This window comes from Nelumbo lutea, chromosome 6 (assembly GCF_056320005.1).
Source record: "Nelumbo lutea isolate HS-2025 chromosome 6, American lotus-T2T, whole genome shotgun sequence".
NCBI classification, from domain to species: domain Eukaryota; kingdom Viridiplantae; phylum Streptophyta; class Magnoliopsida; order Proteales; family Nelumbonaceae; genus Nelumbo; species Nelumbo lutea.
This window is the reverse complement of record NC_142689.1, coordinates 33,155,278-33,227,366: the sequence shown is the minus strand read 5'-3', so window position 1 is coordinate 33,227,366 and position 72,089 is coordinate 33,155,278. Positions and strand designations below refer to the sequence as shown.

Here is a 72,089-nt window from a genome sequence, read left to right as displayed (position 1 = left end):
TAGAAATGAGAATTGGATTTTGATTCTACAAAAACTCAAGAGCCGTATGAAGCTCTTCCTCTCAACATGAGAGGAGTCAAGGAAGAAAACTTATTTATTTATAGAAGAGAGAAAATTACAACATTTTCTTTTTTACAACTTCAGAAAACTAATAAAAAGAGAATAGAAAGAATTTGGGAACTGAAAAAATTAGGAAACTAATAAAAAAATAGAAAACAAGGATCTCAAGGATCAAGAGAGGCATTTCTTTCTATTAGTTGTATGGTTGATGTAGCGTGTGTAGTAATTGGATCTCCCCCTTGTACGCTCTCTTCTTGAGATTTTACACTCCCCCTCAAGATGATGTGGGAACTAGAATGAACACCCATCTTTGTCTTAATAATGGAAACATGTTTTCGGACAAAGGTTTGGTAAAAATATCACTAAGTTGTTCTTCTAAGTTAACATACTTGGTAACTACAAATCCCATTCCAACTTTTTTTTCCCTCGCAAAGTAATAATCAAGCTCAATATATTTTGTTTGAGCACGAAAAACCGGATTGACTATCATGTAAAAGGCATTCATATTGTTACAAACGATAGTTGAAGGTTGAGGAAGAGATATGCCAGCATCTTGTAGCAAGAAAGATAATCACATCAACTCAATTGTAACAAATGATAGTGCTTGGCATTCTGCTTCAACCCCAACTTCAAGAAGAAAGGTACATGTCACATAGGGAGCAAGGGCATTGGGCACCACAATGCAAATTCAATTAGAAGGAATCAAGTAATGGCAACAATAACAAAAGTTCAGCTAATTTGACTGAATCAAATGTCATTGCTGCAATAGTTGTTTCTAAGGTTAATATGGTAGTGGATTCTAAGAAATGGATTTTAGATACAAAAGCTACAAGACACTATAGCAACAGAAGTTGTTTCCAATCCTACACTCTCATTGGGGAAGGTGAGTAGGTGTTCTTGGGCAATTGTAGGCCTACTCCCATTAGTGGCAAAGGAAATGTTCTCTTAAACCTGACTTCTAGGAAAATTCTATCCCTTTCTAATGTCCTTCATATTCCCAACATTTGTAGAAACACGATTTCAAGCTCCCTACTCAATAAAGTTGGAATAAAACTCTCCTTTGAGTCCGATAAACTTATACTCAACAAAAATGATGCCTTTGTCGAGAATGCCTTTTTCAAAAAACAACCTTGACAACTGCCAAATATGCATAGAATCAAAATTTACTAAGATAAGTCATAAACCAATACAAAGAGAAAATGACTTACTTGGATTGATACATAATAACTTAGGAAAGATGAAAGCCACTATGTCTAGTACAGGAGGAAAATCGTATTACATAATCTTTATTAATGATTTCTCTAGATTATTAAAGTACTTAGAAGTAAAGATGAAGTAAAAGAAATGTTTTACAAATAAAAAAATGAAGTTGAATTATAGTTTGGCAAGAAAATTAAAAGAGTCAGAATTTATAAGGGAGGAGAATATGATTCATTATCCCTCAAGAAATTTTGTGAAAATATAGGAATGATACATGAAACCATTGCTCCTTATTCTCTTGAATCAAATGGAGTTGCAAAAGGGAAAATATGGCTTTAAAATGAATGATGAATTGTCTACTTATAAGTTCTAGTCTACTTCAAAATATGTGGGGAGAAGCCATAATAACTACGTGCTATATGCAAAATAGAATTCCACAAAATAAAACAAGGCTAACACCCTATGAACTTTAAAAGGGTTACACACCAAAATTAAAATTCCTGAAAGTGTGTAGATGCTTAGCAAATGTTGGAATCCCTGAACCTAAAAAGTGGAAAAGCAGTTTTTGTTTAGTTTACTTTATTAATCATTAAATGTTATAATTAAATTAATCTATAGATTAATTTTTTAGTCATAATTAAATTAATCTAAGTCCAAGCTCAAGGTTAATACCATGAAACAAATCTTTGTCCTCATATCCCCCATCCTTGGTTAGGTATCATTGTCAATCCCCATCGATCATTACCAAGGCAGTATCCATCATCAACCCCATTGGGTCAGAGAAGCTGAGTACCCAATGGGGTGGGGAACAATTACCATCCCTCTCACATTTGAATCCTATTAATTGATTAATTGTCATAAAATTACAATTTGAAACCTAATAAATAAAATTCAATTTTAGCAAATTTTTATCTAGAAACCATTAAAAATTAAGAAATTAATAAAAATTAGTAGTTCATACTTCATAAAATAATAATAATAATAAGTAAAAAATATTAAAAATAACAAAATAAACCATTTGCATTCCATATAAAAACTATAAAATTTAATTAAAATATTAAAACTAATAATGACTTAATTATAAATGTCTTAAGACTCCTACATAGGGACGATCATTTATAACTTAGTCTAAGTATAGCTAAACCAACAAAATTTCAAGCTTAATCAACTATTTTCTTCTGAGCTAGACCTAACTCAAATCTATACCAATCCTACACAATGTAAATACTAAATAGTAGGATTGTAAGTGGTTTGGATTCAAGTCAAAATCAATTCCATCTGCATCCTCATTCAATTATGAAATCTAGATCCATATTCGCATGCATCTGATTATTATGTTGGGTTTTGGATCATCTTAGCAATTAATCTACAATCATCATATTGTGCTTAAAATGACAAAAAAAAATAAAAAGCTAAAAAACAATTATTTTCAAAGTATATATGTATATTAAATGTATATAAATATAAAATATTAAATTTATCAATTATAAACTTTATATAGTTATACATAATTTCTATGTATACATAATTGTTGGATTTTGATTGTTGTTGTTTCGTTCATTTGGAATTGGAATTGGAATCAACTAAAATTTTATTATTTTATTAGTACTTTTTTATTGTTATTCTATTAGTCATTAATAATTAATGAATATCTTTTTTTTTACTTAATATTATTTAATTATTAATATTAGTATTTTATTTAATTATTTATTTATTATTAGTATAACTAAAATTAATTTTTTCCTACCCCAAAATATTTTGCATTAATATTTTATTTATACATTATTATTATATTTAATAATTAATCTCTTTGTTTGTTACTATTATTTTAGTAATAATTTATTATAGTCCTATTAATTTAATAGTGTTTTATTACTTTATTAATATTAGGGTTTTGGGGGTTTTGTATAATGAGTTCTTTAGTCATTGAGGGAGGCCTAAAATACCCAAAAGTCTTTACATCACCCCTCTCTCTTTAATAATATTAATGCTATCTCTCTCTCTCTTAAATGCCTTTTTAAATGTAATAATAACATGCATTAAAAAAAAGTGGCCTTATAAAACCCAAAGGTCTCTCTGTAACAATGTACAATTTTATTATTCTAATCAAAATATACAATGATTACTTTTTTATATTTTTAAAATAAAAGAAAATAGGAAAAAATACAAAAAAAAAATTGTGAAAATAGATAAATAACTTCCCCAAAGAAGAGACACACCAATATGGACCGTCTAAATTTTATTATTATTATTATTATTATTATTATTATTATTATTATTATCTTCACCATAAAACACCTCCTTGCCTGTGTATCTAATAAAATCCATCCCATAGAGGTGAAGATTCTTAAGGTAAGGCAATTGCCTCTAAGACAAGGAGACATTCTAATTTTTTGCAACCCCATAGATTTAAATCACTTAGTGGGAGTTGTCTTCCCAAATACCTCTCCACCCATAATGTTTCCAAATCTGGCACATGTAGCTATAGAGATTCCATCACATCCTCCATCTCATCTTCTCCCAAATATCTCTTTGCCTACCTCTAGAGATGTAAAATGGATTGTGTTGGGCCAGCATGGCATGGCAAACGGGCAGCCCGTGCAAAATGCGAGTCATGCCATGCTAGCCCGCGAGTTGTCCTAGGCTATGCCTCCCTCCCTAGGGATAACTTTGGGGGTCGGTCTAGCATGGCCCACAGCCCAAGCTCGTGCCATGTCGTGCGATGCCGTGGGGTTGGGCTACAGGTCATGCTAGGTTGGGCTACAATTCGGGCCTTGGGCATGGGTTGAACCGGGCCAAACTGGTTTTTACCTTTTTATTTTTTTGTTTTTTTTACCTTTTTTATTTCTTTGCTAAGTAAAAGTGTAAAACTAAAATATTTAACTTTCCTTTGAGCTTTGGGAACTATTTGAAAAAATAAGAAATGAGAAATCTAACAAATAAATGAAAAAATACTTAACCAAATAAGAATGAAATAACAAAGGGAAGAGAAATAGGAATTTTATTTTATTTAAATTTGAATTATGCAAATTACAAAGTAGATAATGGTTGGATACTTGGATGAATGAAATATGAAAATTGGAAAATGGAATAAATTAATAAAATATAAAAATACAATATAGTTACAAATTGAAAATACAAAATTACATTGTTATAAAATAGCAAATAAATTGAATAAAATTAAAACAAAATTTACAATAATTTGAAAAATTCTATACAACTATTGAGTGAGTATACAAAAAATATTGGTTTCATCATTTTTCTGATTTTTCCTGTTGTTCATGACTTTCATCATTTGCTTCAAGTGAAATATCAGGTGTAGTGTCATGCCCTCCTTTGTCTTATAATCTATCTTCAACATAAAATCAATTTATAAAGCAGATACACATCTCTATACTTTTATCATTCATACAGCTTATCTCATCGTCCATTACCCTAGTACCTTCAATAAAACACGACTCTGATGTAATTATAGACACTAAAGGGGTTAGTAGATCATGAGTCATGGTAGCAAGAATTGAATATTTTTTTGAATGTTCACTCTACCAAACTAAATATCAAAATTATTTGTTCCCTCACTTAAAGTAAAAAAAAAAATTGCTTGTAAATAAAAATTAAGTTTAGTAAACGAACTTGTTGAGGTAACGGATTTTTTTTCTTCTATTTACTAAATAAAAAAGATTTTCTCTTCTACTATTAGGTTCAAGTTCAGAAATAGAAGATGCAACTGTATAGGTTGTGGAATTATTTCCTATTACTTTAGATTCATATAAACTGTACAGTTCAAATAATAAACTATTAATTTATACTTTTTTATTTCTAATTTCAATATTCATATTTTTATAATATGTTTTAATTAAAATATCTAAACCATCTTTCCTAATTCTAGGATCTAATATTGTAACTAAGCAATAAATAAGAGAAATATCCTCCCAATATTTTCAAAATTTATTTTCTATTACTTCAATAATACTTTTAAATTGTGGATTATTTCTATATTTTGCAAAACAATCACTAATCACCATTAATTAATTTAAAAAATCCCTTACACAATTTGCCATTTCCTAATCTTCCTCAAATATAATATCCTTAGGCATTTTTGCATTATAAAAGTCACTAAGAATTTGTTTATGAGAAATACAACTTTCTAACTTAGCATAGGTAAAATTCCATCTATATTTAACATCTAATATAAAATGTTTATATTTTAAACCATAATTTTGACATAAATATTTAAATTCTTTTTTTCTTGCACCAAAACTTTTAATATATAATACAATTTCTAATTTTAGAAATATGAGTAGAAATAATATTTAAAGCATTTTGAATACACAAGTTTAAGATGTGACATATACATCTAATATAAAATAATTTACCATTTAAACATGATTTTAATTGATATTTTAAAATATTTATTGTTGAATCATTATTATTAGCATTATCAAAACTAATAGAAAATAATTTATTCTCAATTTCATAAGCAAGTAAAGTATTTAAATTGCTTGTAGCAATAACTGGGCTGGTATGTGGTCATTAAAGCCTAGTACAACTTAAAATTCTTTTATTTAAAAGCTAATTTTCATCAATAAAATGGCCGATAACACAAATATAGCTTATGTTAAATTTAGAGGTCCAAACATCGAAAGTAATTGCACCCTTCAAATTAAGATTTGATAACATATTAATTAAATTTTGTTTATATGAATAAAGAATATGATCTAATAGTATTCCTAGAAACTTTTTTATATTGTGGATTTATAGAATTATGTAACTACTTTTCAAGGTTAGTATTTTTAGCTAACAAAAATAGTTGTTCAGCATGTACACTGTATTTTACTAATTCTTGCCTTATTTTTTCTTCAGAATTTTTAAATGTACCAAAACCCCTGCATAATTTGTGTTTGTGTTGTTTCTCTCCCTTTTTCATCTTCTTTTTTCTCATGGTTGAGCAAATGTTTGCTTAAATGGCCAGTACCACCATTGCTACAATAGCTAAAGTCTTTTCTACATTTTTATCAAACAACTCTTTTCTTTTCCCTTCAACATCCTCTACTTTAAATATTTTTCAAATCGGACTAATCAACTTAGAGGCCCTCTTTTCTTTCCCCTAGTATCAATACTAGGGGTGAAAGTTTCATCGATATCAATAGCATCCATATCGGTGCTAACACTGTCATGATGCGACTAAATATCGCCGACATTGAACATGTTGGGGAATTGGTTGTGGGAGGATCTAACCGTTTTTATTAATTTTAAAAATTTTAAAATTATTTTAATTGGACTTACCTAGGTTGTCGGTTCGGAATCCCAACTTGATTTCAATAGTTGAAGCCTTTCAACTCTAAGAGTCCAAGCCTCTCAAATTGCTAACTTAAGATACTTGAACTAGTTGAGCAAGCCTTCTTCTTGTTGAAACTTCAATAAAGTTGAGAATTTGAGAATTGGTCAATCTGAGTTCAAAGAATGTATGAGAGGTTGAAATTTGAGAGATTGGAAAATTGAAACTTGGGAGAGTATGAGAACTAGAGGAGAGATTAAGAGAATTGTTGAATTGGTGTGATAAGAATGGTGGATGAGGCTATTTATGGGGATTAAAAATAATTCAATTGCCTTACCCTAAAAAGTAGCCATTTTTTAGTTGTTGGAAGGAGTATTTTGGTCATTGTCAAGTCATTTATCACTTTACCCAAAGTGCCCCTCTAAACTAACTGTTATATAGCTATTGGGGGGCATTTGTTTCATTTTTTTCTCCCCCCATAACCAAAATACATCAATACCCCCCCCCCCTAAAAAAGTTGTTGGGGGTATTTTTGTAAACCCCCCCCCCCCAAAAAAAAAGTTGAGACTAGTCGTTGGGGGTCATGTTGCAATTCGGCTATGCCAGCTTGTGGACTTTGAACCCCAAATCCAACATGATACAGACCATCGTGTTAGGCCTGACATGGCCTGCATGCCATCGTGTCGTGCTGTGCCAAGTCGAACTGTGACGGGCCCGATTTACACCTTTATGCCTACTCCACTAATTTTATGGTGTGATAATGTTGGAACAACCTACGTTGTTGCACGCCCAGTATTCCATGCTTGTACTAGATATGTAGAAGTTGATTTTCTCTTCCTCTAAAACCTTATTCTTCAAAAGAAGATGGATGTTAGATATCTTCCATCAATTGATAGACACCAAATATTTTGACTAAGCCTCTCCCTAACACCTATCATGCACTACTTAGATCCAAGCGAGGTTGTTAGAAACCAATTAGAGAACTCCCCTTATTTCTATTAAAATACATATTAAGGAAGCAGTCAAGAAATTTTCTCCTTTTTAAATTTTTTATTTTTTTATTCCATATCGTTTTTTAAACTACCCAATGAGATGCACTTTCCCAATAACCTAAATACTCTCTTCTCCTAAAATTTCCCCTAAACTACCTCTCCCACTATCCCCCACTTTCTCCAAAATTATCTCTAGTTCATACTTATCTTCTAAATTATCTCTAATTCCTATTTATCCTCTCCCCTACTTTATATATATATATATATATATATATATAATATATATATATATATATATATTAAAACAAAGCGGTTAAGAAATTTTCTCCTTTTTTTGAATTTTTTATTTTTTTATTCCATATAATTTTCAAGACAACCAATGAGATGCATTTTCCCAATAACCTAAATAATCTATTCTCCTAAATTTCTCCTAAACTACCTCCCTCACTTTCTCCAAAATTATCTCTAATTCCTATTTATCTTCTAAATTATTTTCAATTACTATTTATCTCCAAAATTATATCTAGAGAGTTTCTCTCCTAAATTAACTCTAACTCCTATTTATCCTCTCTGCTACTTTTATCTATATCTATCTAAAGAAAGTTTGGATAAAAAAATTTAAGAATTATTTAAGTGATGTAACCATTTTCGGCCACGTACCAATGTTTTGTGATGTAAAATTTTTTAGCTAAGTACCTCATCATGGTGAGCTGCTCAGTGGCGAAATGCCTGGCGGAGAGCTACCTGGTGGTGAACTCCCCACTAGGCGGCTGATGACTTAGAGAATGGTGGAGCTCCTTGGTGCGGCGTAATCTGACTGCCCTCAGCATGAGGTGGTCTTCTTTCCTTTATAGGCAGTGAGAGCTGAGGGACCTGCGAGAACTCCATCTTTTTCTCCTCTTTGTAGGTGGCGAGGGCTGAGGGACCTGCGAGAACTCCATCTTTTCCTCCTCTTTGTAGGCGGCGGGAGCTGAGGGACCTGCGAGAACTGAATCAGAGGTCCTAGGGGTATTTTCCCAACGGGGGCTCTCCGACGCTTAAGTTAGCACTCTTATTGTAGAGACTGCCTATAGCGAGCTATCTGGGGGCGAACTCCCTGTGGCGAGCTGCCTGTGGCAAGCTCTGTCGAACTGTTTGTGGCGAGCTCTGCCAATCTGCCTGGCTCTTTGGTGAGCTCCCTGGTGAGCTACCGAGCTCGGGGGGGATGTAAGCCGCCGAGTTTGTCGGTGGGCATTTTATGGGCGACTTGGCCGGATCATGTGCTAGGCTGGTCCAGGTCAGCCATGTCGTGCAGGCCGCGCCAGGTCGCACGGGCCGCGCGTCAGGTCACGCGTAGGTCGCATGCAGGTCGCGCCAGGCCGGCCAAACTGGTGCCTGGGTGGGTCACCAACTTCGTAAGTTTGTTGGCTAGGTGTTTACCTAGTTGTCACGAGGTGCCACGTGTCACAATTTCACTGGAGGGCCAAATATGCCCTCGTCAATAGCCCCCCACTCCCGAGCTGATTAGTAACTCAGCGAAGGGAGTAGATTTCTTTTGTCCTGTAAGTCGATGAGCTAGTAAGTGCTTATCCAATTACTAGTGTGGCCCGTAGGTTTTGGGAGTGACTCGTAGTCTACTCTTCTTTGACTTTTGCATGTGCCGGAGAGGCGACCGGGTCTTAAGTAGTAATGTGGCCCGTAGGCTTTAGGAGTGACCAGTGGTCTACTCTTTTCTAACTTTGCTTGTGTCGGAGAGGCGACCGGATCTTAAGTAGTAATGTGGCACGTAGGCTTTGGAGTGACTAGTGGTCTACTCTTTTCTGACTTTGCCCGTGCCGGAGAGGCGACCCAGTCTTAAGTAGTAATGTGGCCCGTAGGCTTTGGGAGTGACCAGTGGTCTACTCTTTTCTAACTTTGCCGGTTCCGGAGAGGAGACTGGGTCTTAAGTAGTAATTTGGCACGTAGGCTTGTCCTGCATCAGCTTCGTAATGCCGGTCACCTACTCCTACAAGAAGCTACTAGGAGCTCGTCCTTCGGGGGCAGAACTACTAACTTTAGGTCACCATCTCACACGGGAGCCTTGGAAGGCTCGACTGGTAAGGGTGCCTATGTAGTCAATTGGCCGCCAACTCCCGCGGAAGCCACGAAGAGCTCATCTTTGTAGGGGGGACCTTGCGGAGAGGACTAATGTGGCATTATCTGAATTGAAAGTAAGGTTGGTAGAGCTACTTAGTCCGTTAGCTCCCTGCATAGTCTTTGAGTTCATAAAAAATGTAAACTATAAAGCGATAGCTAAAAAGTAAGGACTTAGCTTTGGTAAGATGAGAACTTAGCTTTTGTAGGATGAGAACTTAGCTTTTTGTAGTGTGTTCCCATAGACGGCACCAATTGATGTAACCGTTTTTGGCCACGTACCAATGTTTTGTGATGTAAAATTTTTAGGCTAAGTACCTCGTCATTTGACCCGGTGGTGGCGTGCCTTAGTGATGAGCTACTTGGTGGTGAACTGCCTACTGGCGAACTGCTTGGTGGAGAACTGCCTGGGGGCAAACTGCCTGGTGGCGAACTGCCCGGTGGCGAACTGTCTGGTGGCGAACTGCCTGGTGGCGAGCTCCTTGGTGGCGAACTGCCTGGTGGCGAACTGCTTGGTGGCGAACTGCCTAGTGGCGAGCTGCTCGGTGGTGAACTGCCTGGTGGCTAACTGCCCGATGGTGAACTGCCCGATGGTGAACTGCTTGGTGGCAAACTGCCTGGGGGCAAACTGCCCGGTGGCGAACTGCCTGGTGGCGAGCTGCTCGGTGGTGAATTTCCTGGCGGAGAGCTACCTGGTGGTGAACTCCCTACTAGGCGGTCGGTGACTTAGAGAATGGTGGAGCTCCCTGGTGCGGCGCAATCTGACTACCCTCAGCATGAGGTGGTCTTCTTTCCTTTGTAGGCAGTGGGAGCTGAGGAACCTGCGAGAACTCCATCTTTTCCTCCTCTTTGTAGGTGGCGGGAGCTGAGAGACCTGTGAGAACTCCATTTTTTCCTCCTCTTTGTAGGCGGCGGGAGCTGAGGGACTTGCGAGAACTGAATCAGAGGTCCCGGGGGTATTTTCCCGGCGGGGGCTCTCCGACGCTTAAGTTAACACTCTTATTGTAGAGAGCTTTGAAGATAATATGAGAGAGCTAGAGAGCAGGGGTTACTTCCCTTTTTTCCTCCTCTTCCCCTATGGGGGGTGAGGTCTTTATATACCGGAGTCCTTGCAGGTTAGGTGGGTGAAAAGCCTCAAAACGGTAAGACTCATCACATCTTGTTAGAACCGGGGTACGGTGGTGAACTCCTCGAGGTCGTTAGGCTGGCGCTTGTGTCAGGCGGCCAGGTCGGCGCCTGGGCCAGGTTGTTAGGGGGGTGCCTGCGTCAGTCGATGGATCGGTGTGTGGGCCAGGTCGTCAGGTTGGCACCTGTGTCAGTCGGCGGGTCAACGTCTAGGCCAGGTCGTCAGGCAGGAGATCTTTCTGCGATACGCCAAACTACTCCTATACCAAACTTCTCTACAAGTGGCGAGTTGCCTATAGCGAGCTATCTGGGGGTGAACTGCCTGGGGGCGAACTCCCTGTGGCGAGCTGCCTGTGGCGAGCTCTACCGAACTGTTTGTGGCGAGCTCTGTCGAGCTGCTTGGCTCTTTGGCGAGCTCCCTGGTGAACTTGATTTTAAATAGTTAAAATAACGAATTTATGTAATAAATTGAAAAAAAAATCGAAGTAAAAAATAACTATAACATAATATTGAAACTAATAATAATATAATATATTACAAAATTAATAATGAAATTATGTAATCATAGTAAAAATTATGATTTTATGGATAATTAAATTCAATAAATAATTAATATTTTAAAATTTAAATATATTACATATTAATTAAGTATTTAAATAAATAAATATTTTAAATAACAAAATATTTTACATTAATAGAATTTAAATAGTTAAAATAAAGAAAATATGTAATAGATTTAAAAAAATCTAAAAAGTAGAAATAGTTATAATACAATATTGAAATGATTAATAATTTAATATTTTTACATAATATTGTAAATAATTAATTTCACATATATCAAGTAATTATTTGGGAAAATAACTCTAAAATTTAATGTTTATGAATAATAATTTTAAATTCTTAATCAATATTTATTATATAATTATATATACTATAATTAATATTTATTGTATTTTAGTAATTATGTATTGTTTCTTGTGATAAATGTATTTCCAATGATTATGTATAAACTTATTTCATGTTGTTATTTAATTGAAACTTTCAATAATTATTGGAGATTAAATTACTATTATTGAAAATTTTAAATTTATTTTATTGTACTTAGTGTGTTTATTGTATTTATTGTATTTTTATTATAAGTTATTGATTAACATTTATTAGGGATTTGAGGTTATACTATTTATTGACTAAGTTAATATATTTAGTACTTATTGTATTTTTGTAGTTTTTGTAATTATTGTATTTTTCAATTGTTATATTTATTTCTATTATGTATTTACCATTGGATTACTCACATTTTGTCATTCCAATAAAAATTATGTCAATTATTAGAAAATAAGAAAATTCTTATCCAACCTCAATTTCTAAGATAAATTTTATTAAAAAGTAATGGGACTTCAAAGGTTGTCTTATTAGAAAATTATATACACTTTCCAAAAAGATGATAATCTTCAAAACATGTGCAAGTTAATATTTGTTGACTCTCAAGTATATTTTTATCCTCTTATGTTTATATAACTACAATTAATATTTATTCAATAAATTTATCATTTTTTTTTTTTGCAGGGGGATGATATAGAAGTCAAAATATATACCACAAAAATTGAATAATTTTGGAACGAGTTAGGTGAGGGTGTAGTCATTTCAGGGTTGATGATTGATTGTGTTGATTCTATTTATACATTGATACATATTAATATAAAATTGTAATTCTCTAAAAATACAAAAAATATATGTAGTATTGACAATTGCATAGAAATCCCCATATACAAGTACAATTTTGTTATGTTTGGTTTTTATAGATATGTTTCAGTTTATTCTTTTCTTAAATATATTAAGAAATATATCATTTTTCTAACATTTGTATCTAATATAGATGTCATTGGAGCAATCATTTATATGGGTGATACTTCCCTGTTGTATCCAAATTAAAAAACAAAATAGAAAATTCTTTTATTAAATCAAGAATATGTTTGTTTAATATGCATTCATATAGTGTTTAATATTTATTTATTCAAACACTTTTATTTAAATATTTTACATATTATTTAAGTATTTAAATAACTAAATATTTCAAATAACAATTATTTAACATAACTAGATTAGTTAAAATAAAGAAATTATGTAATACATTTAAAAAAAATCTAAAAAGTAGAAAATAATTATAACATAATATTCAAATTAATAATAATTTAATATTTTTATGTAATATTGTGAATAATTAATTTCACTTACATCAAGTAATAATTCAAGAAAATAACTTTCGAAAAATTTAATATTTATTAATAAATATTTTAAACTCTTATTCTGCATTTATTATATAATTATACACTAAAATTAATATTGATTGCATTTCAGTAATTATTTATTATTTTTTATGATAAATGTATTTGCAATAGTTATGTATAAATTTATTTTGTTTTGTTATTTAACAAAAATTTTCAATAATTATTGGAGATTAAGTTACTATTATTGAAATTTTAAAATTTAATTTATTGTACTTATTGTATTTTTGTTATAAGTTATTGATTAACATTTATTAGAGATTAAACTATTATTTGAGGTTATATTATTTATTGAATAAGTTAATATGTTTTTGGTACTTATTGCATTTTTGTAATTTTTATAATTATTATATTTTTTTATTATCAATATATTTTCAATAATTGTATATTTTTTCTATAAATTTTGAATAATTATTGGAGATTAAACTATTGTTATTTATCATGGATGAGACTATTAGTTTAGTTGAAATTATGAGTATTCACGAGTTGGTTTGGTTAGGTCCTAAGCTATTTGGCGAACCAATTTGACCTAGTCAGGTTAGGGAGTTGGTAAGTTGAAACTGACTAACCTTTTATGAAAAACTGAACCCACTTAAAAATTACAATGCAATTATTAAAAAATAAATTAAAAAACTAGATTTATGATATAAAACATTTTAGACTAATAAATGTGGCAAAATTTCCACTTTTCCATATTAAAAAATACATTTAAAATAATATATATATATATATATATCAATGGTTACTGATGTAGCGCGATCCGGTCACTCCTAGCTAGCACTCACGTGGCTCCTGAGAGGTACCTGAAATGGGAAGAAGAAGAATTCCCGGGGGGTTTGCCCGGCGGGAACACTCCGACGACTAAGTTAGTATTCTGTGTGAGAAGCAAAGGGAAGGCGAAGGTTAAGAGTGCAGATTGTGCAAGTGATTTAAAGATACCTTGTTCCTTGAGAATAAGTCCCTTATAACAGAATTTCGTCGCATCAGGCCCTCTAACTTCTGACAGGGCAGGTATAACCGCCACTGTCAGTCTGCCACAATCGTTACAGGCAAGGCTGAGGTGGCACACGTGGAACTGTCGTCGCAGGGTACGTGCCTGTCAGGTGTAAGACACCTCCTAAAGGTGGCAGCCGCGATGACGTCTGACGAGGGACATGGCTGTTGTCCCCAGATTTGTCGGGTACGGTGGTTGAGCATGAGATCTTTCGGCGGTACGCCAAACTACCCTTTCACGAGTTACCCTGTGTCGGGCTATCCCATAGGTGGCGAGCTGCCTGTGGCAAGCTATGTCGAGCTGTCTAGCTAGAAGTGTTTTCACCCCGAGGTGCCTAGAGGTGGGTCAGTGAGCTCCCGTCGAGGAGTGGCCCGAAGTCCATCAGGAGGAGCTCGGCTATCGAGAAAGGTCAGGGTACCCCGACCTCGGGGCACCCCAAAGTGCCTTGACCTCGGGGAGGAGATGCAGGCAAGATGACTTCTGGCGAGTAGTTTATCCGCCCAGTTACCGAGCTCAACTCGGTGAGACCCTCCCCCCGAGTTGTGGTTATGTCAGTTGCGCTGTCACGCTCACTGTTTGAGCAAGGTCATGCCCACGTGTACCCATGCTACGAGGTCGGGCCAAATCACCCTCCATTAGTTACGTTGTTCGATTTTGGTCAGTTTACAAATGGCCAAAGTGAAACTGATCCAACTTGGTTGAATTGGAAAATTTTTGAACCAAAGCTAACCTAAAATACTAGAAAACCGACCAACTCGAGTCGAGTTAATCGGGTCGAACGGTTTCATTAGTTTTATGAATAAAATTAACTGAAATTAATTATTATTATTTTTGTATTGTAAGTTTTTTAAAAGTAGTATGTAAAATATGAATAATTATTAATTATTTTAAAAGTTGAAAATATAAAAAAATTGTACTCTTATGTGTTTCTATTAGGGTCATTTACTAGAACACACCTTTAGGGATAACAATTTCCCCATCCCCGAAAGGGACCCAACTTCCTGGACTAGATGGGGTTGGGGATGGGGATTGTTTTGGCAAGGTGAGGGCAGGCACAGGGAATAATACGAATCCCAGATTGGGGTCGGGGTTGGAAATGGGGATGGGGATTGAGGTCCTCGCCCCGCCTTGACCCCAATTATATGTATATATATATATATATATATATATATATATACTATTATATTATTTATATTATATTATATATATATATATATATATATATATATATATATATCAAAACATAGTTAAAACATTATTTATAATTTAAAATTTTTATTTATTTTAAATAAATTTATTTAAAAAAAATACTATTATCTAAAAACATTTTGGGTATTCAGGTCCTCATGAGGAACCCATCCCCATCGGGGATCGGGGATGGAGGTTAATTTCAAAATTAGGGTCAGGGACGGGGAACATGATCTCCGCCCCGTTGCCTTTCCTACACACCTTTATATTTTACATATTTACTTAAACATACCTTATAGTTTTCATTTTACTAAAACATCCCATATATTTTACAACTTATTTACTTAATCAACAATTCATTAAGGAACTTTGTTTTGCCATTAGGCCCATGATTTTTATTCCAAAAAAAACCTTAACACTTTATTTTGTATAAAAAACAAAATTGATCATATATAGCCAATTGAGTGGTTACCCGTATCTTATTAAGGGCAAAATTGGTATTTTTTATTTTATTTTCTTTTGATTAAATTTATTTAAATCAACATTAGGGTCAACACTATCATTTTCCACTATCATCTAATGGAAGATTGATTAAATCCATTCCAAATTATGTGGTGTTTTAGTAAAATGGTAATTATAGGATAAATTTTAGTAATCCATGAAACTATAAGGGACATTCTAGTAAATGGTCCTCTTTATTATTTAGCATTCACTTAATAAATCCCGTGCATCGCACAAGTACCCACTAGTTTCTATTTAAAGAAAAGCTTGGATTACAAATTTAATAATTATTTAAATGTTCTAACAAAATTATACAATAACTTTAAAATATTTATTAAAAAACATAAAAAATATATATTTTTACAAAAAATATCATGAAATTATGTACTAACAATTTAAATTATGTTTTTCCAAATTATCAATTTAAATGTTTTACAAATATTTAATAATATGTAATAACTTTAAATAACAAAATTCAAATAAAAAATTAAATATTTTATAGATTATTTAAATATTTAAATAACTAAATATTTATCATAACTAGATTTAAAATAGTTAAAATAAAAAAATTATATAATAAATTTAAGAACTCTTCAAAGTAGAAAAACAATTATAACATAATATTGAAATTAATAATAAATTAATATATTACAGAATTAATAATGAAATTATGTATTAATAGCATAAATTGTGATTTTATGGATAATTAAATTCAATAAATAATTACTACTTTGAACTTTAAGTATTTTACATATTATTTAAGTATTTAAATAAATAAATATTTTAAATAACAAAATAGTTATAATATAATATTGAAAATAATAATAATTTAATATTTTTACTTAATATTGTAAATAACTAATTTCAATTATATCAAGTAATAATTCAAGACAATAAATTTCAAAAAATAATATTTATTTATAATAATTTTAAACTCTTAATTTGTATTTGTTTTATAATTATATATACTAAAATTAATATTTATTGTATTTCAGTAATTATTTATTGTTTTTGTAATAAATGTATTTTCAATTATTATGTATACTTTTATTTTGTTTTGCTATTTAACATAAAACTTTTAATAATTATTGGAGATTAAACTACTATTATGAAAATTTTTAAATTTAATTTATTATACTTATTGTATTTATTATATTTTTGTTTTAACCTATTGATAAATTTTTATTAGGGATTAAATTATTATTTGAGATTATACTATTTATTGACTAAGTTAATATATTTTTGGTACTTATTGTATTTTTGCAATTATTGTCTTTTTTTAATTATCAATATATTTTCAATAGTTGCGTATTTTCGTTATAAACTTTCAATAGTGTTCGTGAGTTGGTTCAGTTTGGTCGTAGGCTATTTGGCCAACCAAATTGACTTGGTTAGGTTAGGGTGTTGGTTAGTTAAAAGTGATTGACCTTTTCTAAAATCCAACCCACTCAAATTATATTTGTTTGGGTCAATTTTTCTGGTTTAGTTAGTCCGTTCAAAAGATTTAACCTTAAAATTTAAATTTAATTTAAAAAACTACAATGCAATTATTAAAAAATAAATTTAAAAATTAGATTTATGATATAGAACATTTCAGACTAAGAAATATGGGAAATTTCCCACTTTTACATATTAAAAATTATATTTAAAATATTAATATATATCCATGGTTGGGTCGTTCAATTTTAGTCGGTTTAGAAATGGCTTGATCCAATTTAGTTGAATTGGGTAATAAGCTGACCTAAAATACTAGAAAAACGAGCAACTCAAGTCAAGTTGATCGGGTTGGTCGATTTCATCAGTTTGAAGAATAAACCTAACTGAAAATAATTAGTTATTTTTGTATTATAAAAATTTATTAATAGTATATAAAAGTTGAAAATATAAAGCAATTGTATACTCTTATGTATTTCTATTAGGGTCATTTACTAGAACACACATTTAGGGATGACAATTTTCCCCATCCCCGACGGGGACCCGACTTCCCTGACTCGATGGGGTCGGGGATGGGGATTGAGGTCCCCTCCCCAACCTCGAATAAATATTAAATGTTATTTACATTAAATATACTATTATATTTTTATATTATATATATCAAAGTATATTTAAAACATTATATAGAATTTAAATTTTTTATTTATTTTAAAAAATACTCTTATCTAAAAATATTTTTGGGATTCGGGTCCCCATGGGGAACCCATCCCCATCGGGGATCAGGGATGGGGTTAATTTCAGAATCAGGGTCAGGGACGAGGAATATGATCCCCATCCCGTTGCCATTCCTACACACCTTATAATTTTACATATTTACTTAAACCTACCTTATAGTTTTCATTTTACTAAAACATCCCATATATTTTACAACTTATTTACTTGATCAACCTTTCATTAAGGAGTGTTTCTTTTGCCATTATACTCATGATTTTTTATTCCAAAAATACCCTTAACAATTTTTTTTTTCATTGAAAACAAAAATGGCCAAATATAGCCAATAGAGTGGTTGCCCATGTCTTATTAAGGGCAAAATTGGTATTTTTATTTTTTTATTTTCTTTTAATTAAATTTATTTAAATAAACATTAGGGTCAACACTATCATTTTCCACCTTCATCTAATGGAAGATTGATTAAGGGGGTGTTCTATAACGTAAATGAGAAATTGAGTGGTGTGTTTTAATCCATACCACAGGTGTGGTGTGGATGAAAACACACCACAGCCCAACAAGGTAGTTGTTCTACACTATGGACAAAAATGTGTGGACCAATCCACACCACACTTCTATGGGCGATCTACAAGGTGTGGTGCATTTAAGTGCACACCTTGTGTTTGATTCTATGCTTCTCAACTACAACACATAAGATAACCTATGCCATTAATTATTAAAAAATAATATTTTATTTTTTAGTAATATACATAATATAATAATAATAGTAAATTGGTAAGAATTTTAATAATTAATAAAATTAATATTAACAATAATTAATACTATTAAATAACGCATAATAACATTAATATTAATAATAAATGAGTAGTAAAATTAATGATATTTTATAATATTAACAACAATATTAATAACATTTAATAATAAGTAATAATATCAAAAACAATTAATATTAATTATTAATACTAACAAAAGTAATATTCAAAACTTAATAATTATATAATAATAATAAAATTAATTAATATTATTTAATAATAAATAATGTTTTTAATAATGATTAAAAATTATTAATATTAACAAAAATGATATTCAAAATTTAATAATTAATAAATTAATATTTGAAACTTAATATTTTATTAATAAAATAAAATAATATTTTTATTAATAAAATAATATATAAAACTACATTTATTTGACAAATTGTAATTAAAATTTTCATGCAAGATCATATAGCATGATATATGCAATTCAAAAAAAAATGTTGATTTCATCTAAGTCAATTGAAAGTTAAGCATCCAACTGAAGGTCAACCATGCCAACATCATGTAATGTAAAACAAAAAAACAAAGTCGAATGCATGAAAATGCAAGAAAATCAGAAAAAAAAATTGCATGAAAATTGCAGAAAATTTTTAGAAAAATGCGTGAAAATGCATGAAATTTGCAGAAAAATGCACTAAAATCAGAAAAATTTTGCAGAAATTTGGAAAAAAAAATCATGAAATTTGCAGAAAATTTGCTTCCAACTGTCCATTAAGTGGGCCCCTGTATCACCTTTATGAATTAGATTATCCAAATAGTGACGTCTCCTGAGAAAAGGTTTCCTAATAGCTTTCCCTGCACAACCAACTCTATTTCTGCAATGTGGGTGGATGTTGCAGTTGATCATCCAAACTCTCCACCCTCTAAAGGTGCCACATGTTTAATCCTCTAATCATATCACCCTTGCACTCCACTCTGTATTGATAGGCACTCAAAGTTCTTAATTTCTTTATCTCTCTCTTATTTTCCATCACCCTAGACATAGCCTAAACATCTTGACTAGAAAACGTATTTCCATATTTCATTGTCTCAGATCAAGTGTTTTTTGCAACATTCTTTATGAACTTTGACTGGAATAATAATGTTTACAAGCAGAAAAACAAACTTGAGTAATGTTTCTAATGTTGCATTTGACTCTCCCGAAAATAAGGCTTTTTCTCCTTGGTTGGGCAGAATACAAGGAGAAAAGGCTGGTTACTGGTTATTATCCGGATAGATGGGCAAAAGTTATAGATAAAAACTCCTTTTCTCTTTTCTCTTATCCCTGTATGTATGGGTCAATGGCTCAGATGTGTAATTGTTGTCGATAAAGAAAGAAGTCAGAGCTCTTATATCTTATTTTTTATTCTTTTGTCTATTTATTTGACAGGGAGATCAAAACTCTCCAGGTATTATACCATTGGCCATGAAGGATGTATTCAGCATAATCCAAGATGTAAGTGGATCTGTGAAGTTTGTAAAATTGATGTCCACCATGTGTTGAAGGTTGAAGTATGTGCATAAACTGCTTGTCTTCACCAAATTATCTTGTTGGTTTATGCCAAGAGACCCACATTTTTCTTTCCATTTCTTATCATTTTTCCATCTGTTTTCTCTCTCTCTTTCTCCCTCTCTCTCTCTCTAGGTGGCTTTCCAGCTTTCAGTACGAGACTTTTAAGCCTAGTGCTTTCTTTGTATATATGGCTAATTGTTTTTCTTTCTATGGGACGTATCTGGTTGCTAAAGTGATTTTTGTTTTGTTTGTTTATGTATGTTCTGTAATGTTTTTTCCCCTCCAGCTACTGGCCAATTATATAAACCCACTCTCAGAGTTTTTGTTTCTGTTTTTTCTATTGATATTCTATAGAAAATAATTCCAACAAACCCAACTTTCCACAAAACTGAACAGTAGGGAAAGGCATGGAGTATAATTAGGATGACAGTACAGTCATATCTTATCCTATAATATTATATATCCCCAAACTAATAATTCCCTATTATTGACCCCTGACTCCTAGAGTTACTATTTCTGCTTAATGCTTCTATGAAGATTAAAAACTATTTGTTTGAAGAAAAACAACAGCATAGAACTTGGGATCCTGGTGAATCATAAAACATGTTTTAATTATATATCCGAACAACAGATTCATTACTCCATTATCGAGATCATGCTGATTTTTTCATCCCCAAATTTTTTTACCAAGTCAGCAACCCAAATTTCTTTTATAATAAATATTAGAAAATAGATATTCATTCAAGATCAAGTCAGGCCATTGTAATAACTATTCCATGAGGCTCAATCTTTGGTCCAGAGGGCGGGAAAAGTTAAGAAAAACAAAAAAGCACAGCACCAACAAACACAAATCTAAAGTTCTGAAAAAGAACACTGATGGTCGATGCAGCAAGGTTGAATACGAACACCAACGTATGTTTGCAGAAAAGAATACAAAAGAAAGAAAAAGGAAAAAAAAAAAAACGAAGCCAAGGGTAGCCGAGAAGGAGCACTTACTGCTGGAAATTCGATGCAGAAAGGTTGAAGTTGCAGAAGCAAGTGAGCACTGATGGTCGGAGTTGCAGCGGCAAGCACCAGAAGCAAGCAGCGGCGAGCGTATACTGCAACAGTAAAAAAAATGGTTACATAACATAAAATGTGAAACACAGGATTGATAAATGAGAGTTGCATGGTTTGATCCACGAGAAAAATCAGTTGAGGAGATTTTGGCCCGTGGTGTGGACGAATCCACGGGATAGCGTGGGTCGATCCACACCACAGGCATACCGAACAGCTATTTGAGTGTTGCCTGTTCTGAAACCCAATAGATCGCGATGCCGAACACCTCCAAAGAAAATAAAGATTCTTACTAAGGTGATGTTTGACATTGATGATGATTTCTCTTGCCAATTATACAGAAATACAGAATCATGGAATAAGTGATTTTTGAAAAATCATCGATCAAAAATTGTTGTTTGGTATCATTTATGCCATGCAAACTAATTTTTGAGAAATTAACTTTGATTTTGTTTGGTACTGATTTTCAAGGACCGATTATTTTTTGTATTAAAGCTATTAATTTTTATTCAATGCCATATTGGATCATGCCATCTTCAAAAAATTGGAATCGATCACTTAAATTTCAATAATCGACTTTTAGCTGATTTCCTAGAAATTGGCAATATCGGCCAACCAAACAAGAAGGAAAACACAGATCATTGAAGTTCTGATATAGATCCTACGTGGTGCCAAATTTGTAGTAAATCATCATTGATTTCAAACATCACCTAAAAAATATAGATTAATTTTCAAAAAGGAAAAATATAGACATAGTACCAAAAGAGATTTTGGAGTAGGGACAGGCGTTATTTGTCTCATTAAGTTAGTAGGGATGAAGGCAGATTTAATTAGGTTGTAGGAAATCCGGAGTGCTTTGCAGTTTTATTGAAACGCATGCAATTGGACACAATATTGGGGTGATACTCTTGAATGTTAGGTCCCAATCAACCTACTCTCAAACATATATGGCGTTACTTCCCCTGGATGGGTTATGGCCTAATGGGATGCAATTTCTCTCATTGTTTTTGGTTGCAAGAAATCAAGGTTGTAAGTTAGTATCCAATTTAAGGATTTTACACAATTACACTGCTTTGGGCCTGGATTTTAGGTCAGACCACTACCCAAATTGCTATTCTACAAGAAATTTCTACTTTTCATTAGGGCGACCAAAAAAAAAATTGTTAAAAACCTCAGTGCATTATGAGTATTAATCCATATTCCTGAATGATAATGATTGGCCACTTGAAACTCCCAAGAATTTCTTTCATAAAGGCCGACTGAATTGCAACTGCCATTGCTCGCTCTGGGGTTTCAAAGGTATTAGAAATGATGGGGTGAAGATGGTTGAAACTTGAAAGAACAATGTAATATGTAGGGAGGATGGGGCTCCACAGTCCACACGGTACTGATTTCATCCTTATCATTCCTCAGATAGAACTCAATTCTTTGTAATGAATTTTGTTCCATTTCTCCTAATTACTTGGAAAGCATGAGATCCATCCTCTTTGATTCTGGTGTTTCTGGGTTCCACATGGTCTTGACTTAGTAGTCGTAGAGTCTCGAGCAGATATATGATCCACCCAAGTCCTCATGAATTAAGACAAAACTTAATATATGACCCAAGTCAAGTCTTGACTTAAAAGTGGAAAGCATGAGCACGAGGTCCAACGAAATCCTCATGAATTAAGACAAAACTTAAAACTTAATATATGACCCAGGTCTTGACTTAAAAGTGAAAAGCATGAGCACGAGGTTTCTAGATCCTTTGTTTCTAGACTGAAAGGCAGATTCAACCGAATTTTCATTCTGCCTGTCACGCCTATTTTCATATGTCTCGAGAGAACCCATCAATTCTATTGGTGATAATGTTTCTAGATCCTTTATTTTTTCTATCACCGAAATTATTGGATCATATCTCTCTGTGCAAGAGATTAGAATTTTTTCGACTATTTTCTTGTCAGAAATAGTCTCCCCATAGGCTCTCATTTGATTTACTATTTCTTTTATTCTAGAATAGTAATCTTTTGCAGTCTCATTATCTTTCATCTTAAGATTTTCAAAATCCCTTCTAAACTTCTACAATTTAACAGTACGTACCTTGACAGATCCTTGAAACTCCTCCTATAGTGTATCCCATGCTTCTTTTGCAGTTGATGCGCCCATGATTCGAGGAAATATCTCCTCAGCCATTACTTGTTGTAAGTAGAACAGTGCTTGACAATCCTTTTGTTGATTTTGTTTATTGATCTTCTTTTGATTTGCTGAAAGAGTAGATGTGTCTTCAGCAATGCAGAATCCTTCCTCAACGATTCTCCATAAACTTTGTGATCGAAAATAGATCTTCATTTTGATAGACCAGAAGTCATAGTTTTCTCCATTGAAGATTGGAAGAGAAAGGGTGGAACGATTGGCTTCTGCACACATATTGTTTAGAAGAACTCACACCCAAAAGATTTGATCGAACGGGCTCTGATACCACTGATGGTTGCTAATGATAGTAACAACAAATACTGTAAAAAAAAAAAAGATAGAAAAATAGAATAGAACTTGGTTGAACAAGTGAAAGGTTTTGTAGTATTCTGGTATTTCTCTCTGATACCTCAAATCAGTACAGAAGAGGGGATTTTATAGTAGATGGAGTCGGTTGAAACTGAACCGACGTACATGAACGAAGACTCATTAACTCACCTAGGGAGAGGTATCGGCAGACTTTGGAACTGAATTACTTTGGAAGATACAACGACTTGTATCGAAATGGAACAAACATTGAAAAGAGACTTTAACTTTACTGTTATTCGAGGTGACTGAATTACCGACTTTTGGAAATGTGAAACAACATTTAATATTCCTCCTTGGTGCACATTTCAGCAACTCCAATCATGTCTCGTAACAATTCGAACTTGCCTTTTGGTAGAGCCTTTGTGAATATGTCAGCTAACTGTTCTTCAGTTTTGCAATGTTTGAGCTCTATTTCTTTGTTTCCTTTTGCTTCTCTGATAAAGTGATACTTGATGCCAATATGTTTGGTTCTACTGTGAAATATGGGATTCTTTGCCATTGCAATAGCAGATTTGCTATCACAGTAGATTTCAGTAGCACCAACTTGTGATTCTCCCATACCGTCAAATATCCTTTTGAGCCATATAGCTTGGCTCGTTGTTATTGCTGCTGCAATATATTCTGCTTCAGCTGATGATTGGGCAACAGTTGTTTGCTTCTTTGAAGCCCAAGAAAATATCCCTAATCCAAGTGTGAAAGCATAACCAGATGTGCTTTTCATGTCATCTACCGAACATGCCCAGTCACTGTCAGTGTAGCCAATGAGCTTAGAGTCATGTGTGACTTTGTACCAAATTCTATAGCTCTTTGTTCCTTGCAAATACCTTAGTATTCTTTTAGCTGCTCCATGATGAACTTGACTTGGATTCTGCATGAATCTTGATAGTAGACTAACTGCATACATGATGTCTGGTCTTGTAGCAGTTAAATAGAGAAGACTTCCAATCATACTTCGAAATTGTGATTCATTTGCCTTTGGTGAGCCATCTTCCTTTTTGTATGCTTTAGAGTTGTCTAATGGAGTGGATACTGTTTTGCACCCCTCCATTTTGAATTTCTTCAAAAGAGTTTCTGTATACTTCTTTTGTGAGATGAATGTCCCTTCTTCTTCTTGAATTATTTCAATTCCAAGAAAATAGTGCATTAGGCCTAAATCAGTCATCTAAAAAGTCTTCATCATGTCTTCCTTGAACTTCTTGACCATCTTCTCATTATTTTCAGTATAAATAAGATCATCAACATATAGAGAAACAATGAGAGTGTCATTTGTACCTTGAGTTTTGATGTAGAATGTTGACTCACTATAGCTCCTCCTGAATCCTTGCTCCAAGAAATAATTGTCGATTATGTTGTACTAAGCTCTTGGAGCTTGTTTTAAGCCATATAGTGTCTTCTTTAATCTGAGAACATTGTCTTCTTGTCCTTGCACCACGAACCCTTGAAGTTGCTCCACATATATTTCCTCATTAAGATAGCCATTGAAGAATGCAGATTTCACATCAAGTTGAAAAGTTTTCAATTTCTTCTGTGCAGCAAGTGCTATCAATGCTCTATTGTGTCAAGGCGAGCAACTGGAGCAAATGTCTCATTGTAGCCGATACGTATTGTTGTAAGTATTCTTTGGATAGTTATTGTAGTATCTATTTATATGAAAAATGTTAGGCAGTGCATGCCCTTAGCTCCAATCAGATTGATGTACTTGATAACATTTATTGTAAATAAATAAAAGTGCATAATTGATTCATGTGATTTGGTGTGTTTCTGTGTAATATCCTTAAACTAGACACTTATGAGACATGTATTAGTTTAAAATCTTCACAGCTATTGGATAGATTTGTGGAGATTTATCTTGCCAAGGCTGACATTGATGCGCCGCCAAGTTGGTTGGGGTGGCTTGTCTCAGCTGCCAGGGTGAGACTTGAGGTACATGCAGTGTGAGTTTTCTTGAAACCTTGAACCGGACCAAATTTAAGTATTTCCCTGAACCTTAGAAATAGATGAGCAAAACTGTAATGTTACACTTGTCTCATAGACTCGATTATAATACTGTACTAGGTGTCAGGTTAGACTATCTTTCATATGCCAATCAATGAGATTTTTAAAGGAGGTTAAAACCTGGATATATTCACTACAAGAGAATGAGGATTTAATGGCGTTTTTCTTACTAGCATTTATATAACCGCCACTACATATTATATTTAATGGCGTTTATTAAAAATGTCACTATATTCATATCTAAAACGCCATTATATACAATTTTAAGTGTCAATTATTAAAAAGCCATTAAACGTATATTTAAATTGTTGTTAAATATATGGTTATTTAAGTGGCATTTATTAAATCGCCATTTAAATCACATTTAAAAGCCATTAAATATCAGCATTTTTAACCATTGGTTTCACTTCTACTTCAATGGTGTAGATTTAACTTCATTGGGGAAAATATATGCAACAAAAATTAGTGCGTGGATACCAATTTCTTCCCGTGCATGAGCCCATTTTTCTTCTCTCTGGCAGCATGTCTCCCGCTATACTACCAAAGCCGCATTCATCAGTTAAAAGCGGACGTAAACATAAAAGGGGTAAGAAGGTTGTGAAGGGAAGAGGTAAGCTGAAGAAGTTTGTGTTTTGTTGTGCATTTTTGTGGTATTTTCTACGTGTTTTTGGATCAATGTTCAACTGAGGGATTTAATTTTTGCGTGTTTTTGGTCTTTTGTGGTGTTTTCTGCTAGTTTTTCACTCAAAACTAGCGTGTTCTTCTCTCCTGTAATGCAAATCTCTGCAAGATACATTAAGTTCGGCTGTGCATGCCGTCATATCTTTGGCCATTGGTCTTCTGATGCTTGAAACTGGTTAGTTCAATTTTGAACCTATGCTTGTTTCATTTTAGGTTCTATTGGCTTATTTTGATTTTTGTGTGTTTTTTTTTTGGTAAAACATTTGGGGAGCGTGTTGGAAACATGAATTTTAATAGATAGATGGAAACCCCTATCTGAAGATGCTGATCTCTCTATCTTTCAATTCTATAATCTTGAGGGAACAATGCACAATATGCAAAACATTGCTTCAGATGTGGTGCAAGATGATTATAGCTCAATTTTAAGGCTGTCAAAAAAATTCCACTTCCATCTTCAAGTAAATTCCCATGGTCTCGTATGGACAACCAATCCTTCTCTTCTCTCTTAAAGCTGAATAGTCCTCCTAAAACTTTTGCTGGTAAAGGTAATTCACCACACTTCTTCACAATCTCCTTTCCAATGCCCATTAAGTTTGGAGCCTCTTCTTCTGTTCTGAATGCTCTTGTGCTAAACAGTTCCCAACAATCATCCTCTGATAGAACCCCCCCCCCAAATTTGTACGAGTCCACTGTTCCCATAATATTTGCCACTTTGGTACTACGAGTGGTCATGATGAGGGCGGATTTGGCCCTCCAATGATCTTGTGACACCTGGTACCTCAGAACAAGTAGGTGACACCCGGTACCACTTTGGCAACAACTTGCCTTTGCTAAGTTGATGGTGTCCCACCAAGCATAGCCTAGCACAGGCACAGCCCGGCATAGGCGCAACCTTGTCATGGGGGTAGTTCTATAGCGGAAGAAACCCGTGCGGTGTCCAGGCCAAGGTAGGCCAGGACAAGCCTTTGTGTGCTTAGAGGCTAGGAGTTGCCCGATGAGATGGCTCCACCAAGGTCAGTAGCACTGGATCATGACCTCAAGTCGCATGGCCAGGGCACTCTACTGGCTCTGGCCGATCCATAGGAGGCACCGCTTACGTGCTAAAGGGGGAAGGCCATGATGTGAGGCGACTAGGCGCCAATGAGGTGACTTGGCACCGATGTGAAGGGTCTCCTATATGCCGATGATGATGGGCACCTGTGTGCCATGTTGAGAGGCAACTGCTTGGGTCAGAACACACCCGTGCGCTAGGGGCAATGGGATAGCTCAATCAGCTTGGGCATGGGGCTAGCGTGGTGAAGGGTCATGTTTGAGCCAGACCCGCATGCCAAGCCTCCCTTGAGTATCGGTAGCATAGTGTCGGTCCATGCACTGTCCCCATGAGCATGTGTGCGCTCATGAGGAACCCTAGTAGCCATGCTATCCATTAACCAGGGCCGCCTTGCAAGGGGAGTTGGTCTAGGAGTGCCAAGGTTAGGCACCCAAGGAGGTCAACCACCCCTCCTCAAAGAGTATGCTAAGCTTTCAGAGGTCTGCCTGAAGATGACATCAGTTCTCCCAAAAATCATACAGGTGAAAATGATGGCGATGTCCCTTAACGTAAGCCTGCCAAGCGTAGGCAAGGCTAAGCATGTGTCAGACCGTAATAGGCTCCCCCACTCAACCCATTGTCGACCTCGACAATGGTCCTTCTCGTGAATGGGCGTTTGTGTCCCATTCCATCCACTTCTCCGCTAGTTCCAGGGCTCGCCTGGCCAACCCGGGTCTTGCCTATATTGGTGCCCATTTATGGGGACGAAACCATTTCACCATGCCGGCCTGCCTGGACTTCACCCCCTGTGTTGAGGTTACTCAAACCGCGCAATGGCTATGCCATTGAACTATGAAAGAAGGGCCCTCGAAGAAATTGTGTGGTGCTTCGCGGAGGTCTGCCCCATGTATCATCTTACCTCAAGGCTCGACCGTCTTCTTGGTAGCTTTTCGGTGGTGCTACCGAACATGCTGATAGGTCTACTCCTCATATTGGCGATGTATCCTGGGTACCCTTTCACCATGCTGGCCTGCAGACTTCACCTCGCCGTGTGTAGGTTACTCAAACCTAGTCCATGGCTTATGCTCTCTTGGCCCTCGAAACTACACTTCACCATGCTAGTTCGGGCTACCTCTTCACTCCTAGGGGGCCCCAATGTCCTGTTGCCTCAAGGAGACCTAACCGCTTTGAGTGCGAGTGTGGCAACTTTTACCCATGATGTTGCCAAACATGCACTCGCCTTGTGTTGAGAGTTGTTACTACGAATGTTCCGCCTTTTGAACTGAGCATGTCCACCTGATGCATTGCCGGTGTAGGGTCACCATGCTCTAACAGCAAGTGTACCCACATTCCTATCAAGGCTCACACGTATGCCCCCGCATGAGTACAACTACCAATGTGTCTATCCCCGCAAGGGAAGCTATTTTTAGGGTCATTGGAATGGGGACACGAACAATGAATGGCCTCTTGCCAGGCCTGATCTGAATTTTGCTCGATCCTGTGTAGAAGTGCCTAGGGACCGCACCCCACAATGTGCTGCTTGTCGAGATGACCGCTTCAACTAGCTCTGGGCTAATCTGCTTGACACCAACTGGGACAGCAATTGGCTAGCTCACTCTGATACCAACTGTCATGGGGGTAGTTCTATAGCAGAAGAAACCCGTGCGGCGTCCATGCCAAGGTAGGCTAGAACAAGCCTTTGTGTGCTTAGAGGCTAGGAGTTGCCCGATGAGATGGCTCCACCAAGGTCAGTAGCACTGGATCATGACCTCAAGTCGCATGGCCGGGGCACTCTATTGGCTCTGGCCGGTCCATGGGAGGCACTGCTTACATGCTAAAAGGGAAAGGCCATGATGTGAGGCGACTAGGCACCGATGTGAAGGGTCACCCGTATGCCGATGATGATGGGCACCTGTGTGCCATGTTGAGAGGCAACCGCTTGGGCCGGAACACACCCATGCGCTAGGGGCAACGGGATAGCTCAATCAGCTTAGGCATGGGGCTGGCGTGGTGAAGGGTCATGTTTGAGCCAGGCCCGCATGCCAAGCCTCCCTTGAGTGTCGGTAGCATAGTGTCGGTCCATGCACTGTCCCCATGAGCATGTATGCGCCTATGAGGAACCCTGGTAGCCATGCTAGCCATTAACCAAGGCCGCCCCGCAAGGGAAGTTGGTCTAAGAGTGCCAAGGTTAGGCACCCAAGGAGGTCGACCACCCCTCCTCAAAGAGTACGTTGAGCTTTTAGAGGTCTGCTTGAAGATGACATCAATTCTCCCAAAAATCTTATAGGCAAAAATGACGGTGATGTCCCTTAACGTAAGCTTGCCAAGCGTAGACAAGACTAAGCCTGTGTTAGATTGTTACAACTTGGCACAAGCGCAACCTGGTGGCCTAGCCCTAGCGCGACCTAGCCTTGCCACGTGCTAGCAGCCTGGCCCTGGTGCGAGATGGCATCCTGGCACAGGCGCGACCTGGTGGCCTGGCCCAGACGTGACCTGGTGGCCTGGCACAGGCGCGACCTGGCAGCCTAGCCCAGGCATGACCTAGCAGCCTGGCCCAGGCATGACCTGGTGGCCTGGCCCAGGTGCGAGCTGGCGGCCTAGCATAGGCGCGACCTGACAACCTGGCACAGGCCTGACCTGGCGGCTTGGCACAGGCACCAACCTGACAACCCCGAGGAGCTCACCACCGTACCCCACATTTTACGGGATTATGACTTGTAACGGCTATATTAGCTCACCCACTCCCCGAGCTAGGCGGAAATGGGCAACCTTACTGGTTGGTGGCTTTATCCCCACCTAACACGAAAACAGGTCCCATCACAACGGGAATCCAAGAACTGCTCCACCTAACCCACAAGGACTCTAGTATATAAAGGCCTCCCCCCCCCCCCCAGGGGGGAAGAGAGAGGAGATGAGAGGATAATCTATGCTCTCTAGCTCTCTTGCAATCTAAGGTTATTTTCAGCTCGCAACCAAGTGCTAACTTAGTATCGAAGCGACATCGCCGGGTTAGCCACCTCGGGTCCTCTGACATTTGGTTTTTTGCAAGCCTCTAAAAGAGCAACAAAGCTCATCAAAGTAGCTCACCACCAGGGAGATCGACATCAAAGTAGCTCACCACTAGGCAGCTCGGCACTAGGTAGCTCACCACTAGGCAGCTTGGCACTAGGCAGTTCGTCACCAGGCAGCTCGCCACCAAGGAGCTCCACTTCAGCCCCTGAGTCACAGGCCACTTGGGAGCAGACCAAATAACGAGATACTTAGCCAAAAAAATTGATACGTGACCAGAAACCATTACATCAGATCTGTTGTCCCTTGCCCCACTCATTAACACCTTATTCAGGTCCTCCCACTTATCAGGATCCTCGTTCCAGACATCATCTACAATGAGCAAAACTCTCATCCCATTTAATACTTCTTGCAGACGACGCTGCAGAATGCCCTTATCTGATACATCAGGTTGCTCCCAGTGGCACATTCAATAATTTGTTGAGTAAGCTTTATGACGTTGAAATCATCAGAGACGCAAATCCAAATTCTGAGATCAAAGAGACTCTTCACCCTTTCATCATTGTAATTTGTAAGCCAACTGAGCAAGCGTTGTCTTGCCGAGGCCCCCCATGCCAAGTGCCAACGATGGGAATGACTGAAATTTCATCTTGATTATCAATGTTGTCCACCAACAACTTTACCATCTCTTCATTATCATCATCTCTTCCATATACTTGTGATCAAGTACAATAGAAGAAGTTTGTCTATCTTGATCGTTCTCATAATTGTTACTAGTTCCACCCTCGTTCAGATGAAATTTGGACCCCTCGGCGGCAAGTTCATCTAATCTCTTCATAACATCTTTAATCTTGTGGCCCATATACGAGAGTTGAAAAAAATTGGATTCGAAAAAGAGAAGAATTTGCGTACCTTAATGGTGGGAAGTGTGTGTTTTTTTCCTTTCCCTTTCTCTTTTTCTTTCCAAAGTAGAGCTTCAGTTGCAAATTCATCTAATTCATCATCAGCATCATAGGCTGCGCCTTTGAGCTTCCAAAACCAATCTGTAATTGCTTTATTCTTCGACTGCTGCTCCTCCGCATCTTCAAGCACAGCTTCAATCGTCCAAAAGATGCTTTCCAGATTTTTCAGTTCCTTCTTGACACCCGTTATTAATCCATATTCCTGAATGATTGGATTCTTGAAACTCCCAAGAATTTCTTTCATAAAGGCTGACAGAATTACTACTTCCATTGCTCTGGGATTTCAAAGGTATTAGAAATGATTGAGGTGCAGATGATTGAAACAACAAGAACAGAGTGTAATGCGCAGGGGGGAACAAAGATAATGAATGTAGAGAATAAAAAAATGAGGTAGGGAGTGATTCTTTGTAATTAACGCTGTTCCGTTTCTCGTAATTACTTGGAAAGCATGAGATCGATCCATTCTGGTGTTTCTTCCGGGAATGATCCAAGTAATTAACCTTGTTTCAGATATTATGAAGTCTTGTGTGCGTGGGCTCCACACGGTCTTGAGTCTTGACTTCGAAATTGACTCTCGACAAGCAAATCCAAGACCAGCCGACAAAGCCAAAACGTTGGCTGTCCACTTTCGATAGCCTGGGCTATCCACAGTCTCGCTCCACATGACACATTAGTCCGAGTTAACTTGGAGTAGGAACTGCAAACGGTACCCGATAATTCGATTTCAATCCTATTAAGTCTTATTCGAATTTGAACCGTTTATAATTGCATCAAATATGCATTTATCCTTATCCGATTTGATATAATCTGATTCGATTATATATATAAAAGGTATATTTATTGGGTGTGGGTCCAGCCCATATGAGGGGCTCACCCCACTTTTATTTGCTCCCAAAAGGAGCCACATAGTGGTTCCACCTTTTCTGATTTGGGGATCATCTATTTGTAACCACCGTTGCAAGATGCTAAGGAGAAGAAAACAGAGGATATTCGAGGGTTTTTTGGGTTTTGAGTCTTGTGAAGAAGAAAAAATTGGTTCCAATTCCATTCAAGACCAAGTTCGGAGGTGTCTTCTAAATCCATTTTTGATGAGGTTAAGTGTTAGAGTTAAGAATCTTTCTCCAATTCAAATTTCTTGATTCTTCTTCTTCTCAGTTTAGATTTACATTAATTTGGTGAGATCTAAACATCTGTTTTTGTTGTATCCACTTTGCATTTGTAGATATTAATGCTGTATTTGTGAGCCAATGATTATTTACTTGATGTTTGTAAGTTTCCAGTTGCAAATAGAGTAGACTATTGTATCTATTAATTTCTGAATTAGTGAAAGACTTTTACGGATTATAGGTCCTGTGGTTTTTTCCCGATTTTGGGATTTTTCACGTAAAATTCTAGTGTGCTACTGTATAGTGATTGTTGTCTATTTTTGTTACTTGGATGAATTGTTTATTTATTATCATTATTATTGGCAATACCCATTTCACACACACAAACTTATGGGAAAGGTTCTTGTTTTCCTGGGATTGGTTTTACACTCACCTCTGCTACTATAGTGTATCTTCCCCAACAATATTATATCTATCATTAAAGTTGGTTTAAATGTTCTATTTCCACTAAATTTTCACATGTTTAAGTTTTATACAAATTATTTTCAATTCATTTTGTTCATAAAATACATTATTAATTAAATTTATTTTTAGCTCATTAATAATATATAATATTTTGGTTATTTTAGTCTAATTTATTTATATTATTTAATATCCGATTACAATCCAAATTTGATTCGAATCCGTTAGATATTCGATAGATATGATCCAATTTGGATTCGAATATTGACAAATCAAATTCGGATATGCCTATATCCAATTCAATCTGATCCACTTGCAGCCCTACTTTAGAGGTTCATTTTGTTGTTTTTGTTAAAACATAAAAGGAAATAAGGTCAATTACTATTTTACCCAATCTTATGCTAACGTTCCAAGAATATTTTCAACACCATAGGATGTTATCCCCAACCATGGTTTTTAAAACCGGCTAGGACACCAAATTGGTCAGGGGTTTGGATACTAGGTCGAATGGTTTGACCGTTTGAACTGAACAGTCGACCCATTCTAACAAAAAATAAAAAATAAATAAAAAAATGGTCAGAACCATTTAAACTGTTCAAACGGTTAACCGCTTGATTCACCGGTTTGCTGACCAAAATCAACGGTTCTTGGAGAAAATCCGGTTTTGGGGAAAAATGGAACCAGTCACTTGACGGTCCTGACCAGTTCCCGGTTTTTCCAATCCGACCATCCGGTCCGGTCCAGTTTTGAGAACCATGGCCCCAACGGCCGAAGTTTTTCCCCTTAGTCCTCATGAATTAAGATGATAGATCCTTCCTTCAAAAAGTTTTACACTTAAATTATATTCCTACAAAAAAAATATTTAGGTTAAGAGCAAATTACAAAACTAAAATCAATTATACTAATGTCAATTTTATTTTATACGCTCTCATATTAGCCAAATGATTTTCTACGAGACAACTTATTAATTTCAATTTTATATCATTGCCCTCCTCATTGTTATAGTATTTTCCTTTCTTTTTTATTTTTTGACATGGAAACAATAATTTGGAGATGAGCTAAGCCATGTATAAAGTTGCACAAGACATGAAGAGATTTTACAAAAAGAGGAAAGGAGAATTAATCCAAGCACAACACAATACAAACTTAATCAATACTGATGAAGGAGAATTCGGCTCTCCAATGACAACTTGCCACTTGGCACTTTCAAGCCAAGTTGGATATACTTTGGATACACCTTGGAGGGGTCCCTCGCATCCTGGGTGACCCGAAGCTGCATCAGGTCAAACCTAGCAACTTGACTAGGACCGATCTAGGGGCCTCGGCATAGAAAGCTAACTTAATAGCAATCAAGCTTGGTACCTCAACCTTAAGGGTGACCATCTCCCAAGACCTGACTGGCCCGATTGGGATCAATGGCCGACCTGATAAATATGAATACCGATCTACTTAGGAGTGAGTTATTGTCCCCGACTTCTCTGTGATCATGATGCTTGACCGCTAGGTCCGCCTCTCCACATCGTCTACTTTGGGGTTGATTGGATGAATGTTATCCCTTCACGTGGATCACATATTTCGGTCGAGAGATTACACTTAGACATGGTTGACTTGGCTTCTGGAGATCTCAAACATGTTACACAAAGCTCCCAGTTCCTTACGCCTATATAAAGGTATCCCCTCTCTCACTAAAGGTATGCGTGATTTAGCTCTCAAAAATATTTTAGCTCTTGCTTTCTAAATCACCATACACTCATCAATGACTTCAGCATTGGAGTGTCATCACCAGGAAAGCATTCCTGACACTAATTACTTCTTTCTTGTAGTTTGGCCAAGCAACCTACTCAGTCTAGCATCCGAATTGTATTCCAACAAGGAGCATTAGATCGTGCATCACCAATTGGTGTTGTATATGGGAACTGAAACTAAAAGCCAAGTTCTCATATCCTTTGCGATATCACCAATGGCATCTTCAAGCTACACTAATAACAATACCGACAATGTCCTAGTTCACAGCATTGCACCAAGGGGTAGAACCAGCCCGTGACGAGCACTAAGAACCCAATGGTTATGATCAGGCAGATCAACATTCCCCTCACTTTGCCAAGCACTACAACTTCTTCGGGGATGAACCTCTCTCTACCCTCATTAAATGTGCCTCTCCCAACAGTCGAGTCGTCAATGGTTCCCACCGGGATCAGTGGCCAACAATTTTATGAGTTGATGCAATACGTCCTATGCATTTTCATACACAAACATGGAAAGGTCATTGGGAAGCAATGGTCATAATGCTCCACCAGTTCGGACCCAGCACGCCAATGCCACAAGCACCTTACTAGCAACAATAGTAGTTCATCAGCCCTTTCCCCACTCCAGCGGTGAATGAGAATTTGAACCAACTCCCCGGTGACCAAAATCAAAACCAGGAATGCAATCAATAGTGCATGCAGAACTTAGAAGCTTGGGATTCCACAGCATCTGAGGGAACCAATTGAGCTAGCTTCACTATTGACCCCGCCAATACTAATACAGTAGAGGGGTCTTGAAGGATATGTCGCAAATGCTCTCGATGCAACGTGGGAAGAACACGGTTCACCCCAAATGAGGATAAGGACATGAAGAAGGGGGAGGTGGTCACCACTTCCTCTACATTGATCGTCACTCGAGTATCACCTTTGGTGACCAAGATCCTTGCGGCACCCCTTCCCAAGAGACTTCAAGGCCCCCAACCTCGAGTCCTACGATGGCACCACCAATCTAGACAACCATGTCGACTATTTTCAAGCTTGTGCATGGCATTTCCTACCAATTTCCAAGGCATAGCTTGGTTGAGATATTCAAGGTTAGCAGCAGGACCGATCAAGACTTGGAACCTGTTCACAACGCACTTTGTGATGTGCAAACGATGCCCAAATTCACAAACCTACCTCTTGAATGTGGTCCAACGGGGTGATGAGTCACTCAGGAACTACATCGAAAGGTTTAATTTGGAGTGGCTTCAAATGCCGAACCTCAATCCTATAGTCCATATCACCGCGACAGTCAATGGCATCTAACATTGAAAGTTGCATTGGGAGGTCAAGTTGAACCCCCCACTTCAATGGAATAGTTCATTGACCAAGTAACCAAGTTCACCAAGGAAAAAGAAGCGATCAGATCCTAGGCTAACCTAGGTGAAAAGAGGAAGAGAATGTAGGATGACCAGAGTAGTAATAAGCAAAGAAAGAGAAGCAAGTCATTGCGAAGATGCAACAGGTCACTATCCAGGTGTAGTAGATCTCCCTGTTGTAGGAGCAAAACTCGTTGGCATAGTAATAGGAGTTTGGGCCGATGTTCCCAAGATCTACCCTTCTAGACCTGAAACTACACCCCCTTGAATGCAAAAAAGAGGGGAAATATTGATGGAGATCAAGTCAGTGGAATATGTGAAGGGGCCACCTTGTATGAAGGGAGATATTGCCAACCGCAACAACGATATACAGTGTCACTTACACTAGGACACCGGGCACGACACGGAGAACTGTCGTGACCTCAAGTACAAGATCGGGGAGCTGATCAAGAGAGGTTACTTGAAGTAGTTTATTAAATAGGCTGATTGAGACTAGCCAGTTGAGTAGCTGAGGAGAGAAGATGTCCCGCCGAGGAAAGCTGTTGATGTTGATTACAACTCAAAAACGTATAGAATTTCTTCTAGACGAACATAGTCAATCACTTTGGACTCCTACGTGTGTTGATCTGTTGATCTCTAACAATGATAAACAATTCAAAGACATTAAGTTACAGAACTAGTGCACCGAGATGGGGATCCAATAGAATTTCATCGTAGTATCTCTCCCACAGGCAGACAGTCAGGTCAAAGAGACCAACAGGGAAATACTATATGACCATCGTGGTATCGCTTTGGCTTTCTCGATCTAAACGGTTATGTGTAGATGATTTGCCCCAGTGTTTTATGGGCTTACTGCATGACCATAAAGACAACAATGGGTGAGACTCCGTTCAACCTCATGTACAAGATTGAGATTGTCATCCCCACTGATATAAAGGTGCCAACCATTCGTGACCAGGATTATATCTGAATTGTGACTTATTAGCAACGTGTAGCTCGGTACAATAATGCGAGAGTCAAATGACACCAATCCCGAGTTGGCGACCTGGTACTCTAGAAGGTTATGATACCTGAGTCCAGCGTCAGAAAGCTATGTCGCAACTAGGAAAGACCCTATTGAGTATGCAGGATAATCCATATAGGAAAGTAGGAACTCGAAACTCTAGAAGGGAGGTAGGTCCCCCACACATGCAATGTTAAGAACTTCAAAAGAAATGATGTGTGAGGACTTTCTAAGTTTCGAACTGCATACGACCAAATTAGTAGTTTCCCAAGCTTGGCATCCCACTTCAGTGACCTGGTCAAATCATCCTCAACTTTAAGGCAATAATTCAAGACAAAGGGAATGCGAAAATCGCTTTTAACTCTAAGACCCCCTTAAGCCGACTTTGATACAGATCGGTCGATCTCATTATAAATATTTCAGCCATAGTCAAAATCTCAAGAGAAGGCCAAACTAATCTCAGCTTTGAGGCCCTCTTAAGCCGATCTCGACATAGGCTGAGCCTACTCTAAGCAGTTCATTTTATGTTTTTACTTGGACAAAATTTCAAAGAGGGTGGTTCGCTCTTTGCGTCTCGGCCCCCAGGCAGTTCGATTTATATGTTTAGAACTTAGCCATTTTCTCTAAGATAAAGAAACACAACAAATGGAAAAAAATATTCCATTAATCAAATGAAACAACTTACAAAAAAAAAGGAAAAATGAGCTGTTCAAATTTTTTCGAGCATGCAGGCTCGGGATAAATCCAGTTAGAAGGAAAATATAGGCAACTACTCCCTAACGCCCTCGTTGTCATTGGCCGAGGATGAAGTCAACATGAAGACTTGGTCTCTTTCTCTATACAAGAGGTAAAATTACATCATCGATCACTCACCAACTCTATTTTCATTTAGTAGAATGCAAAGAGTTGCGAGATCCATGGAATACCAAAAGGTTACGAGGCCCATGGCCTCAACGTGCAAGGTCGTATAATGAAATACAACTACTGTGTAGCATTGAGATCTCGTGACATCCTGATAACTTGCAAGGTAAGATGGGTTGCGACGCCAACCTTGCAAACTTGATCTTTGCACCTTTGCAAGGTTCCAATATGTTTGTAGTCCCCACCTCCACATGAGAAGGGAAATCTAATAAATCTCCCCCTCTTGACTCATCAGTAGGACTGAGCGATTTCTAAACTTGTTGATCTTCTACATATTTTGTATTTTTCTTTCTATAGCGTCTTAGTTATCATATTTAAACCATTCTTGTTGATATGAATCTTTTCCAGATGCAAGTTCCAAAACATCCCTTACCCAATGATATTTAATTTTAATGTGCTTGGACTTCGAATGAAAGCTACAAGTAGATGTCACTCTAATTATCACAGTAGACAATATGTTTTTTTCTATTTCAGCCCAAGTTCTTGTATGAATCTCTTCATCCACATCTCCTTGTAAGATTATGTTATTGCAATGAACTCTACCTTTATTGTTGACAGAGCGACACACTTATGCAATTTGTGTTAGACAGTTTTGTATGCCCTTAGCTTCAATCAAAATGATGTACTTTATGAGTTTATTGTAAATGAATAAAAGTGCATATTTGATTCATGTTCCCTTGGTATGTTTCTGTGTAATACCCTTAAACTAGACACTTAATGAGACTTGGGTTAGTTTAGAATGTTCACAGCCAGTGGGTCGGTCTGAGGAGATCTATCCTGACAAGGCTGACACTGTTGTGCCACCAAGTCGGTTGGGGTAGCTTGTCTCAGCTACCGGGGTGAGACCCTATGCACATACAATGTAGGATTAATTGAACATTTGAACCGGACCAGATTTCTAGTATTGCCCTGGACCTTAGAGATTGATGGGCAAAAACTAGAAAGTTACACCCGACCCCTAGACTCGATTATGATACTGCACTAAGTGTCGGATTGGGCTGTCTTTGATGTACCAATCAGTGAGATCCTTAGCGGGGGTCAAAACCTGGGTATGTTGGGACAGTCTGAGAATTCATCTGAGTGGGTGATCATAGTGACAGGATCAGCCCCTTTGCCGGACAAAGGTAATGATCGGGGATGCACTCTCACTGATGGAAACCAAGACTGCCGACAGCCGATTTCAATCGTTGAGATTTGTTTTGCAAAATATATTTTATATGAGATATAAAAGTATATATATTATTGTTTCTAAAAGGTTTGTAAAAGGTTTTAATTCCCGGGATCCATATAAGCAGAGAGTGCAGCACTGTTCCTTGCAGCCGAGGGAGAGGTCCTCTCTTGTCAGGTAGTGTATGATCATTATGGGCTGAGAGGTTAAGTGTAAGACCATTGAGGATAATACCCGATGGGCTAATCTTGCATCTGCCCACAGTCCTTGGGTGTTACAAGGTGGCTTGGCCCAGGAACCACTTAGGGTAAGTGTTGGGCCCATAGAGCCCATAAGATGGGTTTCAGGGGGTGCACTATCCATAACAGTGTATTTGGCCAGCCTTTTAACAAAGGCTGGGCCGAACCCATGTGACTGATGTATAGATCAATGTTTGGGTTCCACGCCATACAATGAAGCCCAACTGGGCAGCAATTTGGAAGGCTAAGTGAATACATAACCATAAATGAGCATTAAGCCCATTTTGGATTAGGCTAATTTGATTAGTCACTTAAAGGGGCGAATTCTGAGATGGATCAGCTGAAAGGATTGGGCCCAGACCCTATCCACTTAGAGAGTCCAAGATCTAAATAAGATTTAGATCTGGAATCCTCCTAATTAAATTAGGAGATGGCTGATCTGATCTGCAGATAAGATAAGGGTTATCCCTTATCACTTAAAGGGACTTCTAATCCAAATATGATTTGGGTTAGCAACTCCTAATGGGATTAGGAGCTGATCCCTTTAAGATTATAAAAGGAGAAGGGGGCGGCAGCCTTTAGACATGCAAGACACACATCATTGTCTTCAGAGTTGAGATTACCAGAAGAGAGAATTCTGCACTCTGCAAATACTCTCTTGCCGCCTCTTTCCTGCAGTCGTCGCCTACAGCAGTTCGATCTCCAGTTCTTGGGAGAAATCAAGATTTGATCTTGATACCAATCTTTTGGAGAAAAGATTGGTGGGAGTTGTATTCACAAGCCGTCCAGTTGATTTTTGCGAAGGGTCAGGTTCTTTTGGAAGAACACTGCTGATTCTGCTCCACCCTGCACTGCGCCATTTTCAGTGGGAGCAGATTTTGGATCATTCCTTGGGCGTGAACACCTCCATTGGGAGATACTACTTCTCTGTATCAAGTATTATCTCTCACTACTCCTTTTGGTTCAGATCTGGTTCAGTTTATGGTTCAAGAATTATCCTTGAAAATATGATTTTCTAAATGGGGAATTCGATTCCCAGTTGAAGGGAGAGAAAAAATTTTTGAAATTCGCCCCCTTATTCCACAATCTTTGGGCGTCCATGTGATGGATTTTCTATCCCTTCAATTTGGACTACCATGAGATCACTTTCTTGCAAAGGTAAATAAATTATTCGATGTAGACCATTTAGAATCATCAAATCTCCTGCCATGCCTGCATTTGTAATCCCTTTCAACATAGACTTGTCTTTTCCAAAGCTCAAACACCTTTGGAAGAGCCCCATAAATACATGAAAACCTATTTCATTACAGTCCAATATTTCCTACCTAACAACTTCAACTGCATGTGCGAGATTCGACCTCTTATAGACCATGACATACATTAAACTACCAACTGCTAAGGCATTGGGAATTTTCCTCATTTCTTCCTTTTCCTTCTTAGTGGTAGGGCATTGCTTGGAGCTTAGTTTGAAATGCCATGCCAAAGGAGTCCCAGCTTTGTCCATGTTGAATCTTATAAGAACATTTTCGATGTATATGTTTAGTGACAACCACAACTTTTTCACCTTAATGTCACATGAGGGTCTCAAGTTTTTCATCACAAAGGCTTTGCTCAATTCCCTTTTTAACATGTCAATCTTGTTTGTGTCTAGTTCAACAATCAGCGTGTCATTCACATAAAGTAAAAAAAAATGACAAGTCATCATCGAAAACCTCTTCAAAAACACTTCTGAAATAATCAAACTTCTTGTACTCTTTGTGAAACAGATATTCCTTTCACTTGGCTTTGAATCCTCCTGGTTGTTCCATATCTTCTTCCAAATTACCATAGAAAAAGGCTATCTTGACATCAAAGTGTTCAACTTCAAAATCCAATCCGATTTCAACTAGGTGATTGCAAACTTCGATTGTTATAAACTTGTAAGGTCGGGTGGAATGCTCCAAGTCTAACTAGCTGGATTGAAAACTCTATTTTGTAATATTTTGGATGATAGTTAATGAATAGTTCTTTTACCTATCGAATAAAAACATTATTAACGTCCACTATCACAAGAAAACACAAAGGATTTCTTATCAGGTGTTAGCACTTAGATAACCCGTCTCAGCAAATTTAGTCATGATAAGAAAATACAAAGGCGGTAATAATGTTGGAAAGAATCTTTGACCTTTTAGGGAAAGACTCAACTTTCCAGTTCAGATCTGCTCCCACCATACGCTTCTAACATGTCCCAACCGGAACATCTCCCCATGAATGACGCAGATCTAAACTACAATGGAGATATTCCCAATGTACGGCTATTAACAAAACACTCCAAACAAGCCATTGCAGCCGTACATTGGAAATATCTCCATTGTAGTTTAGAGGAGATGTTCCGATTGGGACATGTAGAAAGCGTATAGTGATAGCAGATCTGAACTGGAAAGTTGAGCCCTCCCTAAAAGGTCAAAGCTTCTTTCCAACATTACTACCGCCTTTGTATTTTCTTATCATGACTATGAATCTCCATATGAAAGCTTTGACTAAAAGCCTCTCATTTTGTGCCCGTTTGTGAGACCTGTCATGCTGTGGCTTTTGGCTTTGCGTAGTTGAGCTCGTCTATAAGGCATTTATGTTCTATGTATGGTGAATAAAATCTGTTCTTTCAATAGCTTCAAAGCAACTGAAAGTTAGGACTAGGTTCAAATTATCGATGGGGCATATCGTATTGTATGTTTGGTTAGAGTTTGAAGAAATGTAATGTTACTAATACATGATGTGACAGGCCCTCCTGTCAGTTTGTCAGATAGAAAATTAAAATAATTATAATTATTATTATTATTATTATTATTATTATTATTATTATTATTATTATTATTATTATTATTAGTTTTATTCAAATTATTGCACATCGAGAGTATTGACATTAATAATATAAAGTTGCAGTTGTTGCAGCAGCATACTGCCTATTTGATAAGATTGATAAAAAAAATTACTTGGAAGGATTGACATTAATAATATAAAGAAATTATAAAGGAACTCTTTTACAATCCACTAAACAACATTTATAACAATTTATTAACAACTCCACAAAAAGGAAAAAGAAAACATTTGCTTTCTTGAGTAGCCATAAATTAAACCATCTGTGAAAAATAGAAATTAGGGGTGAATTCTTCATGAACAAGAAAGGGTTTCGACTTAAACCAGTCTCTGCTGCATTGAAACCCGAAGGTATTATTTCACTTGCAATTTGCTGTAGTTATCTGCAGCTATCGATAATGACTGTATTGAAACAGGGAATCCTGGACCCATCTGCATATTGATATCATCACATCAAATACTTGATGAAAGAAAATTATGGATAAACAATGGATTACTTAAAACACTGTCTATACCAAACCTATCATATTTGACAATAGATTATTTAAAAATTAACCACTATAATACTGTCGCCTATTTGAATTGTGAATTGTCTTTGCTGGTCTTTTGATGCATGCAATACGAGGCTTCACATAACACCAAGGAGCAGAGACTCATTTAGAGATGGTTTCCAATGTTAGCTTTTGGAACCAAATCTATCACATTTGACAATATATTCTTTAAAAATTAAAAGAAAAAAAAAATCAATTACTACAACACTGCCTATTTGAAATGTGAACTGTCTTTGCTGGTCTATTGATGCATGCAATATGAAGTTTCTAACACCAAGGAGCAGAGATTTAGCCTTTATCCTAATATGCTATTTCATATGCTTATTTGTCTTATAAATGTTTGTATTGGTTTACGTGCAAATCAACCGTTAGGGGAAGCCTCATTTTAATATTTCCCCCAATATAAAGGTGTTTATTTACTGTTCTGCTTATGTGGCACCTTGTGGCACCTAACTGTCAACAAATACCAGAAAAAATGTTTATCAACCACTTTTTCTTGGCTTTGAAAATAAATCATGTACAAACATTTATTTAATAAGCGAAAGCCATACCAAACATACAATTATTTAGAGATGGTTTCCAATGTTAGCTTTTGGATGGCCATTTGAAGAGAGAATTTCCTTGGTTGGATATTCATTGAATAAATGCATACAAGGGGTGATTCGCAGTGTGAGGTTTGGAATAACTTATGACTGCCTCACAGGCCCCACTTTACGTGACCCATATTGGCCCCTGACATGCCTTTATAAAGCAATCCCTAACCCCCCTGCTCCCCCCACCCAAAAAAAAAAAAAATCCTACCTGCATATACTGACGGCTCTTTTTAGTGCAGATTGCTTTATCACTCACCCTCACATCTCCACCATGCAGTCTCTGAATCACTAGATTCCTGCATCATAGCACAATCAGGTCTTCTGTCTTCCTAACCATCTTAGGAGAAAATTCCTGTTTATCGGATCTCATCAGATCCGTATAAATAAATCCCCTACCAGATCTTTCCCTTCAGCAAAGATTCCGAGAGCCATCTCTATCATGACTCATGATTGACATGTGTCCTCTTCCCTACCAGATCCTTCCTCCTCTCTTTGGCACCCTCTATAATGGGATCAAAGCTTCCACAATTATCTGCAAGTAGACATGTGTCCTCCCTGGAAGCTTGAGCAGGTCTTGCATCTCCGACACAGTGACACTTGCCTGTCTCCTGCCTTGCCCATATTTAGAATGCACATATGATCAAAATTCTGCCATTTCAGTGCTTTCTAGTCCATGATAAGGATGCAGAGAGCTCACCAATGGCCAACATGGCCCTGGAACATGCAGCCAGGCGAACATTACACAGCAATCTACAACTTAGCCAGGAGTTGTACTAGAACATCTGACACTGGGTGAACTCATCGATCTACCAGAACATCAATGCCATCTATCTACTAGAACCCATCTTCCTCGGATTGGAAGATGAATAGGAAGAAACCTCTTCCTAAATTGCTCAAGGCTAAGAGCGGGAGACCTCCCCAGTCCACACACATACATTTTTCTATGTTGTCACTCCCTGGAAAAGCTTCAACTACAAGGCAACAACGAAAAAAAAAGAATCTCTTTCTTCAACACAACTGCTTCTGATTAGCACCCTCATAGACATTCGATACTCCTATTTGACAGCGGCATCCATCATGTGGAATCATTATAATCTAAGATGAACAGGTGTCAAGGATTGAACTGAGGACAGGAGCATTTAGGTTCTAACTCAATCCAGCCAGACCGGCCAATCAGACCAGTAAAACCATAAACTGGTCCTCTAGCCAGTTCGATCATATACTGAAAATAGTGATTCATGAAAAACTAGCCAAAACAGGATGACCAGCCGGTTTAACCAGAAAAGTGGTGAACCGGTACCAGTTTTATAAAATTGCCTGGGCCATAACATGAATATAAACTTCAAAATTTTGATAACAAGATTTGAACCCAAGATATCTTGTATGTATTGTCTTGCTACCATTAACCCATCGCTTTGTTCGCATTTATTTGTGCCTCTTTAATGTACTTATCAATTTAATGCACATATTTCAAGGAAAATGTGAGTTAAGAGACTAGAACCCTGGTCATTTATTTTAAAAACTTAAAAAATAAGTCGTATCCACCACATGCAAGTGTAATGATATTTGTGAAATATATATGTAGTGTTTATATGACCTATAAAATATATATGCATATGCCACACCATCATGGTTCAACCTCCGGTTTGACCACAGTTGAACCTCTGACTTGTGAACTGCTCTCTTTTCTAGTTATATGCCCGGTCCAGTTCTTTGAACATTATATGATTATTTGGAAAAGGACAAGTCCAAAAACTTACATTTATTTTTGTTCTTCTGTACCCTCGTCAATGTTGTTACATAAAACAGGTTATATAATTATAATTTATTAAAAGAAGGGGAAAATGACTCTCAGCTAATGGGCTTACCGTGCTGCACAAAGTGAAGGAGTTCACATAACCAGCATACTTGGAAGCTGCAAAAGAATATAATAATGTGAATCACATCAGCTGATCAAGAAAATAAATATGAATCACATCATAAAACAAGATCTCAAAATCAATTCCCTATTCAACAGATGTGACTGTGAGGATGGATAGGATAATAAAAAATTTATATACAACATTCAGATATATGGATATTAACAATTAATTACTTCAAATTAATTTTGGCAGGAGCTATTACATTGATGACAAGTAGTTGGAATAAAGGAATGCTGTCTCCAAAAAAAATGCTGTGTACTATAATCAGAGCTTACATAAGTTCGTTTTTTATTAGAAACACTAACTTCATTAAAAAGATCTCAAAATACAATTGTCACCCCTAGTGTAGGGGTTTGAAACACAATTATGGAGTTACAACACTGCCCAGAACATATTCCCCCTAACAGTCCCCTGTTTTGCTAAGGTATCCACTAATCCATTAGCTGATCTTCTTGTCCACTTGAAGCAAGTACCAATCTCCCTTGTTAGGCTGACAATTTCCCTCACCAATTGTATATATATCCCTTGTTAGGCTTACATAAGTTCATTTTGAATAACTATCAGTTATTAAAACTGATATTCCTGAGATTTTTCTGCTCCATTTACTCCAAGTATTTTTTGTGCTAGCAAGGTTGATCCAAAAAGGTACAAGTGGTATAGTTTTTTTCCCACTTTTTGGTGACTGATACTGAGAACCCCATTAAAGAATGAGGAAAGGCTTTCAATAGGATCTACCCGCCCCCAGGAAAACAAAATGCAGTAACCATGTTAACAGGAACTGTAATAGATGAGTCCCCAACCCCAATCAGAGCAAGCTCATTGGCAACAAAAATGCAAACTACTATAAAATCATATTAACTTTCATTTCCTACATTTTTAAATCTGGCATATTAGATTACCATTTTTCAATTTATGCACAGATTTATTGATGTTGTCAAATTATAAGAATTGGTGAATCCAACTTCATATGGAGCTAATTATTCTTTGTCCTGATTCTCCTGAATCAACTGTGCATTCTAAATGGTTCATTTGGTGTGCACAACTGTATATATTGACATATCAATAAGTGGTCTATGGAATGATTTTGCTGTTCACAACACTGAGATTCTTAACAAAACTCAAATTCATAAATAACAAAAGAAAATAATAAACACAATATGTATACTAACTCTTCTTTAAGCCAACAGGCTTTGCAAGCAAGAGTGCATTCACAAATGCACCAACATTTTCGCGTAGAGCCTCCTCTGAAAAATTTACCTGTAAATGACAATTAATTCCATGAGAGAAGAAAATAATTGCATAAAAAACCACATAAAATGAAATCCTAAACGATAATTGGGTAATAATAAGCATTGCTTCTACCAGAGAGGAATTTGGAGACTTTTTAGTTGATGATGTGGCTAGATGATCAATATAATATTGCAAGATCATCAATCCACAGGCAGGTTACCTAATAAAATTGCTTCCCCCTTGCACATTTTTAGTTAGTAGTTACAGCTCAAGTGGAAGAAGCTTTTAAAGATCATAAGAGGGAGATTGTTTCAACATTTTCATGTCTTATTGACATTGGAGATCAATTAAGGCAAAGCTCCTGGTAATATCACATGGGCTAAAGTTTGGAGGCAATGTCCAAAAATCATAATCGTATTGCAAATCATAGAGAAAGTTGAATCGAATCAAATCATGAAATGTATCATAAATCATAAGATTATTTCTATTTCTTACAAACTAATCAAAAATTAAATATAGGTATTGTAAAAGACTAAATATATGTAGAAAAGTGTTATTTAAGTCATATCTACCATCTATGTACCTAAAATAATAAACTTACCACTTATACACTAAGAGTCTAAGATGATATAATCAAGTTTGACTTGAAAGTCAAATAATCCACATACAATAGCTCTTTATCCAACACATGACAGAAAATAAACTCAATATATATTATATAGTCTTAAATAATGTAAACATATCAGTTTCTAGTAAGGTCTTTAAAACAAGTCACCCTTGACAAAACTAATAAGCAAAATAAAATGATAAAGTATACAACTAATTCTTAATTGAATTGATTTAGATCACAATGAATCGCACAATACATATAAAATCGTAAGATTTATGAATCAAAATGTACAATTCAAACAAAAATCAAAAGATTTTTGCAGAAAAGAATTCAGACAAAATTCAAATTGAAACCCCTAGGATTCATGGATCAAATAGTGAATCGTATCATAAATTGTAAGATTTTAAGTTTTAACAACATTGATTGGAGGTGGAGGAAATTTCAGATGTGTTGCTGGTTGGATCAGTGAGAGGAGATGAAAGCCCCTGTTTCTCTTCAACATCATACCAGAGAAGCCAGATCGTTGGTTTCCAAATTGAACATCTCATCCAACATCAAGACTTCTAGTCAATTCATTGGTTGACAGTTCAGCAAAGAACATACAGGGAGAATGAGGTTGTATTATGGAGTAGTCTCTTCCAAGATAGCATTATGTGATTTTGTTGACCGTATTATTCTCAGCTAATATTAGTTAGTTTCCCTTGATTTCAGCAAAGAACGTTTAAGTCTTGTCCCTCTTTTTATTAGGACTTGACATTTGCATCTTCATTTTTCTATTTTTTTCAATATATTTCTATTATTAATCCACCAAGAGAGAAAAAGAAGCCTGTGTGCTAATCTCCGGTTGAAAGGATTAGGGTACCTTGTGAAATCAATGTGTTTGAGCCTGAGAGATAAGAGGGGGAAACCTAAGAGAAAGATGTCAGTCTCAGAAGGAACCTCCCAAAAATATGAAATAAAAAATCAAACTATTTTTTTGAAAAATAAAAATAAAATTTTATTAATAAAAAAAAGAGATACTGGTTACAACTCAATAGGGGTGCTAAGGTAAAACCCAAACCAACTAGACTACAAAGACACAACAAACACAAAGAAAACAGAGACCCCCCTGCAAAAAACAGCTAGTCATCAGCTTCAAACATCTCACCATGCCCCAGTGTTTTAAAAGCGCAAGGCACAAAAAAAGCGCAAGGGCCATTTTGTGCTTGAGGCGCAAGGCGCAAGGCGAGGCACGTGCCTTTTTTGAGGCAAGGCGCAAAATAAAAAAAAAAATCAAAAAATTATAAAACATAATATTAATAAAAATATAAACTTAAGTTTTAAAATAAATGTCTTAAAAAACCTATTATCTAAAATTAAAATACATAAATATAATATGTAAAGCATATTCAAATGAGAATTTAAAAATGAAATCAAACATATAAAACATTTTCAAGCATATAAAACCCACAATCTCTTTTTTTTCTCAATTGCATCAAGTAGCTAATGTGACATATTACATTCCTAATTCTACGAGCCGCCATTGTGCCACGCCCCTCGAGGCCAACCCAAACAAGGCCATGTTAGGGTCTTAAATTCTTAGTTTTCACACAAAAATAATAAGTTTATAGTTTTAATTGCTTTTAAGAAGATATTTTATTAGGATGAATGAATGGACAACATTACCAAATAGGGGATTCTTGAAGCTTCAGTGAGCAAGTGAACTATGAATTTAAGTCCCTAACATGGCCTTGTTTGGGCTGGCCTCGAGGAGTGTGGCATGGGGGTCTAGGGCCCCGGCCCAGCAGCCAGACTAAAAAAATGGAAAGGTGGCAAATTTTCAAAAGGCGCACGCTTGGGCTAAAGCGCAAGGCGCACCAGGTGTGCGCCTTTTGAATGGACTGCGCCTAGGCCTTGGGCAAGGCGCCTACCCTAAAATGCACCTCGCCTGTGCGCCTAGGTGCGCCTTTTAAATCACTGTCATGCCCGTCATCATCCTCATCCCAAACTTTTCCTTCTTTCCGTAACAAGTTTTTCTTCATTTTCTCTTCCCTTTTACTCTTTTCAAAAACTTCAAAAGCTCTTCTAGCGAACCCCTCACCTCCCCAAAAATAGCTCTAACTCTTGCCAAACCAAACCACCCTATCAACCAGGATTTTAATCCAATTCCGATCAATGTACAACTCTAATGAGGCGTGGGTAGGGTTCTTGTGGGTAGGAGATCTCAACTGCTCCTAATCTCCACTTTATGCCCTTCCTTCTTCTTTCCATCTTGTTGAGACAAAGCGAGACAACTCTCAGCAGCTTGACTTCCCTCCTCCTTATCCCCTGATCTTGGCCTATCCTATAGACCTTCCTTTTGTCGAAGTCAACATTATCTCCCCTACTACATCCGAAAGGTCCTCTCTTAATCTCCATTGTATGCCCTTCCTTCTTTCCAGCTTGTTGAGACAAAGTGAGACAACTCTCAGCAGGTTGCCTTCCCCCCTCCTCATCCCTCGATCCTGGCCTACCCTCCAGACCTTCCTTTCGTCGAAGTCATCTCCCCTACTACATCTTGAAGGCCCTCCCCCTCCTTTCACCACCCTTCTTCAAATCTATACCTTCTAATCTCTTCCTCCTGTAGACTCTCTTATATTTATTGGAAGGACCGTGCCCCAATCAATCCATCTTTTAGCCTTGAAAAAACCTTTGACACATGTACAAAATGAAACTTGCTTGTTTCTCGGGCTTTCTTCAACCCTTCTAGAGGTTCCGCAACTCCTTCATTGTTCACACTTCTTCTCCAACCTAGGTGGACACCAATCCTACCAACTGAAACTTCAAACTTTTGGAGATCCTCGCACTATACTTACGAGTAGAATAAAAAGGATTGAAAAGAACTGGTGGGGTTGTGGTGATTCTGATTTGGTTTGTTATTAAGGCTGAGGGGTGATATATGTTATCTTAGGCCCCACTTGATTCACTGCCAGAAGCAAGTTTCTGGCCATGGAAGACTAACTGAGGCCAAGTAATGGCTGGAACGACATTTGGTTGGGCCCTTTAGTCTATTTCTATCTAGGACTGAACAAGAAATAAGGCCTTTTCTTGCCCAAATGCAGCATTCCCAAAACTTGCTTTGCACTTGGGTGGGATTAGGCAAGGAATGGTTTATTGAGGGAACTATAACAAAAATATACCATGATGAATCTTTACTTGATAATGATGATCTAATCCTCCTTTTCTTATTCACAGAATAGGTTTTCTCCCACCTTTCCCTGCCTCTTCTTTTTCTGTTTGTTTTGGTTTAAAGCCTTACACTTCTTGTATTCATCTCTTTCTCCTTCAATGAACTTTTTCTTTTTAATATCCACAAAAAAAAAAAAAGAGAATATGGTTCAACAATGGTCATCTACATGTATATTCACATGCTCCTAAATTCTTTCTGTCAAGTTACAAAATGTTCCATTAATATAAGTAAGAATGAAGATGTGCAAAAAGATGCTTAATGGTGTATTACTCATGATGCTAGTAATACATTTAACTAATGCCATTATTAACTTAACAAAATAACTATACCTTCCCAAGGCCAACATGAACAATGGCAGTTTTATCAATTTTAAAATCTACCCGACCACGTTTTGCATCTCGTACAGCCCCAGCAACATCACTGGTCACAGAACCTAGCTATATGGTAGAACAAACAAATATAAAGCCATTATCTGTCCATCTATTTCAAAGGATTCAATAATAACAAAAATAACTTACTTTGGGGTTTGGCATCAGGCCACGTGGCCCAAGAATCCGTGCTATCTGGAATATGAAGATCACAAACTTTTGTTAAAAAAAAAGATGTGTTTAAGTTTAACCATAAAAATTGTACGAATGCTTCATATCTCAAACCTTTCCAAGACGGGGCATGAAAAGAGGAGTTGCAATACACTTGTCAAAGTTCAGCTTGCCACCTCCTGCAGGGTTCAAGTCCAGGAGTGAAGGTGTAGTTGAAGTTGAAGAAAAAAGCATTTAAGATTTGCAGAATGAGTTAACTAGTAATGATAGCAAGAGCCATTCTCTTTCAGCATCAGGAATAGCCATATAATGTTCAAGCATCATCATCTCAGACAGGAATGCGATGCCAAATACCATAGGGACAACTGACCACCCTAATGATTCAGGTAACTTCAAATTGCAATCAGGAGTTTTATGCATTGAATGGCACAATACACATTCCATCTTGTTTTGTATAGGAGGTTTTCAGCCCCTACTACATCTTGACATTTATTGGTGTCATCAGGCTTTACCTATAAAAAAAAAGACAAATTATACTGGAATTGGAAGCAATGCACCTTTGCATCAAATATCCTTGACACTAATCAAACATCATAGTATAAAAAGAAAGTGACTTATTACCTTTCCTGATCTCTTCAATAAGTTCATCCCCTCCAATTATATCTGCTCCTGCATCTCGAGCTTCATCTGCAGCTGTCCCTTCAGCAAATACTGCCACCCTGACAGTCTGGAAAATAATAGTTTCTTTTAGATCTATTAATCAACAATTAGTTTTTTTACATCAAGGAGGTCTATGTTGCCTATTACAATTAGAAAAACTTAAATTGAAAAGTACCTTGCCAGTACCATGAGGCAGAGTTGCAGCACCTCGCACCATCTGTGGTTCAATTCAGATGTAAGTACCAAGTAATCCATTCAAATGATAAAGATTCTAATAGCTGAAAGATTTTAAAAGCATATCGTAGTCTTCCACACATTTTTATTCTTATTGGGGGGAGGGGGAGGTGGAGGGAAGGGAAGAGATTTCTTTCATTTCCTCTGTTGAGGAATGAACTTAGCCAGATTTACCACTTATTTTGTCATAGAATTACTTATTATTGTGTCTTATGCTTCAGTAAAAATATTTTCATTATTGGAAAAAGGTAAAAAGAAAACCCCATTTATTTAAACTATATCATACTTCAGTCATTCATTCATAACATGGACACCCTATCTGCTTGTGGATAACTATGCTAGATGCAAATACTGGGAATACAAGACCATGGCAAAAACATGCTGCAATAAATCATATCAACAACTAGGGCTGTCAATGGACTCCAAGAGTTTGAATCCAATCTGATGTCACATCCAATCAGTTATCTCGGATTCAGATGATCCCTTTACATGATTGGATTGGATTGGATGTGGATTTAACTCCATCCAATCCCATTAAAATCTGAATCCAATTATATTATTATATATTATAACATTTACATAATTAAATAAAAACATAAAATATATAATTTTGTATGTTGTACTATATATAAATTTATATATAATAAAATTCAATATTTTTTTGCAACTGTAAGGTAAAGTATTTAATTAATATCAAAAGGACAAAATACAATAAAGCCCCTGTACAATGAGAAACTGAACAGACGATGTACAATCTGCCCAATACAGCCAAACCCCCCCCCCCGAAACAAAAACTATCCACTCCTTGCAGAAAAGGAAATCAAAATTAAAAAAAAAAAAGAACAAGAATGTCTGTTTCTAAGCCTCTTTTAGCTAAAATCTCCTTGGTTAGGATGTTATCCAGCACTGCTGAGCAGACAAAAAAAACAGTTTAGATGGTAAAGCCCTGATCCATATTCTGTCACTTGGAAAGGGAGAGGTATCCTCCCTTGACAAGCATTTAAAGAAAGATTTCACAGAAAAAGAACCCGATTTCTCAAAAAGCCATTTCCTTTTATCGTCCCCTACTCTAGTTGCCTTTGAGTCAAATAGATTTCACAGAAAAAGAACCACCTCCCAGATGTTTAAGTTCCTCCTGAATTGAGGGTTCCATTTTTTTTATCAATAACTGTGAAATTTCATTAGAGTAGAAAAATAATATAGTACACTGAATACAATAGACTGGTAAATTGGCAAGCTTAGCCTTAATCAAAGTTACCCTTCCTCCCATAGTGATATAATTCTTTTTCCAAGCTGCCAACTTTCTTTCAAATTTCTCAACAACTGGGTACCAAAGTCAGCTTTCCCTAGGATTCCCACCCAAAGGTAAATCCAAATAAGTCATGTGCCAAGAAGAAATAGAGCAGTCCAAAGAGTTTGCAATAGACTCAACTTCATTGTCAGCCAGATTGACCCCTACTACACAACTCTTTTCAAAATTGATCTTTAGATTGGAAACTCACTCAAAGTGTAATATTGGATCCTTAAGATTTCTCACTCTTCTCGGCTCGCTTCCCTCACAAAAAATGATAATATCGTCTGCAAACTAGAGATGAGTTACAGACACATTATTCCTTCCGATCTTCCAACCATCTATTACCCCTTCCCTATCTGCTTTTGATATCAATCTACTCAACACATCCACCACCAAAGTAAAAATAAAAGGGGAAAGAGGATCACCTTGTCTCAACCCTCTACAAGCTGGATAGAAATCCTTAACCACCCCATTTACTAGAACAATGTAATGAACCGAAGTGAGGCAACAACTCATCTCGAGGTCCAACTTGCAAGCAAAGCCTTCTAAGTATCTCCAAGAGGAAACTCCAGTCCACCATATCATACGCCTTCTCGAGGTCCAACTTGCAAGCAAAGCCTTGGCCCCCCGATTTCCTCATATCCTCCACATAGTCATTTGCTATTAGGATTTGACCGGTTATCTACCTACCATGTATGAAGGCTCCTTGAGCTTGACACTAATGGGCATTTATTCAAGGGCCTAAAGTCTTTTGGGTGTTTAGCATCAATCTTTTTCGGAATGAGAACTAAGAAAGTGGCATTTATTCCAGGCTTATAACATGTCTCTCTTCAAACTCCTTGAAAACCTCAATTGGATCCTCCTTAATTACTACCCAACAATCTTGGTAAAAGGCGATGGTAACCATCTAGACCTAGTGCCTTTGATTTATCCATAGAGAACACCACTTGTTTAATTTCTTCTTTTTCAAAGCTCCTTTCCAGCCAGCCCGAAATGCTCTCGTCTATCCTTGGCCACTCTAAGCCTTCCAGCCTCTCTCTAATGTTTACAGGTCCTCTCATCCTTGACTTGAAGTGATCCACGAAAATCCTTCTATCTTTTCTTGAGAGGAGAAAATTTCTCCATCAATTTCTAATTTTGTCACAAAATTTCTCCATCAATTTCTAATTTGGTCACGGAATTCTTTCTCCATCTCCCATTGGGCAATGCATGAAAATATTTGGTATTCCCATCACCTTCCTCAATCCACCTATGCCTTAACTTTTGCCTTCAAGAAATTTCCTCTATATAGAGAACTTCTTCCAATTCATTTCTTTAGTTTCCATCTTGATTCCCTCTCCTATTCATTCATTGTTCTTTGGGCTTTCGTCTCATTCAAAGCCTCAATGCTTGAAAGTAAATTGGACTTATGCTCTTCTATTCTCCCAAACTGATCTTTGTTCCATTCTTTTATTTTGGCCCTCAACATTCTCAATTTTTCGTGAAACCACAATCTTTTCCATTTTTCACCCCTCAATTTCTCACTCGACCATTCTCTAACCTTCTTTGCAAAAATCGGGTGCATCGACCACATGTTCTCAAATCTAAAAGGCCTAGGCCCACCATATAACCGTTCCTAGCCTAACATAATAGGGCAGTGATCAGAGGTGACTCTAGGTGAGGCTTTTGTCACCAAACCCCTCCAAAGATTCTCCCACACTGCATTAAAGAGAAAAGGGTCCAGCATTAAGCAGGTTGGGTTTTCTTGAAAGTTAGTCCAAGTAAAGATGGCTTGAAGTAATGGGAATTCCTTTAACTTACAAAGATTGACTAAGTTCATTGACTTCCTCATACTAGTTGTAATAGTTTGTTGGGAGTTATTTGATTCCTCCATAAACCTAATTACATTAAAATCCCCACCCAAGCACCAAGGGCCCTCCCATAATCCTTTAATTGCATAAAGCTCATCCCAGAACTCATTTCTCTCTCTATAGTTGTTGGGCCCATACACATTTGTTAACACCCACACAAAGCCATCCTCTAAGTTCCTAAGTTTCAAAGAAATAGAGAAATTGCACATTAATTCCTCTAGAGCTTCCACCACATCTTCTTTCCAAAAGGTGACTAGTCCCCATAAGGCACCCCAAGAGGGTGCATAAGTCCATCTTAGTCCTCTAATCTTCCAAACACTTCTTGCCCACCTTCTATCTAACTCCGGTAACATAGTTTCTTGAAGCATTACAATGCCAGGCTTTTCTCTTCTCAACAAATCCTTTATTAGCCTTCTTTTGCTAGCACTTCCAAGCCCCCTCACATTCTAACTAACTATTTTGATTGGCAACAGATACAGAAGACCCACTTCAGTCACTCTCCCCCACTACTTGGAACTATTCCTTCTCTCCCCTCTCCCACTAAACTCAGTGTCCCCCTCAATATCCGAAATTAGGCGCTCCAGTTCTGATCTTTTTGTTTTTTTTTCTTTCCCTTCATTGTCCTCAAGGACTCTTCACCTAATGCTATCTTCCCGCCCCCTTTCTCAAAGCAAGAATGAACTAAATTCTTTTTATTTGCATCCAAAGATTCTTCTTTCTGATTTGAAAAATGAGCCGATCTCGTCTTTCACCACCCCGTCCTCTTCCACTTCTGGGATTGGGTGGATCTTGGGTCTAAGAAGGGATTTGAGGGACTCAGACTTCGATAGTATTTCGAGCCTTATTGCACTTCTTGATAATGTTGTCTTAGACCCCACTAGGGCGGATTCTAGAATTTGGACACCTACCCCCAATGGCATTTTCTCTTGTGCTTCGTTCTTCAAAGTCTTAAGTTAGTCCACAAGTCCTACCCTTCCCCCTTTACCTGTTGGTGAGGTTTGGTGCAGAGCTATACCCCCTAGGGTTGGTAGTTTTTGTTGGGAAGCCTATCTAGAAAGAATCAACACTGGTGATCTACTCCAAAAGAAGATACTCAATACTTGCTTGTCACCTCAGTTGTGTGTTCTGTATAAAGTAGATGGGGAGACTGGTTTTCACCTACTGGTGTCTTTCCACTTCGCGAGGTCAATTTGGGATTGGGCTTTCTCCTTATTTGGATGCAACTGGAATCCCCCATCAGACGTGCAGGGCCTTTTCTCCCCTTCCTTTTTTAGGTGGCAGATAAAAAGGGGAAGGACAATGTGGAGACTGTGGGAAGAAAGAAACTCCAAGATATTCTCAGAAACTCAGAGAGGATCAGTAGATCTGAGGGCTATCATACATATTAGGGCGGTACAGTGGCTGAAATCTTTGGAACTATTCACAGATTACACTGTGGATGATATGTTGAGAAAGTGGGGTGAAATTGCAAATTGCACGCAGACCAAGTCAGTAATAAGTGTGGCTTGGACCCCCCCCCCCACCTAGTGGATTCTTGTAATTAAACTTTGATGGGTGTAGTAAGGGAAACCCGGGACAATCAGGGATCGGGGGTGTTTTTAGGGATGAAAATGGGGTCATCTCTGCTATGTTCTCAGGCCCAATTGGAGTGGGTGACTCCCTTAGAGCTGAGATCTTTGCAGTTATGGAAAGAGTCCAGAAAGCTAAGGAATTGAACATCAAGAAACTCATAATTGAAGGGGATTTAGAGGTGGTGATAGGGTGGCTGACTAAAGATCAAAATGATTTATGGAAGTACAATAATGAGAGGAGGAAATTCAAGTGGCTGGTGCGAGAGATGGAAGTGAAGACATGGATTAAAAGATCGACTAATTCCCTAGCTGACGGTTTAGCTAAACAAGGGGCAGAAAGGGATTATTTGTTTTGGGCTAAGCTGTAATGTTAGCGTCTTTTTCTCTTTTTTCTTTTTCTCCTTTCTTGAAGCTCTTTGTGACTCTTGGAAGATAAGTGTGTTTGTCTTCCACTTGTAAATTTTCTACTGATGAATTAATGAAAGTTTTATTGATCAAAAAAAAAAGATTCCTCTTTTTTTTATATTCCTTCAACAGTTGGAGACCTTCACCCCTTCCACTACTGGTTGTTCTTTCCAGTTGGGAAATCAAAAAACCCGTTTCAAGCAAAGAACCCAAGTTAGTATCTAAAACCGAATGGACAGGCATAATTGGTTCCACATGAGCTGATGGGAAGAGGTTAGAAGGTGAAGTTCCAATGTTGTGAGTATGGACAGAATCCTTTCCCTATGTTTGAACGAGTTGTGGAGGCATACCACGTTCAGCCAACTCTTAGTCAAACTTACGAGTAAAATCAGCCTATGATTGTTTATCTCTAGCTGAAGTCTCTATGCAAAACTGCAAAGTGTGGTCCTGCCTCTCAATACCAATAGCCATTTCTGATTGAACTCTACTGGGGGATTTGTTCGCAGGAAGAGAGGAACCTATGTGGCCGCCAAGTTTATTGGCCACATTTCTTCTTCCCTGTTGGCCAAGAAAGGGAATGAAAAGCTTTCCATTTGAATAGGACTCAAAAAAGTCGCTCCCAATTGGCTTTCTCCCACAATCAACTTTGATTTGCTAATCCTATCACCAATGGAATCACACATCTCCTCTTCCAATAAGAGTTGTTTAGTACTTAAACTTCCCTCCTCGAGAGGATCCTTGGGAGCCTGCAACTCCACACTGTCGATGCTTGATGCATCATCGAATTCTGTCTCGTAGTCAGAATCCTCCTCTTCTGAACCTATCTGGTCTCGCATCCCTAGTTCATTATGTTGCAAGCATCTAGGGTTTCGTCTCTCTGGTGGCATGCTAATAGACGTCTCCACTTGTACCCATTTCATCAAGCTGTTAACAAAGCAGCCACTAGAATCCATAGCAGCAACCTGCATCAAGGAAGACGAAGGTAGACTATTACCTTCATCTAGAAGAGGTCCTGCCCCAGTCATGTGCAAGTTTAAAGGGGCACATGCTTATTTATTAAACTGTAATGGGCCAGACTTAAGAGGCCCACTACTGCCTTTTAACGATGGGAGAACATTAGGCCCAAATGATGTTTTGGGTCCAACAGAACTCACATGACAGGTCATGTGAGATTTTAAGTGGGACTTCCCTTCCAAGACAAGTTCAGACAGCGGTTTGACCACAACTATTCTTGAGAGAGCCCTCAGTCGCACATTGTTCTTCTCCTTTAAACAAAATTCAAATTAAAAGGGCCTGATATTTTAGCACCTGAAACAACTACTTGAGCAAAAGAGGAGCCCTTCTTCAGACCTGAAACTTATATCTCACTGCTTTGACTCTCCAGCCTGCCCACACCTTTTTGCATGTTCCCCTATTGCTTGTCTATTTTTGTGAAAAGCTCAAATGCTTTTTGGGTAACCAATTCTGAGTTGCCAGCTAATGCCCTGATCTCCACCAGATCATCTTCTTCCTGGTGAGCTTCCTTCCACAGATTAGCTTCATTGGAGGAAGCCAGTCATGCTGGAATGAATAAATCTTCGACCCTAACCAACACTTTTCTTGGAATGTCCTTAGGCCTTACTCCACTCAAAAGGATGGCAGCTGATCAAAGATCATCCCAGAACTCCCCTGCCAACTATGCTTCAAATAAGGCTGCAATAGAATCCGCTACTTCATGGTTCCATAGATGGAATGCAGCCCAACCAGACGTACTATTACTCCATCCTCAATGGAGAAAGATTTTGAATTAGAAGTTGGTGTCCATTTGAATATTGTAAAAGACCTCAGACTGTCTTGAATATTTACAGCTGTGATTTCCATCTTGTTATCACAGAAATCAATTACCGTCTTGCAACTGTTAAAAGGGGTTAATACAGACAGCTTTTTCATATTGAACTTATGTATCAGTAGAGTTGCTACCTTCTTCCAATCTGTAACAGTTTTCTCTGCAACCAACACCCATTTACTGGCCCAGAGTTCCTTTTTGGCATTTACCACCACTGTTGGATTGCTGATATTCTGTGCCATAGTCACCATCTCCTATTCCATATTTGTACTACTAATCTCTATCTTGAAAGACTCCTCACCCTTCTCAGTCCTTCCAGGATTTTCCTCAACATTTGCTTCTTTGCAATCCAGAAAAGCCTGAAAATCTGCAGTCAAATCCTTCAACCCTTTACTGTCTCTGCCTTCTGGAAAGCATACTACTTGTTTTCTGTTCTTTGCAAAAAATTCTGATAGGGCTATGAAGGAGCCCTTGGCATTCTTCCTACATTCGATCACATACCTTCTACCAGTCTCTGTAACCTTCTCTGTCCAGTTTAGTTGCTTGCCTTTTGAAGCTGCTTCAGAAATAAAATCTTTGACCCATTCTGTTATGTCTAAGCTTTCCAGAAAAACTGTCACCAGTTTAATCTCCCTTATCTTCAGGCCTGGTTTGCCTTTGATCTTTAGCTCTTCAAACAAAAAATCCTTTGCCGCCACCCTCAAGCTTTTTCTCCATTGAGAAGAACACACAAACTTCCCTTCCATAACCTTTTATTTTGATAAATGGACAAATGAAATAGCTTCAAAGCAGAAAAAAAAAAAAAGGTGTTAATTTCTAATAACATGTGAAACCAAAACTGCTTGATCAATTTGTAGCTAGATTGTTGGTGAGACCTCCATTCCTATACAAGTAGTTCCTGCCTTCTTTGGGAGGGTTTCCTACTAATGACACTGATAGATTCCTGCCCACCACAGGAGTTGCTTCAAGGGAGTTCCAACCTCCTGAAGAGAGAAGAGAAATTTGAGATGCAAACTTTAAATCTGACAATGCATTCGTTTCCAGGACCTTTTATACAGGGATAGTTCACGTCTCATATGCGTGTTCTAACTACTTTTGCTGGTGACTTCTTTGCAAAGAAAAACTTAATGGGTGTCCTTCTCTGTGGTCTATGACTGGTTTTAAAGGTGCAAGGCGAGGCGCGTGCCTTTTTGAGGCAAGGCGCGCAATTAAAGATAAAAAAGCTAAAAATTCAAAAAAAAATCAAAAATTATAAAACATAATATTAATAAAAATATAAACTTAAGTTTTAAAATAAATGTTTTAAAAAACCTATTATCTAAAATTAAAATATATAAATATAATATGTAAAGCATATTCAAATGAGAATTTAAAAATGAAATCAAACATATAAAACATTTTCAAGCATATGAAACCCACAATCTCTTTTTTTTTCTCAATTGTATCAAGTAGCTAATGTGACATATTACATTCCTAATTCTACGAGCCGCCTTTGTTCCACCCCCTCGAGGCAATCCTAAACAAGTCCATGTTAGGGTCTTAAATTCTTAGTTTTCACACAAAAAAATAATAATTTTATAGTTTTAATTGCTTTTAAGAAGATATTTTATTAGGATGAATGAATGAACAACATTACCAAAAGGTGCATGCCTAGGCTAAGGCGCACCAGGTGTGCGCCTTTTGAATGGGCTGCGCCTAGGCCCTGGAAGAGGCGCCTACCCTAAAATGTGCCTCGCCTGTGCGCCTAGGTGCACCTGAGACACGCCTTTTAAATCACTGCCCTCAAGATTGGTGTGAGGGAACTGTTGCTGAAGAGACATGTAGTTCATTAAGGTAGCATCTTTGACTGGGAGGTGTGTCCTGTTCCAACTTTAAAAAAGTAAGAATAGGTAAAGAAAAAGATAGAAGAAAGAAAGAGAAGAAGATAGGAAGAGAAAGAGAAGGGAACGATAAGAAATGAGGAAAGACTAGGAGAAATCAGTTCTCTTCTCCTTACTGTCGGCCCAGGTTGTATTTGCATTCTACTAAGGATGAAATGACTACAATACCCTTAGGAAAGTTACAGCAGATATAAGAGAGAAAGAATAAAATGAAAAAGACAATACTGCCCCTATCAACTACTTTTAACAATTCTAGCACTCCCCCTCAAGCTGGAGCATATATATCATAAAGTTCCAGCTTGTTACAAATTTAGTCATCCTTGAGCGACCCTCATGCTGTGGTGATTGCTTCAACCCATAGATAGCCTTCTTCAATTGACACACCTTTCCTGACTCCCCCTGAGCTACATACCCAGGAGGTTGCTCCATATATACCTCCTTTTGAAGATCACCATGGAGAAATGCATTTTTGACATTAAGCTAAAATAGGGGCCAACCAAAGTGGGTAGCTAAAGAAATGAGCAATCGTACAGAATCTATTTTAACCACAAGAGAGGTTTCTAAATAGTTCACACCGTAGGTCTAAGTATACCCCTTTGTAATAAGTTGAGCTTTGAATCACTCAATATTGCTATCTTGATAGTGTTTAACTATATATACACATCGACAACCAATGCCCTACTTCCCAAGTGGTAAGGAAGTGAGATCCCAAGTATTATTGGACTGAAGAGCATGAAATTCTTCATCCATCGCCTTCTTCCAGTTAGGAGATGAAAGGGCTTCTTGTAGAGAACACGATAGAGAAACAAAGGATAGAAGGGAAATGAAACATTGATGTGAAGGAGACAAGTGAGCAAAGGAGACATACCGAGAAAGGGGGCGACCAGTGCAAGTACACTTACCTTTACGGAGAGCAATAGGAAGATCAAGATCTGAGGATGGTGGATCTTTCAACAACAAAGACTCTGGTGGCATGTCAGAAGCTAGAGTTGGATCAACTACTAGCAACAATTCTGGTTGTCTATCACTCTAGAGTACACTATGTGAATGGATGGTCGAATAGGCTCCTCCATAGTAGGAAAGGGAATAAAGACATACCAGATTCAAAGGGAAGAAGAATAGAAGGAGGTCCAGGTCCACAGAAATAGGGTAAATTCTCAAAGAAGGTAACATCTGGAGCAACAAAAGCTTTCCGTAAAACAAGATCATAGCATTTGTAACCATTTTGAGTACAAGAGTAACCAAGAAAAACACATCTCATAGCTCTGGAGTCAAGTTTATCATGGCTTGGACCCAATTTGTGAATAAAACACACACAACCAAACACACAAGGAGGAAAAGAGATAGGGGAGGTGGAAGGAAACAAGATAGAGAAAGGTGATTCGCCATCTAGGACTAAAGAAGGTATACGGTTTATGACATTTGAATAGATTTTAGGAATTGACATTTGAATCAACAAGGCCTAAGCAATTTCAATCACAAGGTGTTTTTTTTTCTCTCAGCCACACCATTTTGTTGAGGAATGTGTGAACATGAGGACTGATGTATAATACCATGAGAGTCAAAATAAGATTGAAAATTATTATGAAAGCATTCATTGGCATTATCGGAATAAAACACTTTAATGCATACACCAAACCTATTTCTTATCTCAGCATGAAAAGATAGAAAAATAGAAAACAATTATGAACGATCCTTCATTAAGTAAATCCATGTTATTCTTGAATAGTCATCAATAAATGTTACAAAATATCTAAATCAATTATAAGATGACACACAACTATACCCCAAACATCTAAGTGGACTAAAGCAAAAGGACTCAAGACTCTCTTATCATCCCTAGGAACAAGAAACACTCTATGATGTTTACTCAACTGACATGATTCACAATCTAACTGAGTTACAAACTCCAAGGTTGGGACTTGCTTTTTCAAAACACGCAAAAAATGATGACCAAGACAACAATGCCACTGATATGGTGTAAAAGAGGAATGAAGAGCTTTCTAAGGACCAAGGTCATCCAAGTAGTACAGTCCTCCAACTTCACGACTGCCACCAATCGCTTTTCATACTCCTCATGTGAGATAGAGATTGTGTCTTTATCCTTATCAACATTAGAAGTAGGAGCATCTTCAGTCACACTAAAACTCCCAAAATCACCTTCCACCATTGCTTAATTAGCCCAGGAAGACAGAGGGCCATAAAGATCATAACAAAAGTTGACTGTGTGGCCTCGTCCACAATGTGAGCACTCACGAGATGAACCATGGCCACTACCACTACCCCTTGCACCACCAAACTCTCTACTACCTCCTCGTGCACCTTTGGGCTCACGGCCAAAACCCCTCACATTTCTTTCACCTCTACTACACATATGTCTACCAAGAAAACCTCCTTGGGAAACCACCATGGTTGATCTCTTTGAAGGTGGGGGATGATCACTATGGTTTTGAGGCTCTCCTTATGCGAGAGAAAACCTCACAATGTTGGAAGATCACTACTCCCTAAGATTTGGGCCCGCACTAGTTCAAATTCAGACCTCAACCCATATAAAAATCTAGCTACATCTAGATGTTCTCGTTGTTCTTGTTGAGTCTTCAAATCAATGGATAGGGGCTGATAAACATTGAGCTCATTCCTTAAGCTTATTAGAGCATAGTATTCTTCAACACTTTTATCCCCTTGTTGAAGAGAAAAATAGTCTTGATACAACTAGTAAATTCTTGTGACATTGTCTTGTCCAAAGTACACTTGCTTGGCATGGTCCCAAATCTCCTTGGCCGTGTCTAGAAACATAAGATTTACACTAATGTGATTCACCATACTATTCCAAAGTGATGTCATAATTTGGGAATTCTCTTGTACCCTTCTAATTCACTTTTCAATGTACCTTGCTTGATGTACTTCAACTTGCCACTTGCAATGAGAGATACCTCAACCGACTTGGCCCATGGGATATAATTAGAACCATTGAGTTTCACCGTAGTTAATTGAGAAGTCATGAAATGTGATTGCACGACTACTATAGGTTTGGTGCTACCATTTGATGAAGCCATGATTGAGAGGAGATCACTTATTGTGCATTCTCTTGTACCCTTCTGATTCACTTTTCAATGTACCCTCCTTGATGTACTTCAACTTGCCTCTTGCAATGAGAGATACCTCAACCAACTTGGCCCATGAGATGTAATTAGTACCATTGAATTTCATCGTAGTTAATTGAGTAGCACCTACCTCACAACTCAAAACATCACAAAGTTGCCCTCTTCAAAGTGTCAAATAGAGGGCTTTTAGAAAAACACCACCAACTCAACTCACACAACACTGCAACTTGAGGCGTTAAAGCCTCTTTTCCAAGTGGGAAACCAGCCTTCTTAAGTCATTTTCCTTTCCAACAAAGAATAGAGAATATTCTCTATTCCCAGGGCACAAAAAGTTGAGACATGAACAGTGTCGCGAACAGTACAATCAACCTCAAGGCTCTGATACCATGTTCCTACTTTAATAAAGAAAAGGTGAAGAAAAGGATAGAAGAAAGAAAGAGAAGATCATAGGAAGAGAAAGGAAAGGGAAAGAGAAGAAAAAAGGGAAGACTAGAAGGAGAAATCAGTTCACTCCTCCTTACTGTCGACCCAGGTTGTATTAGCATTCTACTAAGAATAACATGAAAAAGACAATACTGACCCTGTCAATTACTTCTAACAATTCTAATATGTCCAAATGACAAAGGCTTCCTTGATGACCTTCTTTCCGGTCTTCAGTTCTTCACCCACTAAAAGTCAATGATTTTTAAGGGTTCGACTAATAGCTCTCCTTCAGTGAAAACTGAAGTTAGTATGTGCACACCTCCTGGAGTTAGGTGCCTTTCGAAGAAAGAAGAAGAGATTTGAGAGGGAAACTTCTAATCTGACAATTCATTCGGTTCCAGGACCTTTTATATAGGGATAGCTCATGTCTTACATGCATGTTCTAACTACTTTTGTTGACATGGTTTCGTTGGTCCTAAGGGATGGCTCATGGACTTCAGCCCGAGTGTGTTGCCACTGAGGCTCCTAGATCCAAATACCTTTTCCAAGCTTGCATTGCCCTGAAATTTCATTTTTTTTCCTTTTTCCTATATCACTTAAGTCAAACCTTTAACACCTTTTAATTAGTCTCAGAATCCTGAAAACCACTGTGATAATTTAAATATTTAGAAGAATGAGAAGCAAATTCATTAAATGTAAAAAAACAGGCATTCAAGTCTTAAAAATATGGGGAGAAAGTTAGTTTAGTAATTCAAATTAAAGAGAGAAATAAAACCATGAAGTGCAATCATGAATGGAAATTTATAATACGAAGTGCTAATGTAAATTTGGTGAGTGTAGTAAAAAAATATGGAGATAGTAGGAAACCATGAAGTGCATAGATGTTTTAGGAAATAATTACAAAATAGAATAGGATACTCCAAACTCGTTAAAATTACCATAAGAAAAAATTTATAACAATCAAGAACTACTACATTAAATAGCGATTAACATAAATCAAATTCCTAGTAGTAGAGATTTTAAATGTAGACAAGCCAAAGTCCACTATTGTTACATTAAAAGAAAATTAATACAGTGATATATTAAGCTCAAGAGAGGGGGGGCAATACCAGATGAGCCTACAATATTACTCAAGTTTATTATCCTAATCATGGGCAGTAGAAACCAGTTCAACTTCATTGTAAAATTGCAAAAATTATTTTTGATAATTAACAGAGTATTGTATATTTGTATTAAGAACCTTGAAAAAAATCACTGCAACAGCAAGGACATTATAGCATCAGCCACAACCTGATCACTTAGAAAACCAAAAGGAAGAATTACAATTGAGTCCCATGATCTGGCATTCCCCCAAAATTCTGTGATAATTTGTCATGTCAATCACATATATCTTCCATAACTAATGAAGTAATATAGCAAAAATAAGCATTATCTTATCAAATATTAAAATCACAGTTTATAATTTTATATATACACATAGCCATTATGTCTTTATGTACAAATATGTTGAAATGAAAATATTTGGACATAAATAGATGCATGTGTGCATATACATGTATATATTTGTACTAATACGTGTAAAGATACAGGCTGCTGGAAGATTTAATTATTCTTGTAGTTACATGCTTAACCTAAATAAGGATCTTACTTACTTTAAAATGTTTATATTAGCATTGCATACAACACTTGGAGGCCTTACATGTCTAGATTCAAACATTCTCCAATAACTAGGTTTTGGCTTCTTGTCAGAGATTTAATTTTGCACTTTCACAGCTAAGTATCTAAATCTCTTAAAAATAGTTCAACATATCTGAAAACTTGTGGACTTAAAGATTTTTCTTTTATCAATGGTTAGAATACTAAAACATGCAAACAATGATGATAAGTATTCTCATGATGTCAAAAATACTTGATGCCTGATAGAGGGAAAAAATAATTGATACCAACAATTCATCAAATCATATCATGGTTTTTATTTGTACAATGATACTGTAGATATTTAAACAGGACTTTCACAGTATGAACACCAAGAACAAAACAATACCTGATCACCACGACGTGGATCAACACCCAATTTTACATGTGCTTCAATAGTTTCAACAAAATTCCGCTTGGCACTAGCCTGCACAATAGCTAGAAATGAAATGAAAAACGTAACAAAGACTGATCTTTGCAAAGTTAAATAGTAAAGAAATGACTAGATCAATAAGGGAGAAAAAGTGGTTTCCAAAAAAAATGTGAAAAACTTCCAAATAATAAGCGCATTTATTCATCTAGATGACCATATGTAGTTAATTTAACACCATCAAAATCTGAACAAGATATTTCAAAATTCCAAATTGATGAACAGTAAGATTTTTTGTGATGAATAACAAAGTGATTAATTGGTAAAGCATGGCAACCGGTAGGGTTGATCTGATGCTCATTAAACTGGATCCCTAGATATGCAGAAGAAAGGGCTGATACAGTAGAAAGCAGTGATGTCGATGGAGAAGAACCAGTTTCCGAAATGCCTAGGCCAGGGTGGAAGTGTAAAAAAGTCCTTGAAATTTGATGGTCCTTTATAGGTCAGTCTTCAACTTTCAGACTGTATACCAGACCCTCATTCAAACAGTATGAAATGTTCAGGAACCTTTTTATTTTACAATATCAATAACCTGATTACTGTTATTGATTGATAAAGAAAACATGACAAGCAGTGGTAGAGTTAATCTGTTTTGGCACCCAGAGATACTGTCCAGCTATGCCGGTAGATGCAACTGACGAGGATTCCTAGCAGCTTCAGTCTAGCATCATAATCTAGACTCCTGTTACAGTGAAACTTGGGTTCATGTGAATTGTTCTTCTGATTTAAAAAAGTGCCCTCCTGGTGGGCAATCTACAGAACTATGATACAATTCTTCAGTTTCTCTACACAGGGATGTGTCTGGCTCCCAAAATTCAAGCAGATAAATATCAATAAATGTGACTTTTTTTGTTTTCCTAAATAAAGCATTCGATAAAGAGAGGTTCCATGGTTGAACTTGGCTTACTGATAAGGAAATGAGGATAAGGGCAGCCCAGTGGAAGGCTCCCACCAATATGGGGTCTGGGGAGGGACAGATGTACTCAGCCTTACCCCTGCACATACAGGGAGGCTGTTTTCAAGATTTGAACCTTGATCACCCAGGTCACAATGGAGCAACCCAACAGTCCCATCCGTTGCACCAAGCCCCACCCTCTAATAAGGACAAAGTATTAGTGCATCACATGAAGTAGATGAACATGCAAAACAAGAATGGAGAATTCCAGGTTCAGTACATAATAGCTGTAGTTCGTATCTGTTAACAGCCTCAATTATGTTTTCTGTTGAAATATTGAGAGTGTAGTATAACTGGAAAAATTGCCCTAAAGTCCTGGGCTGAAGACTTAAATCTATCAATGAAAGAATAAAAGAAGCTCACCCTGTCAAGTAAAAGTAAGGTCATTTCCCAATGCTGGTCCCAACTTGAACCTACTTTCTAATGCTTATTATCCCAATGTTTTACCATAATCTATAATACTACATAATGGACCGTCAAACTGATTAGTAACCATTTGCAATTCTCTTAGTAAGTGTATCACCTTATTATCTTACAATGTTAATATATTTCCAAAAATCATTACCAAATGCAACATGAACCTTTCTAGTAACTGTTGATGGTAAAGTCCATCCTGTACACAACCAATTGCTCTGAATCATAATATATAATAATTTTTGCGTTCTCTTTAATGCATTATGCAGCGAGTCAGAAACATCTAATGGCAAATCAGAAATGCATGAGGCAATTCACATTTCCAATAAACTGGATGCAAAAGGAGAATACTTAACAACACAGATACAACGAAGCATAAAAGAGTAGTAAAAATTCACGTTACTAGAAACAGGGAAGTAGAGAAAATTTCAGTGTGTTCAGATTGAAACTAACCAGCTACTTCCATAAATACTGTTCAAATAAGAAAAAAAAAATGTCTTCAAATGGGTTTCAAGCTTGAAACTAACCTGAATTGAAGCTACTGCTGGTTTAATATATAAAGATAAGAATTTTAGTGAGAGAGAAGCTTATACAGACCTTGACTTCCCTAATTGCCTCCGGCAAATCAAGAACAACCTTCTGCTTCTTTTTCTCTACCTTGATTAGTGTCGGAAAAGGGACCTTCTCCTCTTCTACCCTAAAAAACCGTCGTAATCGAACATCGGCTTCTATCCTCTTCCTCTCTTGCTCCAACTCCTCACTCTCCTTCTTATCCTCTTCCTTCGTTATTTCTTCCTTTGGCGCTTCTTCGCTGGAAACAGTCACCCGGTCCTCGGGAAGAGGCGCAACTCGCGATGGATAAGATACCGGTGATATGGATGGAATATCCTTTACGTATCGAATGTCTTCACGCGTCCAATTCCGGGGCTCCAAAGTTGTCGTCCCCTGTTCAGAGACGTTCTCTGGTGACCGGAACGCAACTCTTCCCGTCTCTCTCTGTCTTCGAGGAAATGGCGCTTGAGGTTGTTGGGGAAGTTCTTCCGCGGTTGAAGATGGATCCTTAGGTTTCACAGCGTAAGAAACTGCTTTAATGGTTGCAGATTGAGTAGGACTTTTGGCATTTTCATCGGTTCTGGTGTCCGACGGTGATTCAGATGAAGAAGACGAGCAAAACGACCTATGATATCCTAGAAATGAGGATCTATAAGTGGAGGTAGAACGGTAGAAGATTGAGGGTTTATATGACAGTAAAGGAAATATACTAGATCCCAAATCATCAGCGTGACAAGGCTGTAGAGATGAAGAAAAACGGAAGAGTAGCGAGATTTGAGACGGAGGAAATCTGTTACAATGGCGACGAGCTTGGGAGAGGAGTAGTTCGAAGGCCGCCATGGCTACAGAGCTCCAAGAGCAAGAATTATGAAAGTATGCAGGGTTTTAGAGTCAATTTTGGAGGATTTTGCAAACGGCCCTTCAATCAGTGGACTTTTTAAGAAATATTTAAGTGAATAGGATTCGATAGTCATACTTACAGGTTTTACGGCCTTTTGTGTTATTTCTCATATGAATTGCGAGTCCTAGCGCCAAGGCTGTCAACTAGTCGGGTCTGGGTCGGATCTAATCAAAACCGAACCCGACAATAAATCTGAACCGAACCAGATTCTATAGAGTATCTAATTTTAGGCATAAAACAGAACTGATTTATTCTCGAGAAATCTACCGAAAATAGTATACATTTAATATATATACTAGCGACTGCGTTACAGGGGCTCACTCATAATTAGGCTCGAGTTGGATTCAAATTAGAGATTTGAGCTTCAGCTTCAGCTCGGCCCTAAAAATCTTGGAAGTTCAAGCTCGGCTACCTTTGATTGTAGGTATCTCAAACAACCAAGGTATCCCTCAATTGCCGAGGTGCCAAACTCTCCCTCAACTGCTGAAGTGTCGAGTTGATATTTCCCTAACAGGTGAGGTGTCGAGCTAAGGTCTCCCTTAGTTGTTGAGGTGCAGAGTCGAGATCTCCCTCAGTGACCAAGGTGCCGAGCCAAGGTCTCCCTCATGTGGTCGAGGTGTCATCTAGCTCGAGCTCAATTCAAATTAGAGATTTGAGCTTGAGCTCGAAAGTTCGAGCTTGACTTGGCTCGAACTTGACTACCTTTGGTCGCAGGTCCCCTAGTAGTCGAGATGCCAAGCTGAGGTCTCTCTCAGTTGGAGAGAGAGTGTCATTCTTGTAATTTATATATATATATATATATATATATAAGAGAGAGAGAGAGAGAGAGATGGTATTCTTGTAATTTGAAAGAAAAAAAAAAGCGAGAGAGAGAGAGAGAGAGAGATGGCATTCTTGTAATTTGAAAGAAAAAAAAAAGCGAGAGAGAGAGTTGGTAGAGAGTGACATTCTTGTAATTTCTAAGAAAAAAAGGCAAAAAAATATTGTTAGATTTCATTTCCCTCATCTTCAGGCCTTCTTACATACACATTTTAGCTTAATAGATTTACTAGCGGAGGGGGCCCTACGTTGTAGGGACTCGCTCATAAACTATTAGGCTCGAGCTCGATTTGAATTAGAGACTAGAGCTCAAGCTCGGCTCAGGTTAAAAGCTTAGAAGTTTGAGTTCAACTACCTTTGGTTGTAGGTCTATCAAGCAACCGAGGTCTCCCTCAATTTCTGAGGTGCCAAATCGAGGTCTCCCTTAGCTATTGAAGTGTCAAGTTGCGGTTTCCCTAATAGGGGAGGTGTTGAGCTACGGTCACCCTTAGTTGACAAGGTGCTGAGCTAAAGTCTCCCTTAGTTGTTGAGGTGCTGAGCTGAGATCTCCCTCAGTGGTCGAGGTGTCATCTAGCTCAAGCTCGATTCAAATTAGAGACTTGAGCTTGAGCTCTGAAGTTCAAGCTTGGCTCGGCTCGAGCTTGACTACCTATGATTGCAGGTCCCCTAGCAGCCAAGATGTCGAGCTGAGGTCTCCCTTAGATGGAGAGAGAGTGGCATCCTTGTCATTCATAAGGAGAGAGAGATGGCGTTCTCGTCATTTGTAAGAGAGAGAGTTGGTAGGAGAGAGAATTGTATTCTTGTAATTAAAAATAAAAAAAAACAAGAGAGAGAGAGAGAGAATTGGTAGGAGAGAGTAGCATTCTTGTAATTTGAAAGAAAAAAAAAACAAGAGAGAGAGAGTTGGTAGAGAGTGACATTCTTATAATTTCTATGAAAAAATGGCAAAAAATACTGTTAGGTTTCATTTCCCTCATCCTCAAGCCCATTGGTATAGATGCTAGAACCATAACTGTCCCAATTGGTTCAAGCCCATCCAATCATGCCCAGTCCATTGAATGCAACTTTAAGCATTGAGAAATTAACGATGGATATAGCTTTAAATAGAACGGATTGATGAAACAAGATTCATGTAGCTGACCCCATATAGTTGGGATAAGGCATGATGATGAGGAGGAGGATCCCTAAAGTTAAAAAGCAAAAGTGTGTCCTAAGTGGTGTTTGGGACAGATGCAATTTCTCATAAATCGGCGCCATGTCAAAACCACATAAATGATTAAAAAATCACTAATTATTTTGGTGTTTAGTTGGATGGTTTCTCAAAAGAAATCAACAAAATCAGTCATAAAATGATTATTTAAATCAGGTTGAAAATAGAAATCAGCAAATTTGATTATTCCTCTTTTCAAACCTATTCCAATTATTTTTGAGTGATATGGCACCTGACATGGATAAAAGAGATAATTATCATAAACACAAAGAGTCACTATTGATGATCCCTATCAAACAAACTCATAACCAATTTCTAAGAAAAGGGTTGACATGGAAACAATGTACCAAACAAACAACTTATTTGATTTATGAAAAATCAGTGATCTCAATACTGTAAAAGGATGGCAAATAGATACCATGCCATGCTTGGCAAAAAGATTAAGCTTAATTTGAGTGTTTTTTTGTCTTATCACCCATGAAATTATCTAGAACCTAAGAATAACCAAGGACATAATAGCATAATGGTCATCAAATTAGATATATGTAAAGTGTACCATATAGTTGAATGGAGTTTTTCTAGAGTTTGTTGTCTAATAAAAATGGTAATAAGCAAATTAACTAGGCTATATGATATATCACTACAACATTATATCAATTTCTTGTAAATGTTGTTCACAACATAAGAATGAAGCTTTTTCAAGGGTTTCTCGCAATGCGACAACTTACTTTGCATTGTGGTGTTGTATTCCAAACTTTGCAATATGTCAACAAATAACAAAAGGGCCAATTTGGAGGACTTAGCTGAAAACATGAAGAGACATTCAAAAGGCACTAATAAAATATAGACAAGCTTCAGGTCTACAAGTATA

General features: G+C 37.2%; 2 protein-coding genes across 2 annotated transcripts; both read right to left on the bottom strand.

The window, feature by feature from the left end:
• Positions 1-13,707: 13,707 nt before the first annotated feature.
• On the bottom strand, positions 13,708-31,944 carry LOC148848431 (putative disease resistance protein RGA3). Its single transcript, XM_088948602.1, has 3 exons — positions 31,433-31,944; positions 21,205-21,308; positions 13,708-13,855 (listed from the first exon to the last, which is right to left on the bottom strand). Exons 1-3 carry the CDS (start codon positions 31,751-31,753, stop codon positions 13,834-13,836), a joined length of 447 nt encoding a protein of 148 aa, XP_088804728.1. The 5' UTR covers positions 31,754-31,944; the 3' UTR covers positions 13,708-13,833.
• A 10,498-nt stretch (positions 31,945-42,442) lies between these two features.
• On the bottom strand, positions 42,443-69,208 carry LOC148848430 (Ribosomal protein L1p/L10e family). Its single transcript, XM_088952511.1, has 10 exons — positions 68,334-69,208; positions 66,287-66,364; positions 51,832-51,873; positions 51,618-51,723; positions 51,111-51,175; positions 50,976-51,020; positions 50,787-50,894; positions 46,579-46,666; positions 45,356-45,402; positions 42,443-42,775 (listed from the first exon to the last, which is right to left on the bottom strand). The coding sequence occupies exons 1-10, from the start codon at positions 69,126-69,128 to the stop codon at positions 42,698-42,700; spliced, it is 1,452 nt and encodes a 483-aa protein (XP_088808637.1). The 5' UTR covers positions 69,129-69,208; the 3' UTR covers positions 42,443-42,697.
• Between the last annotated feature and the right edge of the window lie 2,881 nt (positions 69,209-72,089).

Bases quoted from the DNA above. Each gene is read 5' to 3' on its own strand.
- LOC148848430 (XM_088952511.1), bottom strand. From the start codon at position 69,128: ATGGCGGCCTTCGAACTACTCCTCTCCCAAGCTCGTCGCCATTGTAAC. The intron at 50,895-50,975 runs GTAAGTTATTTT...TCTACCATATAG, and splicing joins GCCTGATGCCAAACCCCAAA to CTAGGTTCTGTGACCAGTGA. The intron at 42,776-45,355 runs GTAAGCCCATTA...ATCAATATGCAG, and splicing joins CCTTCACTTTGTGCAGCACG to ATGGGTCCAGGATTCCCTGT.
- LOC148848431 (XM_088948602.1), bottom strand. From the start codon at position 31,753: ATGGAAGTAGTAATTCTGTCAGCCTTTATGAAAGAAATTCTTGGGAGT. The intron at 21,309-31,432 runs GTACGCAAATTC...TTACTGTTGCAG, and splicing joins ACACACTTCCCACCATTAAG to TATACGCTCGCCGCTGCTTG. The intron at 13,856-21,204 runs GTAAGTGCTCCT...TTCCCATTTCAG, and splicing joins TCTGCATCGAATTTCCAGCA to GTACCTCTCAGGAGCCACGT.